This window comes from Buteo buteo, chromosome 18, assembly GCF_964188355.1.
Source record: "Buteo buteo chromosome 18, bButBut1.hap1.1, whole genome shotgun sequence".
NCBI classification, from domain to species: Eukaryota; Metazoa; Chordata; class Aves; order Accipitriformes; family Accipitridae; genus Buteo; species Buteo buteo.
In genome coordinates, this window is record NC_134188.1 from 10,254,624 (window position 1) to 10,326,528 (window position 71,905).

Here is a 71,905-nt window from a genome sequence, read left to right on the forward strand (position 1 = left end):
TTCCCACACGGTGAAAGTTCAACTAAAGTAATGCTATGTTAAAGGTACATCATTTACTCATTAGTGGAATGTCTTGCCAAGATTAAAACAGAGAGTGGAATGCTGTTCCACGGGTCTGGTTGACACCTAACCTCTTTAAATTTTATTCTACTTTTACAAAGCATTTTCCTCTCTCTTCTCACTTAAAGAAAGTCTTTAGGAACTGTTCAGAATAAAAATACCAAGACCTAAACTCCAACAAAGATAAAAGAACACATATTTAAAAAAAAAATCTTTAAATACTTAATACCAAAATAGAATGTTCTTGAGAAAAGGTAATTATTTTTCTAAGAAGGAATTGATATAAAACATGAGCATGTTATTTAAGTAGAATTTCTTCAAGCAGGAAATTTTAATGAAATGGCTTTTGTATATGTAGGAATTTTAGGAAAAATAATTTAAAGCTGTTTACCTCTGCATTATTTGTATAACCTTATAGGGTCTGTTTTCTACTGTATCTTTTTATATGTAGAATAGTTTTATTTTACACCATTCAAATGTCTGGTATTACTTGTGTTTTGTTGATATTGACAAAAACTAAAATGAAGAAAAAATAATTTGATCTTAGTTCCACACTGAAGTTGATACTCAATTTCTTGCTTTTTCTTGTGTAACACCTAATATGCTTCTACAGAATGCTTTTCCTCCAAGTATGGTTTAAAATGTCAGAAGGCATGTTTTGATTTTAAGAATACTGTCTTTCCTAAGAATAAGTAACACTTCTTTCAATATAGATATGAACAGCAAAGAGAATGAAGAAACATTCTTGGACGCACGCAGCAAAAGGACAAAGGCTGACAATCACAGTTTGCAGCAAGAGAATTTCTGACTAGATATAAGGATTTTTTTTTTTATTTTTTTTTTTACCATGAGGGTACTTAAACACTGCACAGGGACCCAGAGAGTTGTGGAATCTTCAACCTTGGAGATATTCAAGCTTAACAGGACATGGCCCTGAACAACCTGCTCTAGCTGACCCTGCTTTAAGAAGGGGGTTGTGCGAGATGGCCTCCAGAGATCCCTTCCAACCAAAATTATTCTGCAATTCTATGAATATTTTTTGATAAACCCTAAGAAACACTTTGAAAGGAACATTCATTAGGGTGGAACAGTTGGAGAATTACATATATGTGCTTATCTTATAACAGTTAGGACATTCATGTGCAAAATAAATAAAATTCAGAGCATATTTTACTATTTGTTGTACTGATAGTGTTAATACTTGAGACTACAGAGACTCACAGTGTGATTACTGGAAATCTAATGATTTATTTGGGTTCGTATGAACAATATAAACCCCACAAATACTACACAGAGCATTTCAGGGTAGGCAGATTCTTTAAAGGGAAGCTGTCATGCCTTAAATACATGCAATACAGAGACACTCTATTCAGTATTTGAAAAAACAGAGTATGGCAAAAATGGACAGGAATGAAAGAATTAGCTTTTCTTCACTTCTCTCAGATATGACCATTTATCCGTGCATCACACACTGTACATCTGTGTGATATGCTACTTCACATCCAGTCTTTCACTGATGAGGTAAAATATGCTGGTGCAAGCTCTTTAAGAAAAACAGTTTCTCAGTTCCCTGTCTTAATAATATCGCATTGACGCAGCTCAAGTCTGCAACACTGCAAATCCAGTTGGATGAACAGCTTGTGTGTCAGGCTAAAGTGTCTTCAAATTATATTAGTTTATCTAATGAAACAATTTCTTCTGCCTGGAAACTATGTTTTGTTTGTGGTGGACCATCACAATGCTGCCACAGCTCTTTTGTCAAGGTGTGAAGGAAAAGTGATAATGCCAGTAAGGTGTAAAAACATTTGAAAGACTGTCCCAACTCTTCTGCTAGGTTGGGAGTGGAGACAGGGGTCTCATCTGCCTGTTTCTGGCAGGACCTGATTAGTATCTTCTCAGCCCTAGTCTGTATGTAAGTGGTAAGATTTAAAGGTAAATCACACAATGCAAAGTCTGGCATTCACACACATGCAGGGTGGCTCAGTTGTGGATTCTGGCCTTTGCTACGGTGAGTTTAGTCTAGATCATTATGACAATATCACATCGCAAACAAGCAAGTAATCTGAAATGAATACTACAGAAACAATGCGGTCTTAGTTAAGAAAGATCTCAGAATGGCAATTTTTGCAATTAAATATACACTGACTGTATTTTTCCTGTAATATCAAGGCTGAGTGCAGTGTCACAGGGTATTTTGATTAAAAAAATGTGATCAATGTAGTAAACAGACTACTTCATTAGTGATTTTCTGTTAAAGACTAAAATTCCTAATCTGGTTATATCAAAAATGAGGTGGGACGACAGCTAAAATGTGCTTCCCCAGGAAGAACCCAATCCTGACAAAATGGATCTACATCAGAGCTACTCTTGTCACCTCAGCCCCTTACCCAGTATGCCTCTGCCTTTGCACTGGAACTGGAGGTCCTCCCCTTGACAGGAATCTCTGATTCAGAGAGCTGAGTCAATAACACATTGATCTTATTTAAGAAGAAAGAAGGTAAGAGAAGGGGCAGGATCATGCAGCCAGAGGTGGAAGGCTCAGCGTAGTTGTTCATCCAAGGAAAGGAAAGCCAGTTAGTCTCCTGGAGGGTAAGACTCCCAACACCCCATGCCAGAGCGGGGCAGGGATCTTATGCTGAAGGCATGAACTGAATGGTGGACACAACACACACCGGATTATCAGATCCCAGGCCTATAGTGCAGGCCAGAATAGCCATTCTGTGTGCTTTGCCCAGTCTGACAGAAATGCAGTCAAGTGCACCCATGTGATCCACACCAAATTCGTATTGCCAGGAGTTTCGCCCTGGAAAACAAAATGCAAACTCTTCCCAGACTTTGGGAATATTCATTGGGCTATAATTGCTAAATAATGTGGAAAGCTTTCAGATAGGGTTGTACCCCAGTCTGTATAGAGGAAACTCTAGGAAATTTGCTGGGTCTTTTCAAATATTATTTTCATAGTCACCAGAGTGATCAACTACAAAAAAATCAAAACTGTTCTGTTTAGTCCAAAGAGCAGAAGATGCTTGTTGAAGAGGTCTTATTGTAGGCTGCGGCTGCACAGCCAGAGGTGTTAAATGCTATTCCATGAAACCACCAGGAGAATACAATTCTGTTAAGAGAAAGAAATCTGTCAGAGGGTTGAAGAACAGTTTCCTTCATTTCAGAGACAGACAGTTCTGGAAAAAAAATCATGCTATCAACATGTGCTAAGCAGATTTAAATTTTGGTGGTCCTTGGGCTTTATTACGTCTGCCTTTCTGAGACATAGCTTGTGGTTTGAAGCTGTAATCTCCAGTTTTCCCATTAGCTCTTTCAATATCATTTATTTTGGTGTCAGTGCTGGAAGGCTAAAGATTTGAGGCAGCTGTGTTTGGACTGGGTGCAAAGCCAGTGTCCTTTGAGATTTTACTAGTTATTACTGAAATTAGCACCCACTTCAGTTTACTTAGGCCGCAGGGGCACTATGTTTGCAAATAAACCCCAATTTTTTTGCTTGGGTACAGTTCCAAGCAAGGGGTCACATCTCATACGAACAAGAAGCAAGGATGGTGTGCAAGACCAGAATTACTGATGCATAAAGACTCATATCACCTCATATTGATTGGCCCCAGAATGCCACCCTCTGTCTTACCATTTCCATTGGCTCTGATGATTTTCAATAACCATTAAGTACCTAAATTCCATTCTTGATCTTTTCTCATAAATAAAACTCTCCACATATTGAAATTCACACCCCTCCTTGTTCAGTTGCTTTTGCTTAGTTAATACCTTTTTTGACATTGCGATGTGGAAATGCATTCTGCTTCTTATTTCCTTCTTGGTAGAGACAGCAGACCCACCCCTGCACTGCAGGATATGTTGGTGCAGCCATAAAGTGTGTTTTTGCACTGAGTAGCTTACCGTGATGTTTCTCACATTAATTTTTTTTATGGCTAATTTTAAAGACTATTGGAATATTTTAATTTTAAAATTGTGATTTCCTTCATGTACAAATCCTTTTTTTCTGTAGATACAGGATGGGAAGGAATCTTTCAGCTATCAGGGCTAATGCCCTGCTGCCAGGTAGTTATTTTCTTGTTTCTGCTACTCCAATGGAAAATCTTTTCCAGGCCCTGATGGTCCTAATAGACAGCTGTATTGCAAATATTAGTAAGGAACTGCCTTCTTATTTTCAGCTTAAACCTAATAATATTTCATATATACATGTTTGTTCTTGTGCTAACATTGTCTTTTATTTAAGAAATTTCTTTCTTTCTCTAGGGTTTGCTCTTGGTGCATTTTTGACAGTGGTCCTATCCCATCTCAGTGTCCTTTGCTAGACTAACAAGCCAAGCTCCCATAGTCTCCTATAAATCCTTTTGCATCTTTCTGCACATTTTTCACATTTTTCTTGAATATGAGTAACCAGCACATACACCATATTTCAGAAAAAGTCTCCCCAGGATTCTGTCTTGATGCCAGCTGATGCATCCTAGGACTACATTTGCCCTTTGTGCAGCTGTTAGGCCTTTTCAGCTGATGGCCATCCTGAAAAGAGCAAGTATTTCTTTGCCTTAGTTCCTGATAATTTCCAAATGATGACCTTATGCTACAAATCTTTGTTACTAGTTTCCCGATAAATGACATTGAGTTCCGTAGTGATGTTTAATCTCAGTCCTATCATTCAAGTTCCCAAGGCCGCACAGTTCTTCCAAATAGTTTTCAAATATTTTTAACTGGCTTCTAACTAGGAAAAATAAGAAGAAAATAATGAAGCAGCAGAGAAAAACTACCTTACATACTGTTTTATTTTCCCGTTGCTTATCTTAATTTCACTCATTAGTTTGACGTTTGCTTCCTTCCTTTATTTTTCTAAGAGAAAAGTGGTTATGTTGGAGAGGTGGTGTAAGATCATGAAAAACTGGAAATGTGAAAATGTGCAGTTGTTGAATTAAAAAATAAATAACATTTTATATCATAATAAAATAGGGGCTTTTATTAAAGAAAATCTATTTGAAAAATCCTTACTTTGATACTTTCCCAGAAAAAGCTTAATCAAGGAAAAATCACTCTATTATTCTAATGTATTACATTAAACAAAATAAATTTCTTTAGAGACAGTAATTCTTGTATCTAGCATGGATAAAGAAGTACGGAAAAAAACCCAAAACCCACTGTGGAGCAAATCATAATCTGAACATGAAGGACCTCTAGTGGCATAAATACTTCCAATAAAAACTCTATGTTTGCTCATCATTTTACAAGGAATCACTTCTGCAGTTTCAGATTTTAAGTTCAATTTGTGTGATATTTTTTGTCTTTCCTTTTGTAGATAAGGTAAATGCAGGAAATATAATTTCATTATAGCAACATACAGTAGGGTGTCTAGGTGTACAATGGCATTGCACTTTAAGTTCCCTGAAACTTAAAGCAGATGCTCTCAACTTACAAATTATGTTCTGTGTTTTTACTTGTTATCATTGTTATCTACTTTTATCACCTACTCAAACGTATGATTTTCTTAGCAGAGGAACAGTCTGATAGGACACACTGAAATAAAACTGTTTAACAAGAAGGAGTTGAAAGCAGATGAGGATATGAGAGCTATGTCTGTGTCTTGTTTGTTATGGCTGTGCTAATTCTTTTATTTGTTCTCAGCTTAAAAGTAATCTTTTGTGAAAAGCAGAAAAAAAAGTTATGCCATTACTTTTGGGTTATCCTTCGACCATTCTAGAAGATAACCAACTGTAAGAAATATTTAGATTCTTAGTCCCTTTCAATCACACTTGAAAATAGTTGGCTATTTTAGATACAAATTTTGAATAGAAAGAATTAATTTTTAAAGAATTCTACAAATGTATTGCTAATAGTTCTTTGTCAACAGTTTTTCTAAGTCAAAAAAGAGGTATATGCCTTCTAGTCTACAGGCCCATTAAGCATCCAAATACATCCTGCATGCAGATAAACTATAGCCACTCCCAGGGATTTCACTCATCCTGGAAAAGATGCAGGAAACCATGTTACAGCGGAACTAGTTACTTTTGTAGAGCACCAGGAACAGAGTTTCTATATCTGAAAGAGGATGCACAGCCTTAGATGCACACGCTCCCAAGTTTCCACCGGTGAGACAGCACGGGGGAGCGATAATACCAATTCTGGGCTGAATAGAGGGCGTCTCTGGGGCCAGGCAGCCTGGCTGGCACACACTCCAGGCAGCTGTATCGCTTTGCTGCGGCAGGAGGCAAACTCAGGCTGACAAAAATCCAGAAACTCACAGCCACGGTCACACTTGAGGTGAACCCTGAATCGTAGTAAAAGCAGGAGACTGGAGCAGGAGTAGCTGAAGACAAAGTCATATTTAGACGTCTCGGGTATCTCTGCATTGATGGCCATGTCATCCACAAGCCATAAAAATTTCCTGAGATGGCAAAGTTTATCATACTCCGAAATGAACTTATTCCTCAAAGTCTATCAAAGGGCACTTTTAAAAATTGTTGTTGCTGTTGTTTGTTTGGTTTTTAAACCTTCATTTTTAATATTTGTTTTGTTAAAGAAATTAAATTAAAAAGAGATCCCTGCCTGTTTAAACTCTTACTGCTTTGTTTCATATTTTCACAGTACACAGATACCCCTCTGGGATGGCAATCCTTCTGCAGCTGAGCAGCTCCGGTGTAAAGCCCCAGCCTTGCAGTGGCTTTCTGGTGTGAGGCTGCTGCAGCCTATCTGTAGCAAGGAATTCCAAGAGCTGAGGTTAAATGGAGAGAAAAAGCACCAAGGACATGATTCTCCATCTTTGGGGAGTCTGCAGCAGATTGCAGATACAGGATGAATAAAATTAAAGGCGAAGATAGTAGTTGTGGAGCTTAGGTATGAGGAAATACATGGGGTATCCATAAACTATTCTGTTATAGAAGTGAAGGAAAAATACATAAAATCTCAATATAATATAGAAATGGCTATGTATATTATAAATATAGAAATATATGTTTGAATGCTCTTTTAAGACATATAATTATACAGCTTTTCTCTCACATTGACCTACAGCTTTAATATTACACGATCACAGAGTCAAAGAGGGGATTTGGGGACCAGTCCTCTCCCACATAGCCAATACCTTACTGGTTTAGGGCCAGGCCTTTGGGAAGTGGGAGACTGAAATTCACCTTGCTGCTGAAATGGGACTGGCAAGAACATGAAGTTATAAAAATGACCTGAAAATGGCAGAGTAATGCCTCCCTTACACTCCTAAATCAAATCCTATGAGGATGAATTTAGGTGATTGCAAAGGGAGCTAAAACACAGCTTGAATGAGAGAACTATGACAGAGAAAAACATGTCTGAAAAAAATGTTGTGGTGTTGGGGGGAGGAAGATTAAACCATGGTGCTCTGGGGTAAACAGGCGAGGGCAGAGAGAAGCAGTGTCTTGTGGCAGAAAGGATGCCAGCATAGCTAGGACAGTGACAAATATATGCACCAACGAGGGCAGGAGATTGCTCTTCCTGGAGGCACCTGTGACAGATACAGAGCACCAATAAAAGTGAGAGTCATTAAAAAAAAAAAACCACCAGGGTATGCAAAATGCCACCAGGTTCTCCAGGTGAGTTGGGCTGAGATATGGGTGAAGACAAACAGGATGAGGTAAATCCTTAGGCATGGGAGCAAAAAGGTGGGAGCTGAAGCCTTAGAAATAGAGGAACTCAAGGCTGCGCACAAAGCAGGGAGAAACTAAAATTTAAGGGTTTAGAGTAACTTTGACTCACTTAGCTGCAAGAAAGATGAGACCTGCACTGCCTGCGCACGGGGCCAGCTACAGTCAGGCCTCCACGTGTCTTGGGGGTCGAAGCCTGTGGCGGGGCGGGGGCCAAAGTGGCCTTGCAGGGACCCGCACCCGGGCACCAGGCTGGGGCTGCTGCCGGGAAGCCCCGCAGGTTGCCTCAGCTGGAGAGCAGGGACACGAACCTCGCGTTGAGCGCTCCTGGAGCAGCCGTGGGCTGCTCTTCCGCTCCGACCTGCACCCAGCGGGTGCAAGGGAACCTGCGGAGCGGAGCTGCGGCTCGCTAAGCGGAACGAATGCGAGAGGCATCCCAGGGCAGGCGGCTGAGCTCCGTCCCCCGCCCCAGGACGAGCCGTGCCCCTCCTGGGGGCGGCCCCTCGGCGGGCACAAAGCTCGGCTCGGCCCGCCCGCCGCCAGTGGAGCTGTGTTCTCCCGGCCCGCTGCTGCCGCTCCTCCGTCCCGCGGGCGTTGCCCGCCGCCTCCGCAGTTTCCTCCCTTCCTCTGTCTCGGCGGGCGCAGGGCCGGGGCATGGAGGCGGCCGATGCCGGCGCGCCGCCGCCCGGTGCTGCTGCTGCGGCGGCGGCCGCTGCTCCCGCGTCTGAGCCGCCGCCCGGGGCCGCCGCCGCCCCTCCGCGCCGGCTGCTGGCGCTGCTCGGGGCCAAGCTCTGCACCTGGTGAGTCCGCGGCCACGGCCCCCCCTCCCCGCCCCGGCCTCTACGTGGAGCCGGGCAGCGCCGGCCTGCCTGCTCCCGCGGCCGGGGGGGGGGGGCCGTGCCGCGGGCCGGGGTCGCCGTCGCCCCCCCCTCCGCCACCCCGGGCGGCGGGAGGTAGGGAAGGAAGGGGGAGACAGTCTTTGTGTCCTCGGCCGATAAGGCGGTGAGGATGCCGTGGCTTATCTGTGCCGCCGGGAGAAGCCGGGTGATGCCCTGCCCGGAGCCAGCGCCGCCGTGGGGCACCGGCCGCGGAGGACGCCCGGGTGCGGGCACGGGGTCGCCGCTGGGAGCGGGGCGTGGGGCTGAGCACGGCTTTGGACCTTCGGGCGAGCCTTTACAGGCCGTCGCCCTGGCGGAGGTGAGGCCGGCGGGGTGCGGGCGGCAGGCGGCGGAGTTTTGGCTTCCGCTGGTGGAGGGCTGCGGGGAGAGGGTGTTCTGATAGCCGGGCTGCTGTGGAAGCACAGCCGGGCTGCAGTCCGTAACTGCTGTTGTGCGAGAGTGTGAAGTCACTCCAGCTAAGTGTAGAATTAGCGAGTGAAGTATTTGATTTTGTTAAACTGAGAGTGTGATCTCACATATGCACACACTTGATTTTTTTAGTAATTCTGGCTTAATATTTTCCTGTTTTCCTATTTTTTCCTCTATTTTTATCTATTTCCTATCTTTCTGTACTTCTGTCTGTTCTGTACTCTTTTATCAACATTGTCATGAGGAACAGGTCATGGGGGGCAGAGAAGATAACAGAACAAAATAGCTGAGATGAGGTGTGGAGTCCGGAATGACCAATATCCCCTTTCCCTCCTTCCTCGAATCAGCTTAGGACAGAGACCCGTTCAAGTATATAACTTAAAATGCGAGCACTGGTTACGCATGGAAAACTTGAGGAAAAAAAATCTGCCAAGTTGTGCAGGCATCGCATGCGTCCCAAAGCTGGTACTTGCGAAGCACTGCCTTTTGTGAGAGCAGAACTACCTCCTTTGACTTCCAGTCTGCAAGAGCTACTGTTCCTTCACAGCTTTGGTTTCCATCTGAGGAAAAAAAAATAAAATTCCTGTTTAAAAGGCTTTTTGGGGGCTCCAGGTTTGGTCTCTAATAACTATTGCATCAGATATCCTTGGCTGACAAACAGGAGGTGCTGGCTCTCCTGCCAGCCTCGCGCTCATAAGCTGGAGTCTGGTGACTGGACTGTGTGGAGGTGTGTGCTGGCCAAGCAGAGTCTTATTCCAGAGACCAAAGCCTGCCTTTCTCTTGGTTATAAGTTTTTATCTTTTCATTCCTCCTGCCTGTCAGGAATGCCCAAAAAGACAAGATGGGAACTTGTTGAACTGTTCAGTAACCTCACTTGTGCTAGTAGTTTTGCCAAAATGTTGCCAGAGGGCTATACTAAGTGAATCTGTTGGTGGTACTTGAAAGAAAATAAAGAGCTCTCACTGACTTTAGCAGTGTTGTCTGAGATACTGAATTGCTGGGGTTTTTTTTCTTTTTTTTTTTTTTCCCCAGGTGGCTAGAGGCTCAGCCACTTCAGTTTTGTTAGAGGCCTTTCTGAATCATTGGAAGGTTTAATACTTGTATGTAATAAGCTAGATTTTTTTTTGGGGGGGGGGGGGTGAAAGCAGTAGAAGGTATGCTTTCTGATTCTTGAAACAAAACAAGTCTTTTCTGTTTCTTACCTTTTACAAATTAGATTGAACTCAGTTTCAAAGCAGAAGATTGAAACACTAACTTATAAAAATGTTAGTTCTTAAAAATATTGGTTTCCTGTCCTGAGCTATCTGCTAATCATGTTGGAATATGGCTTCAGTCTGAAGCTGCATTTTCCTTTAACTACTTGCATGAAAATGTGAGATTATTCAAATGAAATGGTCTCTTCTTCCCCCCACCCCCCATTCAGGAAGGATTAATTAGTTAAAGCTGAAGTGCAAGTAAATTCTTTGTGAAGAGTGTTGCCAGGCTTTGCCTGTTAGTGTTTAACTGGTGGCACAAACAGATTTAATTTTTGAAAAGCTATATTTATTTTCATTTTAAAAATCACATTAAAATTATAGGATTTATTAAACTAATAGCCAATAAAATTGTTAACTGTGGGCTTATTAGACTTTCTTTGACATATAGAGACTCTGATTGTATTTTAATATCTAGGAGTATTTTTCTTTGGCTCCATGCGAAATGCAGAAGAAAGCCAGCCTGACTTTCTCATGTTGTCAAGAGCCGCACGTTGTTCAGCATTAGCTTTAGACCAATTTGTGGCAAACTTTCATGTTCTAAAAAATCCCCAAATGACTCCTAGTTTTGCTTATAGCCAGAGATAAAGCTAGCTAAGATATGGCGGCTGAAGGGTGAGGAGGAGTAATTTCTTGGCAGCCAACCACCAAGCAGTAAAAAACAACAAAAAAACCCCTAAACTGTAGAACTAAAAGGCCATTTCAGACCAGTTACCTTATGTCATCTGAGAGTCCAAAGTGATTTACTCCTTACCAATGCATTAAAAAAAAAAAGCAGACAGAATCAAGTTCTGGCACAGAAAAGTTAATATATTTCAAAAAATGATGATAAATTATTAATAAGGAAATTATTGTCATCGATACTCCTGTCAGTACCAGAATGAAAGGAAACTTATGTCTTCGAAGTATTTTTCTTATAAGAAATTGTCTTGCAAAATGAAACCAATAGGATTTAAAGTTTGCTCTCAAGTTTTACAGAGGGTCAAATACTCTTTTTAAAATTTGCTATGGGACTTTAGTGGGCACTGAAATAATAAGGCTCCTGAGCCCATATTTAATGAGGGTCATCTTACTTTGTTCAAACTGCTGTCTTGCTGCCTTGAGCCTAGTGCATTGCACTGGGAACACGGCGTCACCTTCGCAATTTGAAGAAATTCATTTTGACACCTTGGCAAATGGTGTGAGGGGAAACCATTGCTGCTTCCTGCTGAGGCTTGCACCTGGTGTTGGGGGGTGTGGGGTGTGTGTGTGTCAAGGCAAAAGGGTGTTATTTTACACACAGCTGAGAAAGTTGCTAGAAATGTAGTGTTTTGGGTTTCACAGAAGACATTTTTTGAAGGCAGCCTTCCACTGTCAGTGAACAATGTCTTTATGTGGCTGTTTTGATCTTAACGTTTTGAATCTCTTCAGGGAAGAAGAAAATCACTGAATTAAAATAGAGAAAAATAAGGAATGAGGCAGGATGAAGCCTGCTTGCCTTATCAGATGCCTTTGGTACTGTAGAAGTAAATGCTGCAGGACTGCTGAGACATACATTAACTAAATAGCAATGGTTGCTGGTGCAATAACCACTAAGCAAACAGTTCTGTAGATTCTGAACCTGCATCTCTTCCCATATGCAAAAATGCAAGGAGATAATTCCCTAGGTACTTTAAACTGGAGAAAGTTAGTTATTAAAAAAGCTGAGGATTTGCTTAGTGGAGTTATTCCACTGCAAGAGGGCAATTGGGTCTTTCTTGTTTTTAATAAACGATGGTTGAAGCTGATCAATTGTTAGCAAATTTGAATGGCAGTAGATTTTCCCTCTTTTACCCTCTTGCTGGAACACGGTGACTATCCAGTTTGCCAAAATACTGGGCACGTAGAGTCCAGGCCTCCCCTATACAGAGGGTGCTGTAGTTCAGGAGAAGCAAAGCTACCCCTTGCATACCATGTCCTGGAGGAAAATGTTTAAAACCTTCCCCCCACAGAAGTCCATGTTAAACAAGCCAGATGCTTGTGGAGTAGTATTTATTGCCTGTGCTTCTGCCCGTCTGTGGCACCCACCACCTAGGAGATGGGTGAAGGGGAGTCTGCATCCAGGAGAGCAGGGCTTCCGCTGACCAAGGCAGCTTTAACCTCTCCTGGTAACGTATTGACGAGTGCAATTCATTTTGTGGACTCCGCAGGCTTCACAGCTTTGCTCCTGTAAAATTGCAGCAGTTCTGCCCAGTCACACCTCTGCTCAGGTATGATCCCCACTTCCACACCCTCGTCCCAGCTAGTCCAAGCACAGGGTAAGTTTAGTCCAAGTCCTTTAGCAAGCTAAAGGCTTGCTCTGTGCCTCCTGCACTGAGGGTAAAGAAGAAATATTTTCTGCTAGTTTGGAGCAAGAAACTCTTTATTTGAATAATAAAATGTATATACGTATTTTTTTAAATCCCTGGAACCACGTTTTTCATGTGTTGTCAAGGAAGAAATAATGTGGTAAACATTTCAATGGATCTTCTGTGGTCTTGCCTCCTGCAAAGGAGCCAGAATTCACAGGGCAGGCAAAGGGTGAGCTGGAACCATCGTTCATGCTTGTTTGAGGGAGGAGGTAGACTCATCCCTGAAATTTTAGCTAATGTATGTTAAATCTTCTTAACAGCACCTGATTAAATTAATTCTTTAGATGAATGTAAAAAGACATTTCTGCATCAGTCAGAATAATCAGCCAGAACTTGTCATGGTCATTGCTGATTTGTTCACCAAATAGTGCAATCAAATCTTCCAGAATAAATAAAAGCTCAATATAATAGAAGTGAGGTAGCTTCAAAGTTTGTTGGGTTTTTTTCTTTGTTTTTTTTTTTGCATACAAATATATAAAAAATACATGTATGTGTTTATATATTATGTATGTATTTATGCAAGACATGCATGTATTTTACAGCACCATTTATAGTTAATGCTGTGCTATAAAGTAGCCATGATAAATGTCTAGCTGAAATACAGTCTCTGTCACTTACTTCAGCATTCAAAACGCTAGAAATCAGAATGTTCATTCTTTCATGCACCAGAGTGAGTTATTCACACGAGGCTGGATAGGGCCTTACAAGATTGTCACATGATATATGAATACTTAAAGTGTGGATATGCACCATTGCTGTGATTGGCAAGACAAGCTGTAGCAATATGTGGGGCATGAATCTCTTAGAAGTGCAGCATGGCTGGACTTCACAGAGATCTGCTGTCTCAGCAAAATGGACTTGGAGAGAAAAATGTGCCTAGCAGTATTTTTAAAGTCAGAAGAGCTTTGGTGTCAGGCTGAATTGAAAATGAGATTCATGCAGCTGAATTAGAATCTGTGCAAAGGAGATGTCTCCCTTCCAAAAGGAGAGATGGACTGTATGATTGTAGTTGGCTTTAGCACCCCTGAACACACCTTTCTCATTGCCTGACAGCTGGATTGCACAGCATAGCTAGGTGAGCTTGTATTTACTACATTGAAGTCAGCCACGTTGGGAAAACAACCAGTGTTACTGTCACATGGTGTGCATGGCATGTGCATGCCCTGCCAGAAATCGTCAGGAAGAGATGTGGGCACGGGGCAGGTCCAGAATCCTAATGGGGTTGTTTCTTCTCTTGCTTGATTACTTTGAGTAGGAACAAATTAATCAGTTGTGCAGACAGTTAAATTCTCATCATTAGTCTTCAGAGTAAACAACTTAGACATGAACTTTGCAGACCTCTACAGACGGCACAGCACTGAGCCCTTCTCACTGCATATTGTGAGTATGCAGGCAGAGACTGGGGTGGTACAAATCTGCATAGCTCCACTGGCAGGGAAAACAGCAAGCCAAAAGATACGCAGCAATCTATGTGTACCCCTGTTTGTCTAGGAGCCTCTGGAATGGTTCACGTTCTATTAAGGGAAGAATTGCTACTAAAAGAGCATGAGCTTCCCCACCCGCCCTGCCCAGCTGTGGATTGGACTTAAAAGGAGTTGTAAATGCTAACATGATCTTTGGCCAAAATGTGTTTTTAACTCCATCCTCAATTACAGCAGAGTATGATGGAATATAGCAGGAAAAAAATCCACAATAGGTATTAATTATAACAATTCATATTTTAAGAAAGCATTTTTTTATAATGAGAACAATCAATCTCTGGAACAACCTCCCCAGGGATGCGGTGGAGTTTCCATTGGTGGAGGTTTTAGAGATGTGACTGGACAGGATGCTAGGTAATCTCATCCAGGCTCCCTTTCCCATGAAAGGTTGGACCAGATGATCTTTTGAGGTCCTTCCAACCCGGGCTGTTTGTATTTCCTCAGCACTGCTCAGCTTAGGGTCTCAGCTCACTTTCAAAGACTCAGCTCCCAGAACGGCCTGAAGGCAGTCATGCCTTATCTCCACATTGCAGATTTCTGTTGACCAAAGTCAACATGGGATTCAGTGGAGGATGAAGGATTTAACTCAGGCCATGTGTAACAAAACCTCTCTTGATGAGAATAGATCCTGCCATTGGTTTGAGCCTGCCCAGGTGAGCTGCTTGAAGATCCTTGCAAATTATTCCATCACTGGCTGTTTGAACTGGCCTCACTTCTTATATGGCTGTCATGAGCTTAGGCTAGATCTGTGTAGACAAAACCCTGCTTACCAGTAAATCAGAACAACATTGATAGGGAGTAGAAAAAGAATAGTGTCAATCTAAAAAATGGCATTTTCCCTGAACAACTAGCAAATATTTTTTTAAAACCTTGAAAGTTTAATTCTAAGCTTACTGTGTTCTCTTTTATATTCACAGGCATATTCTGAAAACAATAATTCTGGGCCAGATGCTCTCCTTGTTTATCTGTGGGACTGCTGTTACAAGCCAGTATCTAGCAGAACAATACCAAGTGAATACTCCAATGTTTCAAAGTTTTATCAACTATTCTTTGCTGCTTCTAGTTTATACAACAATGCTGGCATTTAGGACTGGTATGTGAAATATGGGATGGGAGATTTTGGTTCATAATTTTTTTTTTTTCTTGTCTACATTTCCCTTTCAGATTTTGAAACTAAAGAACTCAATACTCATCCTAGTTTTTTAAAGTTCCTGCTGAAATTCCTGCTTTGTAATAACACATGGAAATGAATTTCGCAGGTTAAATATGCATTTAATTTGATTACATTTCATATCTGTTTAAAATTATGTGCTGTTTGGTTTCAAGTCCTATGTTATATTAGGGAAAATAGGCTTTGTTGTAACACGCTTCTTTACCAGAGGCCATTTAGTAGTTGTCCTATTCTTATTAATTTACTCTTTAAACAACTCTGGTCTTGTGGTTTTTTTCCCTTATGTGGAAGAATTTCTGTGCCTTTCACCATTTGCATTGTCTCCTCTCAGACTGCATTTTGCTGCTATTGTAACTTTCTTGAGCAGGGGCAACTGAAATTTAACATCTCAGTATTATTTATGCTTCTAAAAAGCATACAACAACATTCTATGCAACTTTTGGTTGGAAAGAAACACATATTGATTGCTGCTTTCTTCTAAACAGGCAGTGACAGTCTTTGGCAGATTTTGAAACAGAGGTGGTGGAAGTATATTTTTTTGGGACTGGCTGATGTTGAAGCCAATTACATGATTGTAAAAGCCTACCAATACACGACCCTCACAAGTGTGCAGGTAAGAACCAGTCTCTCTTTTTGAACTGTTGCTTTCATTGCAGTTTTGGACCAGTTTCTAAAATGAGATCGATAGGACAGACATGGAAGCTATTTAAGCCTGAAAAAACTTTCCGATATTTATTTTCTTCCTGCAGTACAGGGAAGAGCATCCTGCCTCATGAATAACATTTCCAGGAAGCAGAGAAAATTGGCTGGTATTACCCAGTGCCAGCTCTTGAGTTGAACTCTAATTATTTTGATAGAAAGCACTTCTACGAGTTTGCTGACAGCCACTCAGGGTTTTTCTCCTGACGCGAAGATTTACGACCAGGTAACACTCACACAGCACAGGTTCTTGCTGATGAGAGCAAGGTAGATCTCTTGCCTAGTCCTAGAAGCTGTGGGAGGCATTGCGAGGTGTAACCCCACATGTGAGGACATACTGATAGTTAGCTGGTGTTGCTGACCATGCAGTGAGGGACCAGCCCTTTGGCTTTTGGATGTGGCGCTTCAGTTCAGGCCCCTCTCTGGAAGAGATGGAAGGGAGGTCAGCGTGCCAGGCTCCTGAAGTGACAGTAGACGTCCTGTGCAACGTCAGTGCTTGGTGCTGCGTCGTTGCACTAGGATAAATCTTGGGTTCTGAAATAGCTCTACGAGCAGGAGGGCTAGGGCTGGGGTTTCTTTGTCACCCTACACAGACATAAGCGGCTGGAAGGTTGGTACCTTCTTCCTGCTTCCAGCTGTATGCTCCTGAGCTTGCACGGCCAAATCCCATGAGCAAACTGGCTCAGGGCACTGAGTAAAGTCGGAGTAAACCTTGCCTTTTGCTGGACTGTTGGCAAGCAGTGTCAGGCCCAAGTTAGCTCGCTGTGTGGCTCCACAGCTGCTGCTGGAACAAGGGGGGACACGATGCAGAAGCAAGGAGGGAGTGTATCTGGGGCCGTGCCAGCCTGTGCCTGCTCTTACTGGATCTGTGGCTGGGGTCATGGCCCCAATTACCTGAATAGAAAAATAACGTGCTGTACAAAATTGGCTGTTAGTTGGAAAGGAGCGTTTAGGAGTCAAACTAACCAGGGTTAATATTTAAAAGAATTACCTGTAAAGCAATAAACTCCTGTGGTCTGGGCTCCCTTTAGAGAACTGCAGTAACTTTTCTTTGCACTACTAAAGACTAGTAACATGTGTCTGTTGGATTATTATTGTTACATTTCACTTCATACTTATGTGTTATGACTCATTGGGCCATTAATTTCCTTACAAATAATGCCTAAGAAATCAAAGCTTTAAGAGACATTTCAGTCTCAGGATCATGTTAAGCTGATAACTGAGACACTGTTTGATCATATACTTTACAGCTGAAAAAGCCAGGACTTTAATCCAAGTTCTCAGAAGTAGTAAAGCTATTCCCATGATTTCTTTCATAGAAATTAAGAAATAGATAGAGTAGGTTGTCCTTTCCGGTTGCCAAACTCAAGCATTTGCTGAACTTTTTTTCTGTGTGGTAACCTTCAGACTGATGCTGCTTTGTGTCAGTTCAGTAATTGTGAATTTGTTGTAACTGCCTGTTGTTGTAAGGTTTCTTGCACATTCTCTGAAGTCACCAGTTTCTCACCACTGTCAGAAATGAGATACAGGACAAAGAAAAAAGCCTGTGATTTGCTCTAGTGCAAGGCATTTGCTGTCTGTCAGTAGCAAGCAGTTCTGCAGCTACATCAGAACCTGTGGTTCAGAGCACCCAGCCTGATGGCTTGTCTGCAGTACTGGCTGTGAGTGGATGCCCAGGGAGCATAAAAGCAACGCAGGAGTATATGGCACCTTCCTGAATACTGGGTAATCACTGTTAAAATGCTGGCTGGCTGGAACTTCAGCTCAGCCCTATGGAACTTTTCTTCAAAGATAAGTGTTCTCAGCTCAGTAGGGAACTTCCATGTATTTTCTCACTCATGAACACAAGAACAGAACTGATTTTCCTTTACTTATCAAATACCAGCTTTGCACGGAAAGGGTTGGGAGATTTTTAAGGAGATAACATTGGGATGGCAGCTCTCATTTCTCTGTAAACAAAGAAAAAGACTTTGGTTCACAACTGAACTCCTTCTGTTTGGCTGTGGCTGAGGCAATGCCATGGAGACTTCTTGCTGCTGGTGTCCTTCTGTCTTGTGGCAGGACTTGACTGTGCTGTTGTTTGACCACATATGTCATGGCAAAAAAAAAAAAAAAAAAAGGCAGCATAGCTGTGGTTTCATGTTGTTAACATGCTAGTGGGCACAATTAGCATTTGCTCTGTAGATAATTTAAGTGGAGGCATTTTATAGGCGGCTATTGACAGAATAGCAGCTGATGGAAGAGTGTTAACCTCAACAGGAGAAAATGCAGGATGAGCCCCTGGGGCTCAGCTGGAGGTTGCCCTAAGGGAGCCTTGCAGGATAGCGAGCAGGATGAGCTGTTGAGCTTTCTTACTCAGAAAGCTGTGTGGAGCTGGCAATTATAAGCAAACCAATGACCTCCAATAGTCTATGATAATTTATTAACCATATATTAATTAATAATTTACTCACCCTGCCTTTAAAACCTCCTATAAACAGTGTGGCCAAAGCCTGGCTTGAGTCAAAACATTTGTAAATCAAATCACCAGGTTGGGGTTTTTTTTGTTTGTTTTTTTTTTCCTTGTAAAATACAGGCTAGAATTGAATAAGATGAGAGTTTGCTGAGGCTCTACTGGCAGTAGTAATCAGCACTGCAGTACTGCTGTGAATGTCATAAAACTTGAATAAATACACTTTATTCTTTTAAATGGTTCCATTGATACAATTCTTTGCAGTATTACATCTGCTTTGCACCTCTTTGATCTTGATCCCATACAGAAGAGAGCATTTTCCACCAAAGAGCTCTGTAACATAGTAGATGAAGGGAAGCCAAGATCCAGGAGTTGGAAATCAGATTTCTTCTGACTGTAGTTGAGTATAATTGTCCCCTGCAACAGATTACCAGAGCATGTTCTTCATCATTTGGTGCCTGTGTGTCCTGGCTGCAAGTCCTCTAACCAGGATGCTGGAGCTGTACAGTATGTTATTGGTCTGGATGAAGCAATTCCCCACCTGGCGTTCCTGAAAGAGCTTCTGGCTCATTATGTACTACTCCCTTTACATCCTAATTAAGAAATTTTTTTTTAAAGGGTTTTTCTTCCACTCTTTCTGTTTGGGTTGAAAAACTGCTTGGAGGTTGGAAAGCTATGTGGTAACATCTCAGTTAATGGGGAAGTGAAAGCTTACTTATTAGTAGAAGAGATGTCTACTACTAGGGAGGTATATATTTTGCTTTCTAATGTTTGCAGTATTTCTTGTTGTTTGATACTAATCAAAACAGTCAAATTTGGAGGAAATGTTAGAAGGTTTTTCTTGAGGTAAGAATAGAGAAGAAAGAAAAGGTAAGATAGAGAAAAAGGCCTATGACTAGATAGGAACTCACAGCATGATATTTTTCAGTAGAGCAAAGTTGTATTGGAATATGTGGTATCACTTATTAGGACTTGTGTGGTTGCAATGTCTCATAATACAGTACATACAAGTGCTTTTGAGCTTTACAGACTGGACAAACAGGAGGCAATCCAAGGAGCAAAGACAAATAGATGGATTTAATCTGTAATAACTTCCCTTCATGTTATGCTTGTAAGACTTTAATATATGCAGTTATGAACAAATAAAACCAGACGTATCATAAAAGTCTTACAAGTTTGGTTAAAACCCTTGGGGACAATGGCTGAACTAACGGAAGCCAGCACAGAAGACGACTGCAGCGGTGCACTTAAGCAGGCAGAGGTTGGCAATGAACATTAAGGACTAAGGGCTTTTGTCTTGATTGTAATGATTATGGCCCAGTCCTATTGACGTGGACCTAACAATTTGTAGGGACTTCAAGAGGCCAAGATTTAAGGGCTGACATTTGAGAATAATTTGTGAGCAGTCTTTGGAAGGCTGACTGTATGTTCTGCTGTAGACCATTCCCTTACACAGTTTCATGGCACTCTACCAAGGCAGGTCAGAAAATACACCCTTTTTTCCTCCAGACAAATTCAGAAATAAAGTATGTTTTGTTCAATTAAATATTAAACCAATTATGATTAGCTCAATGTTCTTGGTATTATTTGATTATTCTATAACATTATGCCTATCTTATGCTGTGGCATATTTTTCTGTATTAAGTACACAGTTCACTCTTGATATTTTCTGTAATAAAGGAGAATGGGTGGAAGATGGGCGAGTCTAGCAGCAAGGCAGAGAGACGTAGGATTTTAGGAACATACACAGAGGGGATAATAAAGGAAAGAAGTCAGTGTCACTGCTTGTTATGGAGTGCAGGCATCCTTGAACCCAGCTGTTCAGTCTGCTCAGGGCAGTGTCTGCAAACACATCTGAAGTGCTTTGAAACTCTAGCTGCCTTGTGTGTCCTGCTGTGGGGGCATGGGTGAATTAGAGTGGGTTACCTACTTCTGATCAGTCGAGAGTCAGCTCTATCAGAGTAATGAAAAAGCACTGGTGGCTTGTATGTGCTTTTGTGGGAAGCTGGAAGATTGGGAAGGTGACTTCAGGAAAGCTGTTCTTCCCTTCCTGTCTTCCTTCTACCGATTTTGCACATGGCTTCCAGCACATGTACCAAAAATCAAAACCAAAACTGCAAGGTCAGATTCTTGTCCTAATCACTTCAATGTAAAATCAGATTACTTGTATCCTTCAATAGTTCCAGGTTTTTATTTTGTGTACACGGAGCCCTAAATTCTAGAGATTTGAGGAGTGAAAAGACAAGCTAGACGAAACCTGCTGGGGAGAAAAGGAATCATCGGTGAACCACCTCCTTGCATTGGTGTCATGGGGAGCAACACGATTTCAGAGTGACATCCTAGCATTCATTTGTAAAGCTGCAAAGATTGATTAGGTCTATCATTAGAAGAGTTTCTGGATCAGTGCTTTCCTATCAGGAGATAGTGGACCCCCACCCCAGTTCCTCCTTCACTTGCAAAATGCTTTTAATGGTAAAATGTGGGTCTGACCCCCTTTTTAAATGAATCTGCTGGGGTTGCTTTGTGGCTTTCAATAACATCTGACAGTGATGGAAAGTAAGATCCTGTACATTCGCTTTCAGGATAGTGCAATCCAGATTTGGGGTGGGTTTCTAATGCAAACCATTTCTCTGTACACACAGCTGCTGGACTGTTTCGGGATTCCTGTGCTGATGGCTTTGTCGTGGTTCATTCTCCGTGCAAGATACAGGCTGATCCATTTTCTTGCTGTTGCCGTCTGTTTGCTGGGTGTAGGAACAATGGTGGGTGCAGACATTTTGGCAGGGAGGCAGGACAGTGAAGGTAAGGAGTCTTTTATTGTGGGGGGGAAGAGCGGAGAGATGGTTCCCATGGTGGGCTAACTTGTAAAGGAGGAAGAGGAGCAAATGCAGGGGGAGTGGATGTAGTTTTATTTTAAAAGAGAAGAGGAGAAGACATGCTGCTATTTGTATTTCTTGTCCAAGAAGATAGTGGCTGAGGAGATGCTGATTTTGTAGGGAGCTGTCAAATTTCTTTGCTTGTAGGTTTGGATTATTTCTTCCACCTTAAAAGAGAAAACACTAAAGCTTAAATTAAGCTTAAATTTTGCTGCTGTTTATCAGACCTGATGAAAGCCCTCCTTCTTGAAAGCTTGTTCGCTTTTACTAATTATGTGAGATGGCCTAATAAAAGGTATTGCCTCTCCCTGCAAACCTTGTCTTGCGTACATGATATCAGCCTGCTGGCAGCCAGACTTCTCTGATTTGCAGTTTTCTATAAGCACAAGTAGCAAATAAAAAGTTACTCAGCAGCAGCTGACTTCTCTGACTTATCTTTGGCAGACCCAACAGAAATGCTCCACATATCCCCAAGGCCCACAGGTCACAGCCTGGAAAGCAGGGCCTTACTACGGGAGAGCAAGAGGAGACATGAGCAGGATGCTGGGATTTCTGGGACCTCTGGGAGAGAGGCTGGGCTCTGGGGACCAGGATCCAGCTGGGTGCAGATAAGGGCAGGTCTCGTCTTCTCTATGGCAGATACCTAAATCAACCTGTATCATAGCGATCTTACTTTGAGTAAGAATTTTGAATTTTCAGACCCAGGGGTATGCAGCAAGGTAAATTTCAGGGCATTGCCTTCATCAGGCAGCCTAGGGACAAGCCTGTTTGGTGTTATTTTGGGGCCTTGCTGTAGGTAAGACAAGACAAACTGAGGTTTAGCTTTAATGTTGTGTGGTACAAGTATCTCAGTCCTGAGAGAGAAAAACCTTTCCCCAAGGCTTTAAGACAGTTGTGCTTTATTTGCTGACCTGCGTGTCCTTACTACGGCTTACCCTCATATTTTAGACATATTTTTTTACTGATTGCCAACTGGCTCGGAATGAAATTTTAAATCAATTCAAGGATTTAAACAACAGCGATCCTCTTGCTATTTAGCTGATGCATAATGGCATTTACTTGACGAGTGATTGTATTGGAGGGAGTCCCATTTGCACAGTATAAATAAATTGTAGCAGGATACATGGTACCACCCGTCTGCAGTGCCCACTTAAGACCTGTTGTAAACCTGAAGCTGAGTCCAGGTCCTGCTGAAATCAATAGTCTGATTTTAGCAAGACTTGAATCAGGCCTTACTGCAAAAGCAGGGGCAATATTCAGAAAGGCGGAGAGCTTCTCTAGCTGAGAGTTTTCTCAGGTCCCTGCAGTGCCTAAGGTCAGCAGAAGTAGAATTAGACCAGGCTATACAGCACTGGCTTGGTCAGGATGGGATTTAAATGCCAGGTTTAGCTCATTCCAGGGTGAGGTGAGCAGGTAGCAGAGTCCGTGCTCAGACACCAAGCCACTTGTCTGTACACGCAGGAGATGTTTCCTTTCCCCTTACCCTGGAAGGCGCTAGGAAGGTAGACATGTTAGAGATAAATTTGCTTGTCTTTTTAAGGAAAGTTAAAAAGTGTTTGCAGCATTACCCTTATTGTGGATTAATATTTCTGTACAGGTAGTGACGTGGTGATTGGAGATGTCTTAGTGCTTCTTGGTGCTTCTTTGTATGCCATTTCTAATGTGAGTGAGGAGTACATTGTGAAAAATCTGAGCAGAGTGGAGTTTCTAGGAATGGTGGGCTTGTTTGGGACTATTATCAGCGGTCTACAGCTGTAAGGATCTAATATTTATTTTAAAACTAATTAAGAATTTCTACAGATGATTGCTTGTCTACCATGAAATGATGTTGTTGTTATTAAATTAATTCTGTGTTACATCTGCATTTGGCCTATATGGGAGTCCCTCCACTTGAATTTTATTTTTGTTGCTGATCAGCATTGTTTTATATCCTTTGTTTGTACTACTCTTATTACAGCAGTTCTAAAGCGAAATCCTGCATTGAACACATATGATACTTGGCTGTATTTTTGATTTTGTTGATCTTCACAAGGACACTCAGTATACTGAGGACTGTTCACAAGAATGTATTTCTTAATGGGTTTTCTCTGTGGAAAAGTTTAGGAGATAATTGTTAGCAGGAGGTCTTCCATATTAAACTTCAGTTTAAAATGAAGCCATGTATACTCTTATAAATAACCACATTAGAGTAAGAGACGATGTGCACTTAAGTCTGTCTAATCAATTTTATGTCCCTCATTTCTCATCATTACAGTTAATAATTTCCTTAAATGGTATATCAGGTAAAACTAATGAAAAAGGATGAAAAAGCCTGAGAAGTAGCAGAAGAATTAAATAAAAGTGCTCCTGACTGTCAGGCACTTTAATTTTGAAATTTTTTTTCATGCTTGTTAGATGTTGGAGTTAGTGTCATTCAATAAAATTTCAAACAAAAAATTAAGGGATTATAAATAGAAATATTTCCTAAATCTTTTGATAATTATTTTTCTATTTGAATATGATTTTTTTTTCTTTTTTACTGTATTATATCTTTTCTCTAACTCTAGAGCCATTGTGGAACATAGGGAGATAATGAGAATTCAGTGGAACTGGAAAATTGGTATGTGTATGACAAAATGATGTGCATTTTTACAGAACACTGGAAAATAATAATAATTTAGGCTTTGAATGCTGGGGTTTTCATTTTCTTTCTCTGGATATCTGGAAGCAGCATTCATATCATATTGTCACAAATTTATTTTCTGCAAACTTTGCAGCTCAGCAAAGAGATAAGATTTGCAGGATTGAACGTTAAAACCTTTGAGCTCAGTTGTTTTTTTTTTTTTACATATAACATGAAATAATTTTTCAAAATAAATTGAAATAAGTAAAAATTAATCCTGTTTAGTTACAGATGTGTTTGGTGTTGGAACATCTCAAGAATATTTTTCTGTTGTCCTTCCTAAATAAAATACTGGAAAAATGGATTTTGTAACACATTTTGACCTCAACAGAACTGTGTGTTATTAAGAAATGTGGCTCTAAATTTCTTCAGTGAGCTCTTAGGTTAAACTAGGAAAGAATAACAACTTTCTTGTATAGATGCAGTAATTTTTGCAATACAGAGTAGTCTCGGAAAAGAAGTATTTCCTCCATGTTTTTCTTAAATTTACACTCCCATATCTTTTAGGACACCTTATCCTAAAAGTTAAAAATGCATATTTTTAAAGCATCTGAAGAATATTGGTGTTCTTTAAAGTCATTATTCCATGACTTAGGAGTAAATTGTCATCTTGTTTTACAGCATTACTGTTCACAGCCTTTGCCCTGTGTATGTTTGGGCTGTATAGCTTCATGCCAGTAGTGATTAAAGTTACCAGCGCAACCTCAGTCAACCTGGGTATTCTGACTGCGGATCTCTACAGTCTGTTCTTTGGGCTTTTCCTCTTTTTCTATAAGGTACGTACCTTCATTCTTTCACTATAATTTCAGTTACGTTTTTACTCCAAAATTGTCAGTAAAGCGTAATGTTCTTAAAAGCCTCTGAACAGTCGTTTGCACTTGTACTTTTCTGCAGCTTGTATCGTTCATTGTTGGCAGATGTCAGTCAGGAGGAGTCATGCTTAGTTAATTACGTAGCATTGCACCATTAGGCAGATAGCAATTTTCAAACGATTTCACGCTTGATGGAATACGTTATGAGTTAATGTTAAGAGATAGTAAATAATTTGCCGAGGTGTTCAGATGGTAGAGTTCTTGCCGTGAGCCCTATGTGGAACTGTATATTAGATCTGGTTCATCTCTCCAAGTGTCCAAAGAGAAGGTTTGAATCTCCCTGTCCTGAAAGGCATTTGGTGTCTGAGAGAGGAGCAGTTTGGCTTGATTTCCAGAAATTAATATTTTCTTTTAGAAATTTAATCTGTTCATTACCAACATCTTGGGATAAGAATCAAACTCAGTGCTACTGCTAAGGTGAGACTAAAGGAACTGAAAAAAAAAAAAGCACATAAATGTATTATTATTCTGTGCTCTCCAAAAGGCAGTTACTTTTATTAAGCTGTAAAATATTTTTGGTAGTGTCTATTCAAGCTAAATTACAGTGCTAAAAAGATTTCATTCCACCCTATGCTTTTCATCCAGAATCATTCGTGGGAACCTAGTTCGCTATAGCAATTGGAGTAATTGAGTCAGTCGCTTGGTGACTGGAAGGGCTTAGTGAGGAGATTGTGAACTTTGCTTAAGAACTTAATTCATATTATTCCATGTGGTTGCTTTCTCTTCAGCATTATGAAGAGCCAGAAGCTTTTAGGTCAGATTTGTTTCTGAAAAGGAAGGCCAATTTATTTTACAGCACGGAGGTCTGGTAATGGTAAGGTCTGACAGCAGCTAGATTTTTCCTTTTAAAGAGTCTCTTAGCTCAGCTTTCCTTCCTGTTTTGGGTTCCAAAATTTGCTCCAAGCTAGAAAGCTTCCATTAAAAATGAATGTAGGAAGTGAACCATACTTACATCCTAACAATTAAAAAAATCCTTTCTAAGTCACTTTCAAACATGTATTTTGGGACCCAGGTAAATTAACTGAAGAAGTGATTATAAATTTATATTCATAATAGTAAAGAGGAAGAAGTAAGCAAGAGCTTTGGAAGGGATATAATAAACTTTTATTCTTCAGGATTTTTAGCTTATTTTGGGGAGAGGTTTTTCTGAGAGCAGATCATCCCTTAATTACTAACTGTGGGATATTCTGGTAGCAAAAAGGAAAAATTAATAAGAAAAGATGTTGGGGTGGTATTATGAGAGAATTTCAGATATTTATTAAAATAGGAACTTGCATCTATGGTTAGAAACAATGAAGTAGCAAATAGGGTAGCAATAATAATGCCGCATCTTTTGTAATCAGAGGATCTGAGATAGCTTAGGAATCAAGAAGTAAGAGTGCCTGATTTTGACACAGCTTCTAACATAATACTTGGCAGTAGATAATCTTATTAGCAAGTTAACCATATAGTTTCTTTACCTATGGGGCAAAGAAGCCAGGCAGGACATTTCCTGGATTAAAAAGCCTCCTGGACACAGGAATCTACAAACAAAAATGCAAGGAATCACTCTCTATTCCCCATTACCAGATAATATTTCACAGCAAGCCACTGAAGGTTTGGCTGGGCTGCAGAGTGGAGACTGCCATGGAGAGCTCTGAATTGCTGTGCTCTGAGCCTGCTCTGAAACAGGAACAGCACAAACATACAGCAGCTACAGCAGGGACCGGGCCCAGGAATTTATAAGGTTTTGACTTGTGCACGGTGTTTTGCTAATGCACTCAACTTTTCAGCCCCAACCATGTCTGTTTAAGGTGAAATGTGAATTTTGCATACCTGTTTTGATGAGCTCTTTTTTTTTTCTTTCTCTCCATAATGAATCTTTGCTGTGGTTGTTCCTAATGAGCTCGTTATATAGATACCTGTGATCCCTCAAAAGATATTAAAAAAGGTCTCCAAATGCTTTTGTTGTATAAGCTCCTATGGAGGGAAGTATACTGCAAATACAGACACTAGGTGGAGTTACAGTGCTCCAGTAACATTTAAAGTAGTCTTTAGGCTTGATAGTGAGGATGAGGATATAAGCTGCACAGGTACAACTGAAATCAGTGTCTAAAGCAATGAAGTTGCTGCAATATTTGAAATGAAAAAAAAGGGAAAGGAAAAAAACCCCAGGAAGAGACCACTGAGCCCTCCCAAAAATGAAGTAAGGGGAAAAAAACAAAAGAGAGAGAAAGGCCTGTTGGAGCAGCATGGTTAAGGTTCACCTGTGTCAATAGCTGCAAACACATAGGCAGGCCTTGAATCACAGCTACACTGCAACAGCTTTGGCATCCTGGTTCGGTGACTGTGTATCCACTCACGGAGGAATTAATTCTGAGCAGCGTTAGAGACATCTACTGCCTTGTACACACTGCGAGAGGGGGTCTGGCAGTTACTGTGACTACCCAGTCTCGCACATCCTTGCATATGAGCACATGTTCGCTCATGGCCTTAGGTTGTGCTCCAGGGAAGTTGTGCCAGTGCCTTGGTACAGACCCAAGCTCTGCCCATTTGATGGGAGTGGGTCAGTCGGGGTAGGACCACGGGCACTGCTGCCACCTCCATCAGGACACCTTCAGAGCCTGGTGCTTCCTCCTGTGCAGAGTGAACGCTTGAGTCCAAGCTCCTCCAGGCAGACAGCCTGCAAGGTGAGGAGGGAGGGCATGTATCGCAAGGCCACTGTGTTTCAGTCTGCTTTTCCTTTTGCAAGGTGCTGTCCAAGGGTTTCCAAGCCAAGTGACTGCCAGCTAGGAATTGCAGTGCCTTAATTGTAGATGCCTCAGTCTTTTTTGGATCAGCGTACACCATCCAGGTCCTACCATTCGTTTCATCCAGCTCTGCTGCTTGATAAACTAGAACATATTTTTCAGCGACATCTAAGGAAGCTTGGGAGGTTAGGGAGTATTGACAGTGGGATGTAGGATGTCCTATGTCCTTCATCCTACTGTTTAATCAGTGTGGTTTGGCAAAGGCAGTGCGGAGGATTTTAACAAATCTGCTGAAAAAGTGTTCCTGGCTGTGGATAACTTGAACACTTTGTATTATTGAATCTGGCATTATGAAGTAAGCATTTATTTTTCTGTCAAGGTGGATGAATCTCGGCAATTGTTGGACTTTTAACAGGCAAGTGAATGATAGTGAATCAAATTCCTGATGTACCTCAGCAGTTCATACTCTTACCTCACACCTCTCTTAACAGAGCACAAATGCTGATCGTGTAAAAGGAGCCCCAGTCTCCCTCTCTTCAAGGACTTGCTGGGTGTAGAGAGCAAACTGGTTTTGGTCCAGTAATAACATTTATCTAGCCTTGCAGATGGTTAAGAGAGCTGTGCAGAGAACCAGCTGCTCTGGTGACTTGCAGTAGGACGGAGAGATTCATCTCTTGCCAGGACCTGAAATATTTGGCTGTGCTGAAACAAAATTCTCTTAGGGGTACAGTGTTTCAGCATTCACATGTGTAAACAGCTATCCTTCAGTACCACCATGTTTAAAGCCATTTGTTCTCTCTGTTAAGATTCTTGTATGTAGACCTAAGGAAATTACAGAGTTGAGGATGAGGTGCAGAGAAAACCAGCCAGCAGCCTGAGTCTATCAGTGAATGGAGCTGTTGAATTTTGATTTTCAGACCTGAATACAGATTGTGGTGATAATCCTCATTAAAATAATTTAAAAAGGAAGGGTGGCTTTCACATTCTTAAAACAAGGCAGCATTGACTGTTTTTAAATCAGATAAGACTTGATGCATCTCTTTCTTTCCTCTGCCAGTTTTCAGGTCTTTACATCCTGTCCTTCGTTATCATCATGGTGGGCTTCATCTTGTATTGCTCCACTCCAACTCGGACAGCAGAACCCACTGCCTTGCCACAGCCCGGCAGCACTGGCTTGGACAATGCTGCACTAAAGCTCGAGGAGAATGACAGTGAAACTCCAGCCATAACTGTACAGTTCACAAGAGGAGAAGCTGTGGTGGTCAGCACTGATTAAAGAAATGGCAACGTTTCAACATAGAACTTTTTTTTATTTTACTGCCAAATTTCCCTCAAATATTAATCTGGAGAATTGTTCTACTGCCAAGGCATATGTCATGCTGCGCTGGTTTTAATGCACTGGATAGACTTTTTAAGGCCAGATCCTCAATCAGTAAAACTGTATTGATTTACCCTTGCAGAAAATCTGGCCCTTAGAAGAAGACAGAGTAGTATTTATGTGGAGTCTCTGGAAAGTGAGAGACACTTCTTTTTAAATGCTTAATTAACTTAACAGCAAATACCTGGCGGGGGGAAACTAAGCCAAAGCAAGCTCCCAGGTCACTAAGTGGAGCAAATATGTTTTATATTGCATTAAGGACCTAAATCTGCAAGATGCTGTCTGAGGGCTTCATGGTTCCCACACTTAAGTGCTGAGTACCCTCAAACAGGATCATGCAAAAGCCAGTCAGCTTCTCATGGGATCTAGTTCTGCAAGCCATATTACATACATACACCTTCCACTTGCTGATGGACTTACTCCTCCACTGGAGGATTTGCTTCTTACATTGCACTTAAATGTTCATCTCTTCATATTGCTGCACTCCGTGTTGCAGCTGGGGCTGCTACAAGTATTTTATTTTGAATTTTGTTGGTAAGGGAAGTTTGAATATGTGTTTTTATAATCCCTTCTTTTTCTCTGTCAGTGGCCTGTTGTTTGGTGCATTCCCACTAGGTGGAGGAGACAGAGTGAGGCCCTTGCTTGGTTCAGTAAGACCTGGATGTTTTTTCTACATCAGACAGCTAAAGGGTTTGAAGTGAAGCTCACTTCTCAGTGAATTTCTGTCTGAAATGGGACACATTTCTGCATAAAGAGTTGAATACAATTGGCATTTCATAAAAAATTGAAGCATCTTAGCCAATCCTTATGGCAACAATAATGACATAATCTCCAAAGGGTTAAGTGCTTTCAGTAGATTCATTGGCAGTTTTCCTCCCCCTCTTCCTATTTACAGTAAATGATTAAAAAAATACAAGGCTGCGGTTTTAACATCAGTAAAACCATACTGGGATTTTATTTTATTTGTACAAGCCTTCATAGCTCAGGTGTATGAAGCAACAAAATAATAAAGTTTTCAGCAGCTGAAGAGCTGGCTCTTGGTTTGTTTATTTTTTTAAGCTAGAATTTCTCTATTGCTCAAAATTATATTAATTAATTTTACTGACCAAATGATTCTTTTAATGGCTGAGCTTTGCCATAAGAAGTAAATAAGACATTTTCTGAAGATATTGGTGATCAAATGACACGACTGGTTTTGTATACTTCTGGTACAGTTTATTCAAGCAAAATAATTCAGCAAAAATCTAACCTGACTTTATTTAGCGATAGCAAAACAAACGTTCAGCAGATACTGCAGCAACAAACATTGCCTTTTCACTGAGTAGTTCATGCACGGAAGGGTGAAGAGGTGCTGCTGTTTTATGCAGAGTTATTTGGGCCCAGTTGTCCTCTGTTTTACCACTGGGGTAAGATTCAGGTCACAGATTAAGACACCTAAACTGGTGCATCTGTAGACATCTGTACATCTAAAGCTGAACGAACAAGCAGCTGGAGACCAGGTGGGGTAAGGAAGTCTGATGGCAGTAGATGCTTAAGAGGAGCCACCTGGGGATGAAGTTGTAGTTCTCCATGCCAAATCTGAGTGGCCTACAACCTGGAGCTAAGTCCCACCGTTAGCTGTGTGAATAGTTAACTGTGTGTGGTAAGGAAGCAAACAGCAAGCAAACGTATAGGTCTATAGGTGAATGTTCCAGAACTCTTCACCTATTGGTGCATGATGGGATTCAGCTCCTAAATGTAGCTAGCTACGTGTTTTACGCAAAAAAGTCACTGAGGTCCTGTCTAAAGTGCCTCTCTGGGGGGCATGATTCAGTTGCCTCAGTGTCAGCTGAGACACCCTGTGGAGTCTGTGGCATCTCTAAGGGCTGGCAGATAGGACCCAGGATCTAGAGGAGACGTGTGACCTGGAGCAGATTGTGGAAGCCAGATGAGGTGCCCTAGGATCTCTGAAATGGCACTGCAGCCTGTGGTTGAGACACTCAACACTTTCTTGATGACCACGTGGGGCCATATGTGATTACTTTAGATGCTTAACCTTTACACAGCTAAAATTGGATGAGATGAATCCCAGATGAAGCTTATGGCCCAGCCTGCAGTATGTTCTTTCTGTGGTCGCTGGGTGGCATTTCAGCACCTCTGTGGTCATTGCTACAACAGCTAGCTGTGTGTGTCCAGTGGTTGAGAGCACTCTTTGGTGTGCCTGCATGTCCCATATGCAGTGCAGCATGAAAATTGGTCTCATTTTATGCACCTCAGGAAAAATAGTAGGGCCCTTTGCACAGATGGCAACTGTGAATCGCTGTGCAATAAAGAGAAAGCACAAGGCAGCAGCTGGAGTTACAACAGAAGCACAATGGAAAGTGTGGTCAGTCATAGGCTGGTATCAGTGGGTAAAAGCTTTACCTTGGCAAGTGGAAAAAGTAAAGATAAGTTAGCTCCTAAGTTCATAGCATCCCTTCTGATAGCTCCCATCGAGAGAAAAGCGGGGGCGGGGGGGAGTTTCCTTTGTGCCAAAGCAAGGAATAAAAGGTGACGCTTGGCCCACCAGCTTGCTAATGTTGTAGCAGCTCCACCAGAGGATGCTGCTTGGCTGGTGTCGCGTAGTGCTGGCGTGAACAGGAGGGGACATGGCAGCTTCCCCAGGGACAACCCTGGAGGTTTTACATTAGCACCAACTAACACAAGCTCTTACAGCACGTTTGGGATTGACCAAGTGGGGTGAGGCATCTGCGGTGGTGCCGATCTGGAGTGACCTGTGCCTGGATGAGGGAAGAGGTGACAGCCTGAAAGGTGTTTGGAAGGGGCAGAACAAATGCTGAAGGCAGGGACCCGAGTCAGCGAGAAACTGAAAGAAACGACTAAAAAGAGAAGCCATCTCATGGCTCTATGCATGAGTTGAGGCTGTTTTGAAGAGAAACTGCTGGTGTGAGTAGGAAGCTTTTGGGAAATCCTGTTTATTGATGAAGAAGGCACTGAATCCTGTTGTCCTGAAAACAGTGGATCCTCTGCTTCCCATCAGGGTTCCTCCAGCTGCCATGCTCCCCCAGCAGGTCCCACTGTGGGGCCATGCCTCCCCTACCTATATCTGCTCTCCTCTGGGCCTGAGCATCACTCCATGGCATCTGGAGTGGAGCCTGACCCTGCCCTGCTCACAGGAGGAATGTTAGGGGTGTTTTTGCAGCTATCTTCAGAGGTTACCTAACTCAAAACCACTTTTTAGTGAGATTTCCATGTGAGAGAGAGAAATCACATGTACCTGTTTGGCATGTTTTCAACCCAACTTGCTGGTCTTTTTCTCGTTGCTGAGTTCTGGTGGGGTTGCTTCGCTCATTTCAAATGAGCAATGAAGTAAATGGTAGAACATGTATTGGAAAACGTCAGGAGAACTTATGAGCTTTACTGTGCTGAAAAATAAACGCATCTGGTTGAAACATTAATCTACAATATTGCTTTGCTAGGGCAATAATCTTGCTAAATTAGATAACCACTAGATGTTGCCTATTTGTCTGGGGCAGAAAATGCTACGGCTGTCCAAGCTTGAGGAATAGCAGTTATCCCACCTTATGAATCTGAATTAAAGTAAGGATTAGATCTTGGTTATGTGTTAAGAAATAGTGTATCCTTGGCAAAGTTTTCTGAGAATTTGTAGATGTATTATTTAGGGGTTACATATTTGAGGGACTGTGAAAGGAAATGGGTCACCCCTTGGATCTTCTGGTAGGTGATTATTGCATGAACTGAAGGTTTTGTGCTGCTTAAACCCATCAGCATCAACAGGCTGTGTTTGAAGATTATTAACTCTTCATTGCAGCAGAATCAAGGGAGAAGGACCTACATTTGGTTATTGAAGTCTGGGTGCCATTAAATTTGTAGTGCAAACACAAAGATGTTTTAATTAGGTGGTTATCCCATGCTGTCACTACAACAGGACAAAGATCATGCTTGTTGTAGTATGTTTTATTTCTAAATATGGTATTAGTTTCAAGCTTGTCTTTATTTTAATTTTAATTTGGATATTCAGTGTGCTCCCATGTAGAATGCACCCTTTGAGGGGGGGATGGTATTTTATTTTATTCTCTATAATTAGTGGTATGATCAGTGGTAACATAATGCAGGTTTTATCTGAAAGTACTTAGAAGCGTGTATTGACTCAGACTTTGGCTGGTCTTCAAAACGCAGGACCATCTTGTGGTGTGGTGTGAGTGCACAGGCTGTAGCTAATCTTCTCAATATATAGACCACTGAAATCAAAATTGTGTAAAATACATGTGAGATTACAAGCACAGCCTATTAACTATGGATTTGTTCTTCCAAGGCTTTTAAAATATGACTATAATAGTAGCTTGTAATCTGATTTGCGCAAATTGGGCTGGACAGGACTTCTGCTGAGCCACAAGGAGGGGGGAGCCGTGCAGGGCAGCGTGCCAGCTCAGATTCCCCATCACTTACACTGGGACAGCTTAGTGATTTGGTAGACTTATATTCTGAAATGAGAACTTTAAAACTCTGTTTCACAGACACAGGCTGTGATTTAACTTCATAAGCTGTGATTTAACTTCATACAAAAGATTTTCATGCCACATTGTCGGTAGCTAATGTTAAGGTGTGTATTAATGCCACCAAGAAGGTCTGGAGGTCTTTCAAGCTTTCAGCGAGGACAAGGTTGATATTTTTTGTCAATCCTTCTGTCAATGACCCCATGACCTTGCCATCTTCATGATGCAAGGCTCTTGTTTCCCTCCCTGTGACCCTGCTGGATGCAGGGGGCTCCTCCGGCATCCTGGGAGGGTGGCCAGCCACACGCCGAGGGTTGTCACACCTGGTGTCCTGCCCTTCCTCACCCTAAATTCCTACTCCTGTCCCTGTGGAGTGGCTACCTGGGCAAAGAGGATGCAAAGCTGATTTGCAGAAGGGCTCTGCATCACAAGCCAGCACTGCGGTGTGGTCCAGGCTCTGGACAGAAGAGGCACTTGAAGCCTGGCCTGGCAAAGCCCTAAGCATGGGATGCTGGTCCCCTGAACCTGCTCTGTGTGGCATAGGGGCCAGATATGCCACCCCTACTCGCTGTCTGTCCCATGAATCGGAAGGAAGTAGGTGCAGATTCTTTAAGAAAGATACATCACTTCAGAGCACAAGTGACACACGTGTTGGTCCCAGGGAAACAAATGCTCAGTTAATGAATCACATATGCCAGATTATCTGGTACCTCTGAGACAAGGTGCATGGATATCCTTTTAACATTGGAATAAGCTGGAGAAAAATCCAGCTGTCACTTGCGTTAAACCCAAGTATCCAAATAAAAATGTGTGACATGCAGCCTCCCTCCAAAGTTTGGTTACAGGACATCAAAAATTATCTGGCATCAGAATGTCATGGTGTGTTGAAAAAAGAAAAAAATCAGTGCAGCAGTAATTAAGTGGTGACATTATCTGTGCTAGAGTTTGAGGCAGAGGATGAGCTTTTGGATATCAGCTATTTTAAGATTTTTGACCTTTCCTGAGTCGCACATTCTCAGTTCTATATGACGTGATGTTTGGGACAAGCATATCAGTTCTTGTCAGCACCATTCATTCACACTTTGTATATTGTGGGATATTTCATTGCTATACATATCTGTCTTGTAAATATCTATTTCAATCAATTTAGGAAATTTGACAGAGAGACGCTGCACAAGCTACATGATCAATCATGAACAATTTTGAGCAAGCAGACACAGGTTCCTAAAAATGCAAAATGAAGCATCCTGGTCTTTCACCAAAATACAGCCTATTGGCAGTTTAAGTGTTAGACCTGATGAGAATCTGATGAGCTGTGATGTTACAGCATTTAACTTTTAACTGGAGGCTACACCTAAACCTACACTCATTGGATAAACAGCATCTGAGGTGTTGGAGTCTTGCCTTCCTGAGCTCTCTTTGCAGTCCTTGAAGGGAGCAATTCGGCTCTACTTTGGAGATACCAATATTTGTTTATTGGGATTTCTTGTTTTGGGTGCTGTCCTGGTTTCAGCTGGGATAGAGTTAATTGTCTTCCTAGTAGCTAGTACAGTGCTATGGTTTGAGTTCAGTGTGCGAAGAATGTTGATAACACTGATGTTTTCACTTGTTGCTAAGTAGTGTTTAGTCTAAAGTCAAGGATTTTTCAGCTTCTCAAGCCCAAAAAGCAAGAAAGCTGGAGAGGCACAAGAATTTGACAGGACAGAGCCAGGGCAGCTGACCCAAAGTGGCCAACGGGGTATTCCATACCATGGGACGTCACATCTAGTATATAAACTGGGGGGAGTGGCGACGGGGGGAATCGCTGCTCAGGGACTGTGTGTCGATCAGCGGGTGGTGAGCAATCGCACTGTGCATCATTTGTACATTCCAATCCTTTTATTATTACTGTTGTCATTGTATTAGTGTTATCATTACCATTATTGTTTTTTTCTTTTCTGTTCTGTTAAGCCATTCTTATCTCAACCCACGAGTTTTACTTCTTTTCCTGATTTTCTCCCCAATCCTACTGGGGGGGGGGGGGGCAGTGCGTGAGCGACTGCATGGTGCTTAGTTGCTGGCTGGGGTTAAACCATGACAGATGCCTAGTTTTAGGTGGAACCAAGCCAACCAACCAAACACAATGCCCCATTCTTGTGGGCATTGGTGTCTGTAGTAAGGGGCTATCCAAGCTGGAAGTTTTACAATTTATGTGAGAGATGAAAGAGGCATAGAGAGATTGGCTTAGCAGCAAGCCCATAGCTGGTTCAACAAGATTTGTGTGCAGTGGGATCCTAAGTGTGCATCCTTCACTTCTCTCCAGATACAATTTAATTTTTCTCTTGTATAAGAGCATTCAAGACTGAAAATTACAGATTTTACAGAAAAGAACCAGAAGGAAAAATCTCATTTCTTGTACAACACAGTGCAACACATTGCATCCGATTGCTCAGAATCAAATGTGTAGTTTTTAGTTAAGTTGCAGCATGTCTTTAAAATCTTGACAGTAAATTCCCAAAGCAATATCGAATTCATCTCTTCTGGAAGTAGGTGAATTGATTTTTTTCATGAGCTGGCTCTTGGATATATAAAGAGCAAGGGGAGAAAGTTACAGTTCTCAGAGCTCTCTGAGAGTACACAGCCTCCAAGAGCAGGTTCCCACGCCCTTCAAAACTGATGTTATTTTTGTTAAGCTACCAGCTGGGAACAATTATGGTATTTTCATCTTAAATGTATGGCCTGGGGTCAGTATCACCAAACTCAAGCGCATGACATCACCCTATTCAAAATAAACTGTATTTCACCAGCTCATCTCCGGCTGGTCTCCCTAGCTGTCAATACCATGAGCACAGCTTGTGCAGCAAGGCAAAAAGATAACTGGGACTACAGATGAAAGGTGTGTTTTGTTCTCATAAATCACAGTGTCAGAGTATCCAGAGTACTCCAAAAGAACAGGCAATGTATACTGAAACTACATTACAGACAACTTCCAAAGAAGGTGTTAAAGAAGATGGCTAAAAAAGTTAGAGACATATTATTATTGTACAAAATTAAGTTTTCATGTTTATTTAAGAATTTTAGGATGTTTTTATAGAAATACTGAAGTTTATTATGTACTGATGGCTGGAAACAGTGCAATATCTCCAGAAGTGCAGGTCACTAAAAGTTTATGTAAACAGCAGCTAGTGATGGCGGTTGCAATTCTTCAGGAATATTCTTGATGCTACAGCAGTCCAGGGTCATGTTGCACCATCTATTGATGCTGTATCTAATTATTTTAATTAGCAACAGCACTCTGATAAGCAAAAGTGCACTACCCACAACACAACAGTGTAACTCAGTAAATGCATGACCCAGGGGGTGATTGGAATTAGGGTAAACAGGGCAGGAAGAGGACTGCACAAGAGTATGGCTGCTTGCCAGTAGTCCAGAAAAGATTGGTTTTGCTTTAACTCATTATTACTCTTTAATAAACATGATAGCTCATCCATACACAGATCTCTGTAAAAAAATGGGGAATGTTTTAGGTTTTAGCCTCAAACTATTGAGCCAATAAAACACCCCCTCCTTGAAAAACTAACTAAAACCATGACAAAAATTCAAACTGACTGAAAAAGCTTGCTCAGGGTGGAAGTGAGCAACCTCAAGCAAGCCACCACTTCATGTTCTGATGATAGTATGTGTGTGTGTGCATAATATTTGTGCCCTTGAAAAATCAGTGAATACTTAAAAACCCATACAGGTACAGGACACTACTGGTGTTCTTGCTTTGCTGTATTGTTTGCAGTGCAGCTCCTTCAAATCAGTTGTGAGGAGACTGTGATGCTCCTTGACGCTCAAAAATCCTTGTAATTTGTCTCCCTCTGCCATTAGTGTAAGTGCCTGTTGGACTTCCCTGAAGAAATTACTTTCATTTAATAAAGTTTATACATTGCATGTGTTAAAAAAAGAAATCCTGCTGGGTAATCCTATCTCTTGTAACATCTGTAAATTAATTTGTTTCTTGAAAGCAAGAATGATTTATAACTCAGAACAAAGCTAAAGTAGCATGACTAAATTAAGAGGAGCATTCAGGCAGCTGGAATGCAGTTACAACATAAATGCACATGCTGTGTTAACGCGATATTAAGGTTATGAATTTAGTGAAACAGGAATCAGTGTGCACAAAGGTATAGTTCCTTCCTTCCTACAGTGTTTGTCTAGTCGTGCTAACATGACAAATGTCTGCATTAGCTAGATACAATCTGAGGACTACCTATGGATTTCATGTATGCAGACGGGAAATGCCATCTTATCTCTGTGTTGCACCAGCTCATGGACAGTGACACACGCTGTGCGCTGTCAGAGACATTTTGCTCTTATTCTGGTTGTTTTCCTTGGTCTAAGGGAGGCGTTTGGCAGGAAGCGCGTGGTTGCTGTGTTTGCACAGAAACACGGGGAGGCAGGACAGGGTGCCAGGCACCTCTCACCCACCCCTAACCCTTGCAGGAGCTGCTGTGGAATTTCCTCTGGGGCAGTGGGGAGGAACTGCAGGGTCCTGGCCCTCAGCTGGCATGCATTGCAGCTGGGGTGGTTTTCTCAGGATCTCAATTTCCAGTGGAGCATCATCTGCCAAAAGTGGATGTCCCTTGGTCTCTGCAAAGAGCATCCACTGTGGCAACAGAGCTGTCATGGGCCCTCCAGCAACATTGGTCTGTGCTTGCGAGGACAGGGTGAAGGTACAGGGCCCCAAATCATCTTAACTGCAGTGAAACCTGGGTCCAGGCTGATATTCTGGGGCCCACTTTGAAATACACAGGTGATGAGTTTTCCTGGAAGGGATTTGCAGCAGGGGATGAGGAACACATGGCAGGATTTGGAGCCACTTCAGCCCTCCGTCCTGGTGAGGACCTTGTACAGATGCAAAATGCAGGGTTGCTATGTAAATCTGGGAGGCATTGACTCAGGATGCAAAACATTGTATAAGACACATTCTTGCAGAGCCAGGTCACTGGCACAACGTTATGGCTGTGTCCATACTGGTAAATAAAAGAGGCTGTTTTCTGGCCCCTAAGCCAAGGCTGCAGGTTCAACCACAGCTGAGGTCTTGCTTCTGCAAAGAGGAAGGCATTCCCACCTTCACCACAACTAATACGTAGAGGGCTCTGAGAAACACCAATATGAAACAATAAGAGAACAATAAGAAATTTAGCATATGCCTTGTATTTGTTTTCTTTATCCTTCTGTTTTTCTTGCTATGTGTATATTTCTCCACTTTTCTTGCCCAAATAATGTAAAAATCAGCTTCTTTGGCAGGTTGGTCTAGCAGAAAGGAGAAGGGAGCAGGAGCAAAAGGAACCCTGCACTGAGGTGTGCTTCTTGTGCTTCTTCACACACAGACTTGCAGTAACTGTTTTTCTGAGAAACTGTGAAACATCATGTAATTTGGCTGGCGCTCACACTCTGGTCTCCTGGAGCAGTGTGGAGGGCAGCCTGCCTAAGGCAGGGTGCTGGGGGGGAATGGCAGTACGTCCCTGGGTCTTCACCAAAGCCCGAGAAAAGCTCTCTGAATGGGAATGGCAGCAGTTGGAGGAGACTCTCCATTGGGTGAGCCCTTCGGCCATTTCAGCACAGCACACAGCATCCACGGCCACACTGCTGTGCCTACAGACCCTGTTTTCCCATGGGCTCTGCAGAAATCCCTGGTGGTTCTAAGATGTCGGTTGTTATTTTGCGGGTTTCTTTAGTTGCAGAGTCTGAAAAGGTGTGAAGGGTGAGTCAGAGTCCACCAGCAGAATTGTTTTATCTCCTGAAACTGAGGATGCATCTCACAGTCCCTGGCAGGTGGCCTGGGGGTCTGTCTGGTGGGTGAAGTGCCCCAGGAGGGTGCTGAGAGGCTGCAGAGGGCAGCAGGAGCCCAGCCCGGTGCAGCCTTGCTCATGCTGCCCACTTGGAGTGGCCCTTGCCAGGAACCACGCACCCGTTTGGTTTCAGCAGAGGCTGACTGATTAAATCCCAAGAGACTATCTGGGAGGGAAATGACCTTTTAGCAACATGGATGATCAGGACAGCAGGATCCAGTGAGGAAGCTAAAATATTCAAGACCCATTGATGAGCCCTGCGTGCAGGTGGTGTGACGCAGCTCATGCCCCTACAGCTACACTCCCTTTCTTAAAGCTGGGGCCTCAGGGATCTGCCTTCCAAGACAAGCTGCTGGTCAGCGCTGGTCTTCTCCGAATTTGTCTGGGGAAGTCCAGCCAGCAGAGGCCATGATATGCCAGCCTTTATTTTATTTTCTATGTTTCATCCAGTGAAAGCTGTGGCAGAAGTTAGCTGCACCATTGGATAGCTCAGGCGATGTCAGTGGGGGAGGACCCAGCAATTCTTCCATGTCCTCAGGTCTGGATGCACAACATGATCCTGTTGTGACACCAATTCAGGAGACCAAGCCGGGGTAAATGTACCAGGGTCAACTTACTCATGCTCCAGGTTCCTTTTGTAATGTGCTTTGCTCCCCTCTGCTGTGTGCTTTCTGCAACAAATCATTTGGGCGCCAGGAATCTGCATGTACTTCATCCAGGAACAACCAGTGACAAGTGTTAGTGCAAACTTCATTAATGCCAGTGTGATGACAGTCTCTTAAATTTCAAGCCCATGCGCATGCCTGGGCCCTGCTTTCTTTCAGCAAGGTCTATTTTTGTTAGAAGTCAGCCCATGAATTTGCAGAGCACACACTCTTCATCTCTTGATGCTGCTCTGCAAAGTCAGTGTTGTCCACCATGATAGGCTGCAGTGTTTGGGATGAGGGAGAAACGAGTCACCCAGAGGAGTGAGTGAGGCACTTCAGAAGCTTCAATGAGCTACTATGACTGTTGCTAATAAAACATAAGATGTTGCCTCAAACACCCATCTGGGTTTTCTGTAGGTGTTTTCAAAACTCCTTGTAATTTCAGGGTGTCTGTTGTCTCTCATCTACAGTTGCTCCACAGATGTTTTGATCGCTTTTGAATGACTGCTGGGAAAAAGATACTGCATCGAGGGAAGGGAATGTTTTATCCAAGCATGAAAGACATTTCAAAAGACAAATGTCCCAACCCAGGCTGTTAACCTTAAGACTCCAACATGAGGATTATGGTCTACTGAGAGCTAGCAATGTTTTTTGTAAAGAAAAGGACCTTCCATTTCAGTCTCAAACAAAGAGAATTGAAGAACTTCTACCCTTTCTTTCTGCAAAAGAGTACAACCGCCTTTTAGTAGCATTATCAGGCGGCTGGCAGAACTGAGTCAGGTTTGTAAAAAACTGAATTAAGATTGTTTTAAAGACTGCATTTTGCTTTTTAATGTGCTGGTGGTGTTACGAAGTTTTCCACAGGGACTATCTCAATTTGCCCCAAGTCATTTAACCGCCATTCAGTTAGCAGAAGTGATGGATCAGAGAAATTTCATTAAAATGATCCAATATTCAGTTTTGATTATAATTTGGGGATGCTGCGTGTTGAGTTACTCATTACTGGATCAGCCTTTAGCCTCAAAGAAGAGCTTTTCTGAGGATTATGCCCCATGTCCTCCAGACAGAGCTGATGGATTTGTGTCTGTGAGGTATCGACCACGTACCAAAACCAAGACTGGTTGTGGCCTTAAAGGTCAGTGCAGGACAGGTGCTGACCTGTGACCAAATCCTCTATGCTTTTCCCTTAAAAAAGGGAAGAGAGAGCAGATGACAGCTGCCCATCTAATTTCTCCCAGTAAGGGATTGTCCTATGGATGCTTTTGCTGGATGAATTTTGGTCACATTCCTGGTTTGATTGATTAATGCTGGCTAAAATGCACTTGTATGCATTGATTGCCCCTTTCTGCAATCAATCACAGCAAGGTTAGTCCTGCCCGACTATGGACATGTCCCTCTGCAGTGGCTCCTGGCAGCACAGTCTGGCAGGTGCAGTGCAGTTCTGAGCGGCCCTGTGGGCCCCAGGAATGAGGGTCGTGGGCATGGTGCCCACCCCCGGCCTCACCGCCTTCCCCCTCTGCTGCTGAAGGCCGCACAGATCAGGGTTGTTTGCAAGGATGCTCTGGTATGATGGGGCAATTTGGAGTCACCTGAGCAAGAGCTATGGCAGCTAGGGCTGGGGATGTGCCCTGCGTATGCAGGCTTGAGGCTCGCTGACATCCCAGCATGGACACAGTGCTGTTGAACACCTGACCATCCTGTGACTGAGATGTAATCCTGTGTGCTTCAGGGATGCAAAGCTAATTAAAACCCCTTCTCATTCTCTTTGTTATGAAGCATACACACTCCCGTGCATGCTCTGATGCTTGCGATGAGACCCCCACCACCAGCAAAGCCTTGCAACTGTGTCTGCACAAGCTCATGTGGTTGCAGCTCTGCCCAGCCCACAGCAGCCTTCAATCTGGCACACCATCAAGATGCTGCGGAGTTGTGTCCTTCTGGGACTTCTTCCCATCCAATTAAGCTTCTGTGTGCTGTGATCTCTGTCTTAGTAGTAAGTTGATCCTCTGGCAGGGTATTCAGTCAGAAATTAATTAGTGGGAGCAAAATGTTGTGAATATATAGAGTGTTAAGTTTTTATTCTAATAACCTAGTTAATAATTTTGCTTCTTCAAGCAAAGAGGGAAAGTAGAGTGAATTCCAGCACTTTGATCAGGTGGTGACATTTTGATGCTAAGTTGCTAAAATAAGAATCTAGACCAATAGTGTTACACAAAAGCAATTTGAAAGTACTTTGGTAGTTTTGAAAGTGCCCTTTGTGGAAGATGGACCAGGCACTCAGGAAAAGGTCTGTGCCCCAACATGACACCACCAAAGGTTGGTGCTGTATGAGGTGGGGAGGAAGCTGTGCATGTCCTTCTTTATGGAGATAAATGGATTGAGCTACAAAGCACTTAAGACTTTGATTATTCTGCTTAGGCTCTGTCATGAGTGGAGGCTCTTGGGAATCTCAGTGATGTAGGCAGGACCATGATTCAGGGCAGGCTGCAGGAGAACACCCACTCTAACACCACTGCTCCTTGCTCTGCTATTCCTGCCCAGAAGAGGCAGAACATGCCCCAGAAAACTGCATTTCTGCTCCAAGGTCTAGCAACATTTCAGTTTCATCTGCTTATTCTTTTCATTCATGTTCTCTGAAAATGCACGTAGACTTTACTTATTACAGATCTTCACCATCTGCCAGTGACATTCAATATTCTCTTTTTATTTTGAAATGGCCTAATTGACTCGAGGTCATGTTGCAATGACAGGTCTGCAGGCAAACCTTGCTCTGAGTGTCTGATGAAGCCATGGGAGTCAGCAGAAGCACTTCCTTCTCATTTTCAAATGGAGAGAGCACGTTCCTAGGAGGGAATAATAAATTTCACCATTTACACTTGTACTTATGTGAACCTATTTAACATAAACACCAGAGCAGGCAAGCTCCAGCATACCAATGTCCTGCAGTTTTGTGTAGTGCTAGGATCTACGCTCAGCAGATAATAACACAAACAACAGCTTCCTGCATTCAGTACAACAGATTAGCAATGCTCATCTGCAGGTTTACTGCAGTAACAGGAGGTGATTTAATGCTGGCATTTTGAAAGTGATTATTTTATTGTGGTGGCACAAAGGTAAGGGTGTGGGCGATGCTTTTCCACATCTGGGACTCTACTTATATGCTATCAGAAGATTTTTTGATTCTGTACTTCATTTTCTCTCTTTAATATAAACCTTTTCTTGACATGATAGTGTTCAGTGCAAGCCACTGGGACACTTGCCCTTACCAGGCTGCTGTCATCAATAAACAGCACAGAAATATGAGCTATGGATCAGCTTGGAGCTGTTGGGAGCAGAGGACACGTGGCTCACAACAAAAGCTGCTCATGGCCAAGTGAGATCATTCTTAGAAGAGTGAGCTTAGACAGGTATTTGACACATAAAGCTGGCACCAGACCCGTGGCGTTTGTGCCCTCTGCTTGGCACAGGGTCAAGACTGGAATACTCCAGGTTCCTCTCTGTGCCCCTTCATCAGCTGATTGGAAACCTCAAATCTCTCCAAACAGAAAAATAATTGGAAAAACTTTGTCACATTTCTCCAAGTTTAAAAATGCAGTTCTAATTATGTGCAACATCATGACTGGCTCCAGAAACTGGGATAGTATTCATTTGTTAGATACCATCTGCCTTGATACCCATAAGCTCTTCCTAAATGGAGGGGAACTATAATAAGGAAAGTGATGTACAACAGTCTGTTATCTGATTTCTCAGCACTGAAGTGCCTTGAATAACCACTTCTTGTATTAGTTCAGAAATAATGTTGATTTTTTGCTTCAGACCACCTCTATCTAGACTAGCATGTTTCTGGAAGTGGCCTTATGGAGTCAAACTTATGTCATTTGTAAGTGGCTGACATAAGTTGGTCAAACACTGAATAGATTTGTTTGCAGTGACTTTACTGTGCTCTGTTTTGATCTTTAGATCTTTCTCCTTAGGAGTGCTGCCTTGCAGACCGCACACTTCAGTTAAAAGTCCCTGTCTGGGGAAAGACTTTCAGCTGCAAAGGTGTTAGACTATTTTCAAAGCTTTTTTTCGTCAGAGATAAGATCTATACTTGCCTACGGTCAACACCTTTGAAACACCATAAGCAAAACAGAAGCCATCAACAAACTGCATTAATATTTTAGAAAGATATTTAATTATTTATGGTGAAGCTTCAGCATATTCTTGATATAAAACTTCAATGTAAAGGAGTTGCCTTGAGATACACTTCTCCCTGATCAGTACTGTACCACTGGGAACAGTTTATAGGGCTTTTATTTATCAGAGAACATCAGCAACATTTAGTTAACTTAGAAGAAGTGTATTAAAGGTACTTTGCATACTGGGGTTATGGTATTGTTTGGTTGCTGTTTGGGTATGCAGGAGTCAGCACAGGCTTATTGGGTTTCTGCCTGCAATACTAGCACAAAAGAGGTGCATGAAGTACAGGTTACTTAGAAAGCATGGAAATAAGCTAATTTCTTACAGCTTCTCAGATAACACAGTGAAACTGCCATGGTCTGAGCAGCTGTACCAATAGCCAGGACGCCGGGAGCTGAGCCAGGGAGAGAGACTTGGTCTGCCACAGGACTCTTAGGTGGCTGGGGAAAGTAACTTGATCTTCCAAATTCAAGTTGCCCAGGTATTAGAGGGAGACAGGAAGACACCAGCTTCCTTTGGGAATGCTCCTGGAGTTAGAGATGAGAAGAAACTTATGAGTGGTGTGGGCCTCAACAGTCTTAAAGGACTGTGAGTTACAGATGTGCTCAGAATGTAGTTAATTTCTAAAAGTTAATTTATCTAGCCAGACAAGAGTGTCATTTCCTTCCTGATGTCCAGTAAAGGACCCTTTAATGGGCAACCCTGATTTTATGTTGTAGCACCAATGAATCCGGCATTATAATTTGCCCTACCAGAACAGGTGGCTGTGTGTCACTCTTCCCTGTATACCTGGCTTTCTTGAGGAAGCTGGAGGTGGCATTAGAGAGTCAGGGACACAGACCTGAGGTTGAGCTTCTCTCCTTGGCTTGCCTCAGGTTTAAATCAGTGTGAGAACCAGTATGGTTGGCATGAGGGCAAATGAGGAATATGGGCTGGAATGGTAATACAGATTTGCAGGAGATAAAAGCAGGTTTCTCAGAAACATTCCTCTTACCACCAGCATCTCTTCTGATACATGGTCTGGATGCTCACCCTGCCATTCCAGGTTAATTTTGCCCCTTCTGCAAAAGGGGCATTTCTTGCATTCATAGCATTGCATCCAAATGTATAATTCCACAGACTATCAATGAACTTTTCCCAAAAATCTCATGTTTACCAAGGCAGAAGATGTCAAATGCTCACTGATGTATCAGAAGATCATTGCTAAACCTGGAAGTTGAATATTGCCTTCCTGAGGTCCAAGCTGGTGCCCGCTCCCACAGTCCTGGGGTGTGCTCCACCTGCTGCAGAGGCACCCAGATACGTTGCCTCTTAATGGAGCTTGGGTCACTGCATGAAATGTTGAGTGGTCTAAGTAAGTCCTGTTCTCAGGGAAAACATCATAAACAGCAGGATAATTAGGCTAGAAAGGCAGATTCACAAGCAGATTTATTGCACATTTATTGGTACAGCCAGTGTGTAGGGGGAAAAAAAAGATTAGGAATAGAGAATGGTGTAGTCTTATACAGTAGCAGAATTAGAGGGAGTGAATTTCACAGCTTCTGCTGGGAGTTCATCTTTTCTTTGACTACTGCTAGCCTATACCTGCTGGGCATCACTTTTATCTTTGACTCAAAGGACACTTCTGAAGAAATTTCCTTCCCTGGCAATTTTTTAACTTGAAAATACAATCTAAGGCATTTCAAAGGAGAAAAAGAGACTCTGGACCTACTTGCAAGGATGTTATCACACTATACTCTGAAAAAGCACTGTGTCTTTCCCCTGTATGCAAAACAAAAGAGCACTGAAGAAATGAGAAGAAACCCAATGCTTACCCAGGTGTCAAGTCAATGCACTTGCAAACCAAAGCAGCATTTGGAGACAGGTTTATTTAGCACTATGCCTGTGATTTTTTTAGTCACATTGGGAGCTTTTAGACTTGTGGGTCCTGGACATCTGAGATGAGGTGAGGGTCTTGCCTTTTACAAAAAGTAAGTTTCTTGCCCTTGCAGAGGAAATGTGATCTAAAGGAATAATAATGGCTTAAATCAAGAGAGTTTGTTAGTTGCTGCAGTTTAAAGAAAACTGTTTGTTTGGGTTTGCGGGAATCTGACAATGATATTTAAATATTTGAAGCTGGCAGTAGTAACCCAACTCTTTGTTCCTCCACTTAAAACTTCCACAGGCTCTTCTCAGAGTAATCATGGTGCTGACAACACACAGGGACCTGAGTCTTCCCTATTTGTGCAAGAATTCACAGTAATGGCACACCTTTGACCTTTGGTGTTTTGAAACCAGAACAAGAAGAAAAATAAAGCCAAGCTCCAAATCCCATTGTATGTTGATTTAATGGGCCTGGAGCCCTTCTCCAAGTAAAATCCTGCAAGAGCAGACAGCTGGACTTGATGATCTGAAGGTTTTATTCATGTTTCAAATTGAGATCCAGCTCTTCTAGCAATGAATCTACTTTGTAGGTAGGAAATGGGAAGTTTCTCACATTGTTTTCAGCCCAAGAGAGTAGAAGGAAGGACAATCATTTGCCATTTTGCAGATACCTTATTTTGGTGCTACCAGAAATGTGAACCATTGAAATTGTTACTGCATAAAAAGTCACTAAAGTATCATACTGAGGCATGGCAAGATCCAAGCTTGTTGAGCAGGCTTTTGTTTCTGATATGGAAAGCCCATATGGAGAATGGGGGTGTTACAGAAGTCTTTCCGTTACATAGAGCATGTGAGCTCTTGGACGGTTTTGTTTTACATGGCAAATGGACTATCACTGTTTTAGGCATATAAGCTACTCCAGAACAGCCCTCTGTGTCATCACTGTATTCCCAAATAAAAATCACCTTTCCTATACAGACAAGTACAGGGAAGGTCAACTGCCTTTCTATTCACTGTGCACCTTGTGCACACACACAGCAATTCTGATGCATGTCTGAATTTGCTCCAGAGGCCCTTACTATCTAGGGGACAGGTTTTTAGACCTGTACTGCTGCTGTGAACCCAGTAGATGTCCATGCACATCCACCTCATTTCCTGGGGTGCTCACTTGTCATCTTGTTGTGAGAGAGAGCCTGGTTAAATTAAAAAGGGAGCAAGAGCATTAGCAGAATTACACTTCAACAGTCCTGCAAGAAACTGCTGCCTCTCTCTATGTTGTCAAGCTCAGGCATAGGAGGGGGGTGTCTGTGGCTCAGCTGAGCTGCTGCAGAACATGGGGCAGATTTTGAGGTCGTAAATGAGTTTTAATCTACACCGACAATTGCGTGCATCCCTGCCTTTCCTCTAAACTGCAGAAGCAAGAGCAATTAGTCTGATTGAGAACATGACTGTAGAGCAGGCAATATGGGCTCTAATAAAGCAAACATGCTTTTCCATTAAAACAATTTGCATAATGTAATTCTATGAAGCATTTTCTTCATTTTTCAATGTTTTCATTCACCAAGCTCCATATTAATTGCTAATGAAAAACAGAGCAAGAGTTTTCTTTTTAAGGGCTTCCTCTGCCTTTTTGAAGTAAGAAGCTCAAAACAAAGCACAATTTGGTAGCTTACATTCAGATATACTTCAGTGCAGACTTCCTTCCTATCAAAGATGTTTGATAGCTCAGAGTGGACAGAGGGGGTATGCAGCCTGTGAGATAGTCCTCTGGTTACCATGCTATTAAGTGCCTATCTAAAGCTTAACAGCCAGGTTATCCACTCCTTCACCCTGAGTTGGCTCTGTTTTGTTCTGGGACCAAAGTAGCTTCCAGCCAGGTCAAAACTGATGTGGCAGAAGTAGTAAAGATAATGTTTAATTTTTTTTTGTCCCACACACATTCTGCTCTGAGGGGTCAAGGCCTTACCCAAGGCCTGGACGTGTGCCTGTTCTGTGTGTTTTGACTTCATGCCTTCAGAACACCACCAAGCAGAAGGAGAATGAATGAATCCTTAGTGTGCTGGGGGTGAGCAGTCATATCAACATGCAGAAGCTTTTAGCCATGGCAGCTGCCTTTGCTTTTGGGCAACAAGGGAAGAGTGAATGCCCCCTTTGATTAGACATAGTGGAAAACTACTGCATGTGGGCAAGGTGATGAGGGTGGTGGGACACTGGAACAGGTTGCCGAGAGAAGTTGTGGGTGCCCCATCCCTGGATGTGTTCAAAGTCAGGTCGGATGGGGCTTTGAGCAACCTGATCTAGTGAAAGGTGTCCCTGCCCATAGTTGGGGGCTTGGACTAGATCTTTGAAGGTCCCTTCCAACTCAAACCATTCTATGATTCTATGATAAAGTGGTGAGTTTGGACACTGGGTCTAAGATGTTTCCTAATTCTCTGATGGAAAAACCTCAGGAAGAAGGAAATGTGTGGTAGCTGCTGCGTATTTGTGAGAGAAAGAGGGAAACCACCAAGGTTCAGCTCTGTAGACAACCAGAGGGGTGCTTTCTGTGAAACCATGAGAAAAAAAACCCCAAAGCATGAAACTTTGGATGCAAGGAGTCATAGTCAGAGACAATGTGTGTTGCTGGTGGTCTCTTACTATGTTCAGGGAAAAAAAATGCTTCACATACTTGGAAAATAACGCACCCCTCAATTTTTCTTACTTGTAGAAACAGTTTGCAATTTTGTTCAATTCCCTGTGTCAAAAGAAGCAGCTATCTAGCCAATTCAGACCAGGCTACAGTCCACAGCCCTGCCTTCCTTGTGCATCACTGTGGCAGAGTGGTGAGTGCTCCAGTGCTGTGTTAGGACGAAGCAGGTTGTCCTGAAGATGAGGACTGGGTAAATAGAGCAAAACAAAACCAACATGGAGCATATTATTATCAGGACACATCAAGTGAATCACAGACCTCTTTTTTATACTGTTGTGCATAGATATATGTTCTTAAAGGTAGGGATATTATTGTTATTTAACTGCTTGGTGCTTTCTGGTGGTGTTCTCATCTTTAGATGCTACCATTGCAGTAATAAAATATAATGATGATGATAACAATGTCTTTGGGAGGGCACTTGCTGAAATTGCTTTTTGGGTGTTGTGAAGAACTTTTATTTACCAAATGGTTAAGAGACTATAAATTAGAGGTAGTCATTAAAAATTTGAATTTATCTGCATGTACTTCTCAAGAAGATAAGGGGACTCCTGTTCATAAAATCGACAGTTCAGTCAGGAAGATGACAATCACATGTGATTCAAGTGATCTATGATATCCAAAAGCAGCAAATCACAAAGCTATGGCAGTTAGTAGCAGCAATCAGGTGACAGAGAATGATGGATCAAAATGTGTTTCTGCAAAACATGTCCATTATGAGTGACGAGTATTAATAAATATCACTGGTTTCATGCAAATAAATATCACATTAATAAACACCATATTCCACTGAGGAGCTCTTCATATTTTAAATACAGTCTGTCTTTCTTACCATTGTCTCAAAGGCTTAGAGCATATAGGTCTTAAATCATTTAAGTTTCAGCCTCTCAGTCAGGATCAGTTTTTGGCCATGGCCTGTGAGGGCATGTCCTTGCTCACCCATAGTCTTGACAAACAGCAGCAGAAGCAAGAAGAAAAAGGCAGTGGAGCCCCATACTACCACTCCTGCCTTCAGGAGATGTCTGCATGGGCTTGAATAAATCCTGTCCTCAGTTTCCAAAGCTTTGGGGAGCGGACAGGTTTGTTCTAACTTTCCACCAGACATTTAGTGTAAATGGTTGCCTGGTGGGATAGTGGTTTGGGTGGCCAGGAGGGAAAAGGCTTGGTGTGCCTCTCAGGGGCTGCAGGGGAGAAGATGCCTCAGAGCCAGGCTCCATGGTGAAAAGCTGGCCAACAGTGACCAAAGCAAGATTTGACTAGCTGGGGGCCCAGGCTTGCCCCAGTGAAAGTCCCACTCGGTCCTATGCTTTAAAAGGGAAAATTAATATCTCACAGCAAACTGGAAGGAGAACCTGTGGAACATGGTGATCCCGTGGGACGCGGTGATCCTGTAACTGGTGAGGGAGACAGCCCTGGCACAGGGCTGGCAGGGGAAGAGCCTCTGCCTGGGCTGGGCAGGGAGGATAGCTCTGCTCTCCCACACAGGGTTGCCCAGGGGATGACAGTCATTTTTCCCTTTGTTCAGCTTGGCCCTCACCACTCACCATGGCACTGTGATCTGCAGGCTCTGGTCTAATGCACCACAAGGCATTTTTCTCAGGCTGGGAGCATGGGTGCCCATGCAGTGAAGACTCCCATGGAGACTTCCCTACGATTTCCCTTGTGCTACTTCCCAGCAGTCCCTGGGGAAAGAGACCATTTGGGTCTTCCATAGCAGCACTGAAGCACCCATTCTCTCCCCAGGATGTGTCAGCTTCTCTCAGTGGGGAGCAATGGGCAAAGTAATTACCACTCAGTATCCAAGAAGCACCAAAGGGCAACCCTTGGCAGTGGCTCTGGCACTGGGTGGGATGCTGTGACTCACTGGGGGAGTCCTGCACACAACCAGGGAGCTGTTGCCTGCTTATTGCTGTAGCCCTCATGCCCAGCCTTGCCGGGGCATGTAGCCCTGCCGCAAACGGCTGCAGCTTAGCACTTGCGTGAGGGCTGTCTGCACCTTGCAAACCCTGGTGATAAATCCTCTGGGGGATTAGTCTCCAGCAGCCCCAGCTGCTGCCATTTCTGCTCAGATCCCTGTGCAGAGCCAGCCCTGGGGTGCACAGGGAGAGCTGAGGTGCCCATGGGGTCCGCAGTGCCATGGGAAGGGTACACTGGGACCATGCAACTTGGCAAAAGTCCAACCAGCCACACAGCCTAGGGGCTGCAGCCATGGCACAAGCCAGGGTAGTGCTGCAGCCTGCCCGGCGTGGCAGGGCACAGAGCCAGGGGCATGCCGGCCGCTGCTTTTTGGCCTCCCTTGCACCCCCTGGGAAATGCACCGAGGGAGTTGCATGGACTTCACCTCCCTTTGACTGAGAAGGAGCTGAAGTACATCCTTTGCTTTCTTTAAAATAAGAATTCAAGCCTTATTCCATGCCCTCTCTGCCTCCCCTGCAACTCCCAATACTTGCAATCAGTTATTTTTCAGTCTCATTTTTTGTAAAACATAAGTGTTTCTCAGGGAGAGAAACCTGACAGCTCTAGAAGCTGGTAGGAAAAAAATAAAGTTAGGAATAAAAGGAAAAAAAAAATCAAAGATGTTTAGTTGTCACCAGAAACCCTGAGTGTACTTGATCTCTGGAAAAAATACATTAGAATGAAGTGGAAAACCCAGAAAAGGATAACAGAAAGACAGGTGTAAAATTAGGGCCTGATGCAGCCTGCAGTGAAGCAGTGAGAGCTGAATCCTGAGCACCATGAAATGATGGGCTGAGAGCTGCTGAGTGGTGCTATGTGGAGAGGGCAGGTGGCTTTTGCAAGGTTGCTTTTTAGGTCACAATTACTTTGAAATTAATTTTTTTTCCCCATCAATAAGTGAAACCTAAAAAAGGCAAAAGGCATCTTGTAGATCTCCTTAAGTGGAAAACACTCTTTAAAGTATGTCTGATAGTGATCTCGGAAACAGCTGCTGGTCCTGGCAGGCAAAGACAGCGCAAACACACTATTCTTAGACCAAGAAAGCGTAAGTAGGTCGAGTTACAATTGGTTCTTGTAAACACCGACCCCACTGAAATCAGAAATTGATACGAGGTCAGAAGTTTGTAGTATGCTGAATCAGAGAGATAAAACGGATGGGGTTGATTTAGTCTCCAAATACCCGTTCTTTTGGTTCATCTCCATTTTTACCGAATGTGTTTTGCTCCACATGCTGTCAGTGGTTGGAGACTTCTCTCCCATGGGGGAGGTACCATAGGCCCTCCTGAAGGCCTGGCAGAAATAAGACAGCAATACAGTTTAGGGATGCCTTTTTATTTACGCATCCCGAGGTAAAGCTAAATAGTTAATGAGACTAAAAAGGAAGTTGCAACTTGATAAGTGCTTAGCGCTTGCTAATAAAACACACCGTAAGTGTGAGCAGGGTGACTCCTTTCACAGTGCCACCATCTTGTTTGCCAGAGCTGAGATGGATGCGCAGGTTGTGCTAGTCTACCTGGGTGCCTGACTCCTGGAAATGTAGCTCTTCAACTCATGCCTGTCCACCGGCCACCACCAGGCCTCGTTGGCTGAACAGGAATTTCAGGTCACATTCTTCACTGGCTGCACCAAGGGCTGCCCAGGGAGTGGGGCATCAACGGTGACTGGAGGCGCAGCGGGAGGCAGAGGTCCTTGGAGCAGGGCTTCCCCAAGGTGCCCTAGAGGAATTATCATTCCTGGTCTCCTCAACTTCTGTGTGACTCTTGGAGCTACTTGAGTCTGGTCCACACCGAACCAAGCAGCAGTGGGCTGCTTTTGTAGTGCTGCCGGCTGGAAAGGAGGGATGAAGAGCAGCAGAGGTGGATGGGCCTGGGCAGCCGAGGTGGCCCCGCAGGGCACTGCCTCTCTGAGAGGGCTCTGCAAGGCTCCTGCCTCCTCCCAGTGGTGGCTGTGCCTCCCCCTGTCTGCGGTGCTGCAGGACACCTCTGCGGGGTCCCAGCTTCCCCAAAGCCACTGCTCTTTCCTCTGTGCTCTCACCTCTCTCCTTTTCTGGGATGGAAACATTTAGACATGGAGGAAGCTCATCTGTAGGCTAAAGAGAAGGTTGGGGTAAAATGTGGGTAGTAAATCCAGTGCAGATTTTAATCCTGCATTTATTTTTTTTTTAACTGCCCAATTTTATTCCATGTTTTAGCTGCTTTTTTAGGCTGGCATTATAAATTTGTTTCTACTCTATTCCACACATGTATTACATTACAGCTCAGGGACCTCCTCCACATCCAGTTGAGCAGTACCTAATTATAGCTCGAGCTGGCCTTTTAAATAGGCATAGCATCTTTTCCAAATAATGTTCCTCTCCGTCTTTTTCATTGCAAAAGTAGATGTGGTACAGTTGTTTACAGCCACCTTGACAGAGGAACCAAGACCAAAACATCTTTAGCAGCATTGAGCTCATTCTGATCACAAGAAAAACTTCTGCACTTGATTGCAGACAATGAGAAGGAAAGACTACACCAAAAGGAGGTTTCCAAATAAGCCTGGTAGGCAGGGCAACATGAGGATACTGATCCATGAGCTCTCGGCATAAAAGACTGAGGCTTAGCTGAGCCTGAAATGAAAGAGGGTTGTCTTAATTGTGACTCTGAGCCCTTTCCTTGAAACTGCAACTGAGTCAGTGGACTGATTTAATTCCTTGCTCTTGTTAAAACAGATTAAAAAATTCTGACAGTGTTGGGATCCCATTATTGGTCAAAAGACAGGTTAAATCTTTAAGAGCTTGGGTTTTTAATTGGGATAGACTTATCAAGTCTTGTGATTTATAATGATTTTCACAGTATCTTTTAATTCCTTCTTGCAGCTCCAGCACCTGAAAACATTTTAGCAAACAAGAATACTCTACTTTAACTGAAAAACAAAGTGTATCTACTGTAGTTAGAAGAGCTTGAAAATAGGACTCCTGAGGTGCAAAACCATCAGGCAAATAACCTCCTGCCCCAGCAATTTGTGTTTCACCTTTCAAGCAAATGTTCTGCTTTGCAGGTCCTAAATCAAAGGGCAGCAATAATATCACTGTTAAGTTCATAAGTAGCCATTGGCTATACTGCAGCTTTTAATGTGGGAATAAAATTGTACTTATATATAGCTGACACAAGATACAGTTGCAGCTTGGTTAGGTCCTGCCTATGTAACTGAATAGATCTTTTGTTACATCAGCTAGGCTATTAGAGACCACTGATGGGAGTGTTTAGAAGACTGGCAAATCATACTAACTTTAAATTCTAAAACTAAATTGTCTGCTAAATTAATTCATTAGCAACCCACTTGCTAATGGGTAATTCTTACATGATATTAAGCATTGTTACTACATAGAGAAAACTTAGTGCCTAACAGTGATAGTCTAAATTAGCCATGAGTACATGATACCACAGAGCTAATAGTTTGCATTGCTGGCTGTAATTTTGGTTGTTCATAATCACCAAGGTCCAGCTCATCAGGCCTGAGAGCTCTTCAGTAAGAGAGCCCAAGTGGTCTTCTTTCTTCTCTGATTCCCTGTGTTATGCCTAATGTTTTCATGCTACTGACCCCCTCCAAAAAGGCACAGAAGGTCTCCTCTCCTCCTGATACCACTTATCTTATTTTATCTTGCCATCGGTCCTTCTTGTCCCATCTACTCCTGGGCTCTTGAACATCTCTTGTCATCTGTCTGGCAACTTTTATTACTCAGATGCCTCCAATGTGCAACTACAGCTGTCTTTGCCCCTGTGGTGATCACTTTGCTTATATATTTTTGGAAAGTTGCATCTGGCTATGGCATCACAGTGTTACAAAATACTTGCATGCTGTTGTTAATTACACTGTTTTAGTGTCCAGGTTGAAGGCAAGTTAATATTGATGATATCCTGATTAGAACACTTCTATAGGTGTCAGGCTGCTGTTTTGGCTACACTGTACTGATATGGAAAAACACAACCAATACTCCATCTGCAAGAACATGCAATTCTGTAACTGAGGTATTAAAGACCATGACACTGAAGTAGACATCACAGCAATCAGAAACCCCCCCCAGAATCCAAAGAACCAGATTAGCAAAAAAACCCCCAGCAACCTAGCAGGGGTTAAATCAATAAGAAACCATGATCAGACTTTTTTGGTAGCAAGTTCAACCTCCTGCTTCTGGCAAGGCCAGCCTGGCTGAGAACTTTTGAGGCTCAGTCAGGGCTCCTGGGAGCCTTTTCTCTCTAAGCATTTCTGGAGCACTTTGCCCTTAGAGAGAACCCTTTAATTGACTTCTGACACTCTCCTGGAGGTTTCCAGCAGGTGCCAATGCTGCAACAGGCAAAGCAGTGGTCCAAATGGCAACAGTTTCCTTTACTGATCCAGTGCCAGAGCGAGACTCTCTGAACAAAGAATGACATTGAAGGCCTGTGGGAAAATGGTCAGTGATCCCAAAATTAAACCTGGCAGGCTAGCTGTGGTAACGATCACTGGGATCTGAAGAGGGACTGAGACAGAACTGAGTCAACACGGACCCAAGGTGTCCCTCTGAATGATCCAAGCCATGCAACAGTAAGTGCCTACATGTTGCCCACACTCACTCCATGCCACCATGTTTGGTTCCAGGGTCTGAACAGGGAGCGTGGGTTGGCACCACACCTCACTCAGAGGTCTCCAGAGTTTTCCACCTGGTTCCCTTGGGGCCCATATATGGGTCTCTGCACCTGTGATCCACACCTCTGGGAGCAGGGTCCTCACTAAATTCAATGGTGGCACCAGTGGCTGCTGTGCAGCTATCTGCCTGGAATGTAATGAGAAATGACTACAACATTTCCCTGGGAAATGGAAGACCTGGATTCAGTTCCCTCAGCCTAGGGAAGACCAGGCTTGCATCTCCCAACACTGCTTGTGGGGGACATTTTTCACCCAGCACTGTAAAATGAGCCATTCAAGGCTCATGGGGCGATAGGGACTAGGGGGACAGGTCAGGACAGTAAGTGAGTAACGAAGTGTCCTTAACCTGGCTTGGCTAAATATCTGACAGAGCATGGGACCAGACTGCTTGTTACACAGGGTTACGCTCTCTCTCTGACTCTGGGGGCCATGCTGCGTGGTACCACTCTGCTATGCACAGAGCAAGGGTTACGTACTCATCATTATCTTTTCACCTAGTGCCTACACATGCAGCTTCTGGCTAATGAAATAGAAAGAGCTTTTAAAATGTTGAAACTGGTTACACTTTAGCTGTATTTGCATTTCCCTGATATTTATTGGACTACAGAGAGCCCCTCTATTGGTCAGTGGCAAAATCTCAAATGGCTAGAATAAGACTAGATCCATCTCTTCATTAAGAAGGTCACTATTTGAACATAACATGTCCACATGACAATTTGCCTGCGGCCTGATTCAGCAAAGCTCCTCAAGTGCATTCAACTCTAAGTGAGAAGAGCTATTCTGAAATCAGCAGTTGACTCATGTACAGCTAAACATGTACTTAAACACTTGATGGTGTAGCTCCTTGCCTCTGGGTAGCTCGGCACCCAGCCCGGCTGTGGGTGCAGGGAATGGCCACCCCCCAGAGTTGTACATTTATTTTGTTATTAATTTTTTGCCACTATGCAGAAAGAGGTTGGGATCTATAAGCCATTGGTGAGCTTTCCTTCTCTTGTCCCAGCTCCTCCAACTTCAAATAGGTGTGCAGCTTTCAGAAGACATTCAAGTGAAATTCCTCTTCTGTGGGGCATTTAAATGCAATCGTTTGTGTCTGCTTGGCTGCAAGCACCCACAAAGTTGCCCATCCACATTCCTTCCACTGAATAATTAAGGCACTTTTAAAATGTCTTAAGACACTTTTGCTTCTATGTGAAGAGATATTTTTCAGGCTCAGACCACTTACAGGTTATATTTTGTTGTTTAGTCTGATTTCATCAGCTGCGTCCATTTTGGGGTTGCCTCTTGGTAGCCAGACAAGGGCTTTCTTCACCTGAATGTGACAGTGGATCATTTAACCAGTCCTCTTTGTGAAGAGTCATCTATTCCTCCTAATCCTTCTCGACATGTTCTCTTGCTTTCCATGCCTGGAAGCGTAAGGGCACCAAACTTTAGCTGCAACATTATACTGCAGGATCCTCACTGTAGAAATATCTCATCCAGACAAGTCCTTCTGGGATCAGATAATGCCCAGCTGATTATCTACCCACAGCCTATGACAAGCTCCAAAGCTCTGGTAAAAGACCTATATTCACAATTATAAAAGAGCCACAGTACCTACAGGGAAATCAAAGTTGCTACCTGGAGCAAGGGCAGGGAATTTGTGGATGGTATGTTTCTCTTCAAAACAATAATTTTTGAAATAGAATTTTTTTAAAAAAGCTTTATTAGATTGTTACAGAAGATATTTACAGTACATAAAGTATATGCACAATACAAATATTTTGTAACATATAACTTTGACAAGTGATCCCTGCTGCTTTAGATTGCAATTTTTAAGCAAATTTATTTCAGTCACAACAAAGGGGTTAGTGGTGAATCCTGCATGAACTCACAAGCTTCATATCTAGACTTCCTTTCCTCCTTGCTGAGAGCATCTTACTCCATGGCTGTGGTCTTTGTGTGCTCAGGGAGAAAGTTTGTATTGGAATAAATTCTTATAACAAGCAGCTGAGGGTATTTTGGTGTCCTTAATGGTGTCCAGTTATGAGAATATTCCTTCTGGTTCTTCTCTGTCTCCAAAAGCAGCAGGAAAAGCTACTTGCCTATTTCTTTGGACTGTGGCAGCCAGAAATGTGAGTGTCTTGGGCTCATACATACCCACAGAACTGCCCTTTTTCTATTCATCTCCACCTCAGACTGAAACAGATGGCCTGTGAAAGTTGAAGAACACAAGTTGTATTAAGGAAAAGCTGCCCTAGCCCTTCAGCACTCTCAAGAATTCCTTCTTGGGTTTTCTGGCCTCTGCAGACTTCACCAAAGCTTTCCTAGCCCTGCGTTGAGCCAAACTGCAGCAAGACTTTTCATTCCTTGAAAGTGCTGGGCATACGGGGAGCCTCGTGCCCCTGTGAAGGGCTTGGGCCGGCACCAGATCTGATGAGGTGCACTCGAGAAACCCCATCCCCCTTCCTGAGAGGCTGCAGGTTAGATCCTCCCAAAAAGGGGTGCTTGGGACTAAGGCAGCCGTCTGCCCTTGCACCACCCCTCTGCCCACCAGTGGTGGTCCACTGTGGCCTGCACCGGCTGAGACCCTGTGGAAGGGTCTCCAAAGAGGCTGAGTTAGACCCATCTCTCCACTGACTGCTGGGAGATCTCAGGAAGATTGGCCTTGTTAGGCTGAAGATACGCTTTGGCTGTATACCCCTAAGTCTTAATCATACAGACAGGTGAGCAAAGAAAATATCACGCTGGTTTTCTGTATACGTCTCTCTCACACACCCCCCCCCCCCCCCGAATTATCTAGGAATAAAGAGCGAATGCAACAATTTCATTGTCCATGAACTATTTATAGCAAAGAGCTTTCCAGTATGCCATTCATCAAATGGAAAAAATATAGCTTGGTCTTTAGTGATACTCAGAAGCTTTGAAGTTCAAAGAACAGAACTTGCTTTATATAAAGTAAACAAATAACAGGCTTTTGAATGGAAAAAAAAATCCTTTTTTTTTTTTTTGTAGAAGTAATTGTTCCAAGCTTTCCTCTTTCTGTCTCTTTGCAATAAAGCATCCAACACCCTATTTCAAAGATTTTTTTGTCCAAATGAAGTAAGTAGACCTGAAAATATTTTCCATTTTTTGTGATGTCTTGGCCTGCAGGTCCATCCAATTTTTACAAGAGTGTAAGAGGTCCAAGGGATGGACAGAATAAATATTGCTTGAACTGAAAAGCATGGAAGAGTCTCTCTGGCTTTTCTGGGGTTTAAATCAGGCCCTAGAGGGAGGTTATTTTGCCAGCTGTGCTGTTTCTCCCTGAGCACACTGCAGCTACAATTTGCAGTAAACATTAACTGCTTCTCTACTGAAATTTTCACATTTTCCCATGAATATATTATAGGAAAACTATGAAATGGTACAGTACTTACAGACCAGATGAATTTATGTAAATGTTGATCACCTCAGTGAACAGTTCTCATGAAAGGTAGTGAGAAATAAACTGTGAATAATTCCTCCCCAGTCCTACCAAGAGGGAGATGGGAGAAGAGACATTTTAAAATCTCACTCAAGTTGTCAGTGATTTTCTCCAGGGCTTTCTTAGCTCAAATGGTTTTTAGCAAAATGAAACAGTGTTAAAAAAAAATAGTCTTCACCAGAAGTTTGGAGAGAATGTTCCTAATGGAAAATGGTGCATCCAAACCCCAGTGCAGCCAATTTAATACTCCTGACATTTGCTGGTAGCTGGGATTATGCAGAATGAGGAAATCTAGGATGTACCATAGCCAGGTGAAAGCCATGCTGGCACATGGAAGTGCCTCCTTTTACTGCTGTCCTGCCACCAAACTGGTTTTAGGTTGTAATGTACTAGCTCAGCTGAATGGTTGGTGGGAATTGGCTTTCTGGTTCACAAAGTAGGGGTCATCACTCTGCTTGCATTAGCATTCTGTGCCAGAAGCCAGGATATTCCTGTGGTGAGGGTCTGTGTGCTACTAGCACAGATTTCCACCTGTATAAGACGCTACCCTTTATAAATACTTGAAATTAGGAGAGGAGCTATTAATGATTTGCCTCCTCAGATATGCATTGATTAATGTATCTACACTACAAGCAGGAAAATGCTATAAGATTCCCATAATTTGGCTGCCTGAACTTGCCTAACTAGATTTTGACTTTTACATCACCATGAAAACATAGCATAGGCTCCTTGGGTACTGTGCAATTCCCCGGCATCCTGTTTGCATGCTGCTTCCAAAGGGCACTGCAACAACATTTGAATTATTGAATACCTTCCTCTACTGGGGTGGTATGTTGATAGCATGAGTGCTGGCATCGGTGCGATGGTCCTCTGTCTGTGCCATCCCCGTGATGCTGTTTGCCTACTATGCACCACAGCAGCGCTGGCTGTGAGGATGCTGGATCCACAACATGTTCCATCTTGTGCTGCTCTGGCTGCCCCAGCCGTGAGTGTCTTCTCTTCCTGCCCTGGGAAGTGGATATTAAACATCAGCATGCAAGGCTGGACAAATCCACAGTCCAGCTTAGGAAGAAGGAAGGCTCTTGTAGCCTGCAGGGATGTACAAAAGCCAGGAGCATTCAAGCCCCTAACAATTTTTCCAGTGAAGATGAGCCTCTGTCTGTCCTTCTGAGCGAGTGGTGAGACTTGGCTGGGTTTGGCACCAATTTTCCTGGGTCTGCACATGTGGTCATTGCTAACCGTCTCTCTGTACAGCACTTGGCACAAAGGGCTTCTTGACTACGTGCCTACATACTACAAATCAAAGCAGCAGAAGAGAGTGGTGGCTTTCCTTCAGAGCTGCTCTTTGCCACAGGTTTGCGACCTTACAGTTCTTCTAGCGTTTCATTAATCCCAGGAGGTGACATCCTATTAAATGTCCTTATCACATTCCAGATGTTTATTTCGTAAATATTTCATGGTCCGTAAGTGGAACAGCTGTTCCCTTGCAGCACTGTTAATAGCACAGATCCCCTCCACCGGGAGTCCTGTCTTGCACTGTGCTGCTGTGGCTGCCTCAACCCTACCCCTCTCCTGCAGCACCAATGTGCAGAGCTGCTGCTGCTGCTCTTCCAGGCACAGTTTAACACTTTGCTTTGTATCTCAGCCTGAAAGCACCCAAATACAGGTCCGACGAGGTCTACCAGGGGAGGACAGGAGGCATGACCCAGCTGCCATGCACATGGCTAAGCTCTCTTCCCTCTTAAAATGGGACAATCACATCCAAACCGTCTCCGGTGAAGGGTCCAGTGTCACGCTGCCTGAGCTGTGCATGGGCACATGCATCAGTGGGGCTTAGCCAGATGTGTGTCTTGGGTGTGTTTTGCTTACTAGTACAGATGGGAGCTTTGGGACTAGTGGGGAGCACAGAGGCAGGGGCCATCCTTGTGGCAGGGGGGAAATCTGCAGGGTTTTGCTAGGAGCAGAGACCTCCACTCCTTGTGTGCCTGGAGACTTGATTGAAAAGAGGCGGAGCAGGAGAGACACAGTCCTGACAAATTTATGGCTAGGTGAATCCTGTCCCACTTTTTTTTTTTAAAACTGAGCTTAGCTAAAGTTTTAGCAAGCCAGTAAACGACGATTTGCACCTAGCCATGTGGGAAGATAAAGGTCAGGTGTAGCAAGCCATGCTCTGTTCTAAAAATGATGCTAAAACCAAGCTGATATTGCCAACCTATGCTATGGGATTAAGACCTCCTACCAAAGAAATTGGTGTAACAGCTGGGCTGCCACATCAGTCCAAAATGCTTAGATCATGACACAGTCAAAGAGCTTACCTCCTACAGGAGATACTTTTGGGTTTGTGGTAAGCTTGGTGGGACTGAGATCGAATAATACAACATGTCTTTTTCCTTGCTTGCCATGTCACGTGCAACCCAGTAACCTGGGATGGGAATCTGAAATTTCTAAATCAAACACAACAGAAAGGGAATAAAAAATATAGAGCAGTGAATCTGACAGAAGCATACTGCTGGTGCGCACTGAGTCTTGAAAAAAGCTGTTTTGATTGCAGAAGGACAAATTTCCTTCATTCATGGGGACAAGACTTGGTGGGTAGCAGGTGCTCCATGGAGACACTCAGAGTGGGCACTGGAGATGCTGCAGACAGATGGCTGCAATTTTCGTCTCTGTTGTGCACTCAGAAGGCTGGTCAGAAAAGTCATCACCTCCTGCATGGCTTCTGTGATGTGTTTTGGGCAAGACATGCAGTACCGAGATTGCAACACAAATCCAAGGTTAGATTTGTAGGTGGGATCAGCAATATTTCTTACTGAGATTATAGTTATTTTACAGGCATGGGTTTGCTGAAGTGCCAAAGGCATTTATGAAATTCATAGCTTGAACAAATAAGATAACCTGGATCTGGGATGAATGTTTATGGACTGAAGAACAGAGGAGTGTTGTGAGAGAAGGAAAGCAGTCCAAATAACCCTGATTTTAGAAACAGTCTCTGCAGACTGAAACTGGGGTAGGCTTTTTGTGCTCTCACCTGCTGCATTTTTAAATCTGTAATAGCCTGAATTTCTGCTGAAGAAGGGATTTTGAGATTAGTTGGTAAAAAACATGTATTTATACAGTTGTTTTTATTTGCAGTTTTCTGACAAATATCACATGCATTTCTCTGACATTTCCAAACTGGCTCTGTTTTGCCTGGCTAGTGCAGTTCAGCCAGAAGCACTAGCCCTGGCCAGACATAATGGTAAATCCCAGTTCAGGTAGCACTGCTGACCAAGTGAAAACTGACAGTGCGGTCAATCCTGTTCAAAAATATTTGTGGCTGGATGCAGAAAGCTCTGTTCCCTGCATCTATCTCCAAATATGTTCACCCCTGTTCTCACTGGACGTGGTCCCTGAGTCCTGCTAACCTCTTTGTAAGTACTTTGGGCCCAACAGCATTTTCTAAGACACTGTGACTTGTCTGTCATCAGTTTCCCTGAATTTGAATACGCCTCTGCTTGGCCACTTTTCCTTGCAGCCAGGTTTAATGCACTCTCTTTCTTAGGGCACTGCCAAGGCAAGACCTTCTTTTTCTTCCAAGTCAAATGCCTTGGAAGAGAGTAGGCAGGCAAGGGCATGCACAGTCATGCCTCTAGAAGGGTGGGAGCAAGCAAGCTCCTTGGCTCAGAGTATCCCTTGCATCCTGCCCCCCCCCCTTGTATACACGCACAAACACACACATGCTCTTCTCCATTGCTCCTTGGCTGACATTTCCCCAGCACCTCCCGTTCTCTCAGGCTGGTCATATCCAAGCCATGTGCTGGCACACCTCAGAAAATAATTGGCGCAGAACCAACCATTTGTTATTACAAGGAGGACTGCACATAGAAAACAGCATGAGCTAGCAAGGTTTGTGTGCCCTTATTGCCCAGGTAATCATCAACAGCATCAACCCCTGCCAGTGTGTTGGGGTGGAAAAACTGAACTTTAGCTCAAGATAGTGAAGCAACATCCCTCTAAGGTTTCCTGGGACAAGGAGTTTCTTGTCTGACCTGGCACAGATTGCCACTTCTCTCCAAGAGCATAGCAAGCCCCACAGGAGCTCTGCAGAGGATCAGAGCATGGGTCCCTGGCTGTTCCCTGCTGGTTTAAGAGATACTTTTGTTAACCAGGGTTGACACAGGTCGATGTCATGTCATCCAGCCTGAGCAGTCTATTAGGTGTCAGATGGTTGCTAGGTCCTATGGGCAAAGTACTGATTTTGTTAATATTATCAAGCCAAGCCAAAGAGTGTACCAACCTGTGACCCTGACCCTCTCTTGCAGGGAAGAGTTACAACGAGTAGGAATTCATGCTTGCTGCTAGTTTAGCCAGATGTCCTATCTGGAAAGTGTCTCCTCTGATCCACAAAGGTCTGGAAGACGGCAGATCACATCTCTTCCAGTCAGGAAGAACTGGAGGAGGCTTCAGAGCGGCAGATGCCAGAGGTGCATTCAGCCAATGCTTTCAACACAGCACTTTCAAACAGAGCATCTCGTAAACACCTGTGCAAGCATTTGCACCATGCAAAATGGTTAGCACTGAGCAGTGCACCCAAGGGTAGAGGGAAGATGGGGTGCCTGGCTCCAGCTGCCATAAACACCGGCTGCGCATGGGCAGGTCAGCTGTTTACTGCTGCAGGATTATGTCTGTGGCCTGATCCAGAGAAAGTCATGCTGACAGCTGTTTTGTAGTGCCCAGGTTTGATATTAGTGGTTGCCTAATCAAGCCCTGGGAGGGTAAAACAAGTAGTTTCCTGTTTCAGAGAAGGGAATGAATGGTAATGTGTTAGTAGAGGGTATGATCCTCCCAAGTAAAGGCATGATAGCTGAGCAGGGAGTGGATGTCCTTGTTTTTTCCCTTAGCCATATCACACTTAAGTCTGTAGGCATAAACGTAGGTGTCTGTGTACTGCTCACTTGCTGCTATCTGTCTGCAGTTGTATACCCTCAGGTAATGATGCCTCCATCTGCTCATGCTGACATGTGTTAATTGATTTTGTAGAAAGCAAAAAGTGGATTTAACTGTTCATCAGTGATACAGAAAGTGTGATTACTAAGACAAGAAGAGGGCAAGGAATATTTGTCACAAACAAAAGAGGAAGCTTAACCTTAGTGTGGTAGCTAATGTTAAAAGGCTTTACTCCCAACCTGTTACTGGCCAGCAGTCGTGTTAAAAGTTGTTGTTCACTCTTAACACTTGTCTTGCAGAGTCCAGACAAACAGTCTAGCAAAACAGATTGGAAGAGCAACCTCCAAAGGGCTAATTATAATGCATGTGGATTTTGACCAAGCAAGAGGAAAGAAGCACTGGGGGAGCCCAGACTGAGGGTACTGGTTTGGGCTGTTCCACAATTTGGCTGTTCAAACTTCTTTTTCTGGGTTAGATCCTGACAGTCCCTAACACTCAGCTGCCTTTTGTAACCTGGAGCAAGCATCTGGGTCCTGGAGAGGGAGGAGGTTGCTGGATTGTTGAGAGTATGTATGTCTGACTTCTCATTTATTCCATAATAGTACAGTGCACTGAGAAAGAATAACAATTTCTTTTTATTAGTTAGATACAAAGCTCCGATCTGCTTTGTCTTGAGCCAAGGTTCATTTCAGATTTCATTCCACTCACCCAGGGTCAATGACTGGGTGATTAGAAAGTCATTAGAGACCTCTCGACTCTTTTTGGCTGTGTATAAACAGCTCAAAGACGAAGGGTGAATCAGTGCTGAGTGGAGATCTGCTCCTGCCTTCCCTCCCCATCATGTCACTCCTGCCCTTATTAGCTCTGTTTGTCCTAACAAGCACAAAGCAATGCCACCATGTGCTCAGGGCTCAGTCCGGCTCCAGTTAAAACCCACAGCTAGATTCCTCTTGAATTCAATGAGAGAAGGATGAGATCCTTCATAGGTTGACTAACACCACACGAACCTGGGTAGGAAGTGAAGTTGATTAGAACATGGCTACTTAAATTAAGATTGTGTTTGCTATTGTAGTTCATACTTTTCTCAGGAATCAGTGACTTATTTGGGTTGCTACAGCTACTTGGTACTGTCATGCAAACCCAGCTCAGCCAGTTGTTGGAATGCTGGATGTGGGCAATTTGAAAAATGAACACTACAAATGTTGCGTTAATCACACCAGAGCTCCTCTGACTGCCTCAGACCCCTAAAAACGATACTGCTTGTGCTGACGGGTGTTTCTCACTTGGTTTTGGTTTATGGAATAAAATGTTTTAATATGAGGATTGTGGCTTTTCTCAACAGAGTGAGGCTGGCGTGGTATTTGGCTCAATAAATAAAGCAGAACTGTGAGCGTCTCTCTGCAGAGGGTCTTTGTGGGCGTGGTGGGCTAGCAGAGACATATTTTACGTACTGTTTAGTGGCAGTTTATCTATTCATTGCACCCATTTACATTTGTAGAGCACACCTAAATCTTGCAAAAGCATTAGGTCTTCCAACCCTGTTGGCTTCCCCCTGTCCCAGGCATCACCTGAGTAACTGAGGGCTCTTGTTTACAGCATCCAGAAACTCAAACTACTCTAAAAACCAGTATCTAATTGATGACTGCTAAACTACACTTATACCAGGGCTCATGCTATGAAGCATTTATAGAGATAAGCTTCGTCTTATGTTTAAATTCAACAATATTCCTGGTTCTGATACAGATACCCATCTTAGTGTGGTTTCCTCTCTACCAGTCCTGGGCTGGTCCCAGAGCTCACCCCCACACATCCTGTTTGCAGATCCCCATGCTTCTTGTTGGTGGTTCCTGGCTGGAATTATGCTGCTTCCTGTGCACCTCTGAGCTTTATAACTCCAAAAGCAAGCCAGGTGTTTTCAATCTGTTGGTTTTTTTCCTTTTTTCCCCCAAACAGGTTCCAGGCTATGGGTTCAGCTTGCTACTTCTATTCACATGCTGCTCTGAGTGTCCCTAGGGAAGGACACCGATTCCTTTCCATGTTCCCAGGGATGGGCGCTCTGCCTTCTCACAGTGGATGCTGGACTATGCAAACAGCCCAGGTGATTTTCTAGCTGAGGGGGTGATGTGCCACCATGGTGTTTTGTGTTTTGTTTTTTTTTAATTGAACCAAGCTGCACTGTTTTGTCAGAGTTTGCTGTTGGCATTTATGAAGTGGTGAGAATGGGAGGGAATGAAAGCTCGTACTAACAGATAGAGCATTACTCAGAATTTGTTGCTTATTTGGCTTCCCAAAGGTATTTGAAGGCCCAATTTGGCCAAGGTTTAGCTAGAATTTCAGAGTTTTTCCTTTGTTGAACTCAGGTGGGACTGTCAAAGGATTTGTTTCCCAGGGGCAGACAGAGAGATTGCCCACTCTCCACTCCTTTCAGATGGTGTATGCACGGGCTGCTCCACTGCAGCACTCTCTTCAATCACCCCTATCCTTCAGGACAGCCCCCGTCACCCCACTGGGACATACCCCTCTCCAGGTCTTTATAGCCAACCAGGAATGGTTAACACGTCTCTGTGGCTGCCACAGCTTTGTCATGAGGATTTGGGCAGGATATTATCTGTCTGAGAGGAAATAGTGCTGCTTTCTTGAAGTGCAGCACCTGCTCCGTGGCATCTGCGTTTGGTGTTCTGTGGTAAATATGAAGCATCTACTCACACAGAGAAGGAGGGACCACGCACGACGCCCAGGATAAGGGCATTCATGCAGACCAGCAGCCATGTGCCTTGCACATTGCAGCAGAGCTGGGCTGTGAGCTTTCAGAAACAGGTTCATTGGCCTCATAGCCCTGTAAAACCACACAGACAACATTGGCTGAAAGTACCAGGGTGTGTTGGCACAACAGCTGATGGCTACCTAGTAACTAAAGGCAAACCTTCCTCGCAGGGAGTATTTACAGGGTGCCTTATAAATGACTCCAGAGATTTAAGAACTCACACAACAGCTGTATGAGTTAGAGCTGAAAGTTTCTCACATAGCAGTAGTGCTGATATGGTTGTTCACAGAGATAAAAATTGTATTTCTACATGGTGCCAGGACATAGTTTATTAAAGACTCACTTCTTTTCATGTAAGAGAACTAAGCCAGGCTGTGAGCACACAGACACCTCACTCTGGGGTAGAGTGAGGGGAGAACCTGCCTGACATCAGCAGCAGATCATGGCCAAACTCCTACTCAGAAATAACTTTACAGTAACTCACCCCTTTCTTGCAGAGATAAGCACCCTGTGTTTGGTTATATGACCAGTTACCAGGCTGCAACCAATAGGCTGTAATTTCACAGCCACCCTCATTGCTTGTGTCCATTCCTGTTCCATGATGGCTGAACCCTTTGCTGGAGACTTTCAGCATGTTGATAGCTATTCAAGGGCATCGATTAGTCTTGATGCAAGAGCACTGAACATCAAGGCCTGAGTACAGAAAGTTGCACTTCTCTGCCTACACCTCTGACCCTGCTGCACCAAAGTCTTTCCTCCACCACCTGTAGAAATTTCCCCCACAACTCAGAAATGAGTTAAAAAAAGATGATTGATTGTGTTTCTGATTTGAATGTGTTCTTCTTCCACTGCAGCTTCTGCCATCAATCTCTCTCATGTATTTCTCTACTAGTTTGCAGATTGTTTTTTCTTTGAACAAATGCTGACTATATTTTTTTCTCTGCTCCCTTAACACCTTGTATCTGTGGGCAGAAGGCTGCTGGTTCAAGCATAAACCTCAGAAGTGGCATCCATGGCAATAAGGAACTTTTACTGATGTGGCAAAAAGGTCATGACTGTTCTGCTCCTGAAGATGTTGCCGGTGCAGGGGGTCTTAGTTGCAGGGATTTATCATGCACCTCTCTGCCCAAACTGCAGCTCCATCCAGCAGCACATTTTGAGCTCTAACAGTGTGGAAGAGTGTGGCCATGGTAATCTGCATCTCTGTGATCTTGACCCTGATTGCTGAAATTATCTTTACAGATCTTTAAGCTCAAAAACCTGTCTGTTGCTTCCGCCAGTACTGGCTGGACAAGGGAGCACAATGAAAGCATATCCCGGCACATAACCATGAATCCCGTACTAGCTTTTAGTTATCTTCCAGGAGAAACTCATTAACTGCAAGGTCTGATGTTTAGCATCACTGGGAGAAGTCGCCTTCTAATTTCTTTCTTTAAGTCCAGCAAAAGATGAAGGCTGTGTCCCAGAATTCAGCTCCATTGAGAACAAGCGGGAGCATGTATGAGCTGAGAAGTAATATACATCCATTTTGGCTAACTTTCTACAGCATTTCTGCATTATTTCACCTATGATATTTAATGTCCTAAATGCTATTCACTGTCTTGATTGTCCCTGGGGTGACTGGGTCACTGCTGTTGCATTGATGTTTTGTGTGTTTCGTGTGATGTGAATTGATGTTTTCTTCACTCTTGACCTGACACTTAAAGTAGTTTGGAGACAGCCAGCTGAGAAAGACTAAGTTTGAGGTTTCCTTCTCTTTATCCTTCTTGTCTTACCTCTCATTTGTGGTCCTTAGAATTAATTTCAAGTGTCTTCTTTCCCCATTGTTTTCAGGGCTTCACGTGCTCTTTTACTGGTCTAACTAACTGCATTACCACGCCTGTTTGGCTCATAATACTGCAGTTTTTGTCTAGTTGAAAATGTTGTATAGAAATAAGAGGAATATCTTCTGACTCTATGCTTGTTGTGAAAAGAAGTCTAAAATTAATAAAACTAAACCCAAACCCAATAAAATAAGCCTAATAAAAAAAAAGATAAGAACAAGTCTAAAAATAAATGAACTCTGACAGAGAACAAGGGCCTATGACCTGGCAACAACTGTAAATATTCATGTGACTTGTGGCCCATATTTTGGTTATTGTAATCTTCTCTGAAACATTTTTCCTTGTTATCCTGGACTTTTCTGGTCATATTTGTCTAGCATAATTGTGGAGGTGAAAAAGCTGAATACGATCCAGAGAACAGTAAACGTCTATTTTATGTCAAATAAATTGCCAGCTGGAGGACTCTTTCTACCCACCAACTGTAGTGTGATATTGATATTGGAAGAGCCTAATCCCACCCATCAGACACTGAAAACTAGTGATTCCCTGCCTGCCACCATTCCCTATTGTGTTACTTTTGAGGATTGGCCTCGCTAACAGGTCAGCGTGAAGCAAAGCTGAACTTTAATGAAAGATTGTAATACAGAGTGCTGTGATCACTAAAATTTGGAAGTCTTATTCACCAATATTTACAGTGATTTCTAGAAGGACGAGATTATTGAGCAGCAAACACCAACAATATGGAGCAGGATGTTCTACTTCTGCTCTCCACACCCAGAATATAAGTCCTTAAGATCCTCACTGTACTGACATCACATCCTGGAGACACCCATAGGTGCTTACATTTTTTATCACTGAAGCTCCCTAAGACCTGAAAGACCAGGAGTGGCAGGCAGTTAGCTCTCTAACTTGTGCCTCTGTTGCTGCACAGTCCTTTTCCTGTCTGCCCTGAGGGAGAACAGAACTGAATCCAGATCTTTGCATCCCATGTGTGTCTATCACAGTGGTCCTGCTGGGGAAATGGAGGTATAGTTTGCTGTGGTTTGAAGAAATGATGCCTGTGACATCTAAGGATTTGTTCAAAGAAGGTGAGATGCATGCAAATGCAGTTAGTAACTACTTTTGTGACTGGGTCTCTAAATATCTAATGATTTCTCCTTTGCTTCTGCTGATCTGATGTCCCTGCCCATTTTGTGACCTTCAGTTTTGTTTTACACTTCAGTAAGCCCCAAAGCACATACTGATGCTAATGTAAATGTCTCATGAACTATCTGTCAGACCCTCCTGATCTGCTGAGCCTAAAGACAAGATGTGGCAATACTCAGGCTCCTTCGTACATCTTCAGCTTTTCATGGAGTGATGGTGTCTGTTTAGAAGTCCTGTAAATCATCAAATTTAAGATCTGTTGAACAGTCTTAAGTGACATTTGTCTTCAGTTCCCACAGAGAAACATGATATGTGCGAAATACGTACTGTGATTACAAGTACAGTACACTGTGCAAACTTGGGTTCATACAGATAAGACATCAGTCCTTCAAGTGGGTCTTCTAAGAAGATACTTGTGATTACACTGGAGGGTAAGTGCCAATTAAAGAATGAACCAATTAATAGCAGATTTAAAAATTATATATACTGCACTTAGTGAGAAAGGTAATGATGAGAGCAAAAATGAGCACAATCTGCTCTAATTATGTAAAAATGCCTTTGAAAGATAATGTACTACTTGATTAGTAGGCTGGGAAGAACTTGAGATAGTCACAGTGACTTTAAATATAGACTAGAACCTTAAGTTTGAGCATGCGCGGCATGAAGAGGGAGCTTTGGCACGGGGCACGTGAAAGCTGAGAACATCCAGATCTGTCAGAAAAAGAAGAAAAAATAAAAGTACCAACAAGAAAAATATTCGGCACAGTATCTAAACCTCTGGGTTAGCATTTAAAGTGAAACCATTTAGTTCATTCTATTCTTTCTGCTTTCCTAATCAGTACTAAATCCCTTGGTTAAATAAACCATCCTTTTAAAGATACGGCCTTTGAGGTGTTTGGGCTCTTCATTCATAAACAGCAGGAGTATGGTTTTTGGGGGCATGTCAGAAGTTTCAGCCTCTGGCAACTGCAGACTCTAATCTATGGTGTATTGAATTCAGTCAGATGCTCAGACACTGGTTGGATTTACAGTTAATGTCCAGGCACATTCCACAGCTCAGGCATGTTTATTGGGCCCCCTGTTCAGTGCTAAGTCTTTTTTTTTCCTCAAGTCTTTGTGTATGTGTGTGTATGCATGCATGTGTGTATGTGTACATATGTAAAAATATACAGGAACATTCTGTCAGATGACATCAAAAGTAAACGTAACATAATTTTGTTCTTCTAAAGTTACTAGGGACTAGCTCTGTCAATCAAAAAGTGTTTCTTAGCTAGTTGGTCTCAGTTCTAGCAAATAAGCTGCCTTCAAATTGCTAATAGGTTGAGGAAAGTTACTTTCTCTGCTATATGGAATATTTGAATTTGCTATTTTATTTTTGTAATGCTGGAAGTATGTAGGATGTTGTGTAGAGAAGCTCAACTATGAACAAGTTGCCTGGTCTAGAACTATTCATGGAATGAGCCATCACAGCTGCAGGAACAGACCCTTGTGTTGAAGGGACACCCTGACAGTATGAGCAACAGGGAGCCATAAACTCAACCTTGTTTGTAGTCCCAAGCTAGCAATCCAAATAGGCTGAATGCCAGAAGTTTGAGGATATCCAGGCAAAGATCATGTTACATTTGCTGTGTTTCTGTGTGCTTTCCCCAGATTTCCCTACCAGTCAGTATGTTGGGTTAGATGAACCTTTGTTCTGGTGCACTGATGAATTCTTCTGATCCTATATGATCTTCCATGGTGTCCTGGAAGATCCTCAGCACAAAAAAATGAGGGAAGCATCTGTGCCTGTACAGAGGAGTTAGGGCATGTATTGTGTGTGCTGATTAATGACATTTCAAGCACTGTTTCCCTACTTTGCAGAATGGAAATTTTCTAGCTGTCACAGAAGAAATGCAAGAAGGAGGTGAGCTGGGATGGAGCAGGAAGGGGCTTCCTGTCAGTGTGGAAGTGCAGATACAGGCCTGGGGACCAGAGCTGAGGGGTTCCAGTTAAAGAAAGGCATTTTTTGAGTTTTGTTTGGCAGAGAGTAAAATAAACCCCAAGATCTCCAAGACGCATTGTCCAAGGCAAATATTTGGGTACTGATGTTCAACATTTAATTATTAACAATAATAAATAAATTAATTTAATCAATGGCACTCAAATATTTCACCCTTTTCCTAGTGAATATTTATGTGATTCAAGGTGAAGTGGATTAGCCATTGCATGAAAAATCCAGAGATTCATGCTACAGGACATGCCAGCTGGGGCAGGTTCATGGCAGATATACACCCTGCTTCCCTCAGGCTGAGGGGCAGCATTTTGAATCTGGATTTCCCAAATCCCCTGTAAGTGTGGGACAGGTTTGCCCAAGTTTTCCTTGAGAAGACAGGCTTTAGTGGCACAGCCTAGCAAAGCATGCATCACAATAGGACCCTGCAAACCTACTTAGGCATCTAAAATTCCTGAATGAAGAATAGGTTAAGCCTTTGCTCTTTCATGTGTATATTTTAGCACTGGACTCCCACACAGCATGTTGGCTTTTGCGAACCTGCTGCCTGGGTGTCTGGG

At 43.1% G+C, this 71,905-nt stretch overlaps 1 protein-coding gene across 2 annotated transcripts; it reads left to right on the forward strand.

The window, feature by feature from the left end:
* Positions 1-8,265: 8,265 nt before the first annotated feature.
* Positions 8,266-29,957, forward strand: SLC35F2 (solute carrier family 35 member F2). Of its 2 annotated transcripts, XM_075049996.1 has the most exons (8): positions 8,266-8,491; positions 15,019-15,194; positions 15,758-15,885; positions 21,066-21,225; positions 22,897-23,053; positions 23,846-23,898; positions 24,583-24,737; positions 28,620-29,957. In XM_075049996.1, the coding sequence occupies exons 1-8, from the start codon at positions 8,346-8,348 to the stop codon at positions 28,836-28,838; spliced, it is 1,194 nt and encodes a 397-aa protein (XP_074906097.1). In that variant the 5' UTR covers positions 8,266-8,345; the 3' UTR covers positions 28,839-29,957. The 2 variants fall into 2 exon arrangements, with proteins under 2 accessions (XP_074906097.1, XP_074906098.1); XM_075049997.1 differs by lacking the exons at positions 22,897-23,053; positions 23,846-23,898.
* The last annotated feature ends 41,948 nt before the right edge of the window (positions 29,958-71,905 follow it).

Coding starts and splice junctions, on each gene's coding strand:
- SLC35F2 (XM_075049996.1), top strand. CDS start 8,346: ATGGAGGCGGCCGATGCCGGCGCGCCGCCGCCCGGTGCTGCTGCTGCG. Junction 8,492..15,018: donor GGGGCCAAGCTCTGCACCTG/GTGAGTCCGCGG, acceptor TTATATTCACAG/GCATATTCTGAAAACAATAA. Junction 23,054..23,845: donor ATTATCAGCGGTCTACAGCT/GTAAGGATCTAA, acceptor CTCTAACTCTAG/AGCCATTGTGGAACATAGGG.